At 40.5% G+C, this 54,829-nt stretch overlaps 5 protein-coding genes across 9 annotated transcripts in view; 3 read left to right on the top strand and 2 right to left on the bottom strand.

Annotated features, from left to right (window-relative positions):
- Nucleotides 1–1,242, top strand: part of LOC119720724 (N-alpha-acetyltransferase 80-like) — a 3,800-nt gene extending 2,558 nt beyond the window's left edge. For 2 of the 3 annotated variants that reach the window (XM_038190541.1, XM_038190540.1), the window contains exon 2: nt 1–1,242. This exon is cut by the window's left edge. In XM_038190541.1, coding sequence (XP_038046469.1) covers nt 340–948 — 609 coding nt within the window. In that variant the 5' untranslated portion in view covers nt 1–339 and the 3' untranslated portion in view covers nt 949–1,242. The other variant, XM_038190542.1, reaches the window with a different exon arrangement.
- A 3,569-nt stretch (nt 1,243–4,811) lies between these two features.
- Nucleotides 4,812–6,861, bottom strand: LOC119720091 (UDP-GalNAc:beta-1,3-N-acetylgalactosaminyltransferase 1-like). The gene has a single exon (XM_038189623.1). The coding sequence runs from the start codon at nt 6,657–6,659 to the stop codon at nt 5,262–5,264; it is 1,398 nt and encodes a 465-aa protein (XP_038045551.1). The 5' UTR covers nt 6,660–6,861; the 3' UTR covers nt 4,812–5,261.
- Nucleotides 6,862–13,282: 6,421 nt separating this feature from the next.
- On the bottom strand, nt 13,283–40,936 carry LOC119720207 (transcriptional protein SWT1-like). 2 transcript variants are annotated; one of them, XM_038189795.1, is made up of 19 exons: nt 40,860–40,936; nt 38,648–38,874; nt 34,790–35,945; nt 34,198–34,310; nt 33,612–33,617; nt 33,201–33,285; nt 31,144–31,205; nt 29,690–29,791; nt 27,298–27,376; nt 26,228–26,316; nt 25,052–25,201; nt 23,871–23,965; nt 22,436–22,498; nt 20,037–20,116; nt 19,818–19,899; nt 17,968–18,162; nt 16,007–16,147; nt 14,909–15,005; nt 13,283–13,663 (listed from the first exon to the last, which is right to left on the bottom strand). In XM_038189795.1, exons 2-19 carry the CDS (start codon nt 38,843–38,845, stop codon nt 13,514–13,516), a joined length of 2,943 nt encoding a protein of 980 aa, XP_038045723.1. In that variant the 5' UTR covers nt 38,846–38,874; nt 40,860–40,936; the 3' UTR covers nt 13,283–13,513. The 2 variants fall into 2 exon arrangements, with proteins under 2 accessions (XP_038045723.1, XP_038045724.1); XM_038189796.1 differs by lacking the exon at nt 33,612–33,617.
- A 1,958-nt stretch (nt 40,937–42,894) lies between these two features.
- LOC119720206 lies at nt 42,895–50,333 on the top strand. The gene is made up of 3 exons (XM_038189794.1): nt 42,895–42,998; nt 46,089–46,369; nt 48,727–50,333. The coding sequence occupies exons 2-3, from the start codon at nt 46,142–46,144 to the stop codon at nt 49,153–49,155; spliced, it is 657 nt and encodes a 218-aa protein (XP_038045722.1). The 5' UTR covers nt 42,895–42,998; nt 46,089–46,141; the 3' UTR covers nt 49,156–50,333.
- Nucleotides 50,334–52,817: 2,484 nt separating this feature from the next.
- The window catches only part of LOC119720758 (ribosome-recycling factor, mitochondrial-like), an 8,097-nt gene continuing 6,085 nt past the window's right edge, over nt 52,818–54,829 (top strand). For both annotated transcript variants that reach the window (XM_038190590.1, XM_038190589.1), the window contains exons 1-2: nt 52,818–52,953; nt 54,401–54,692. In XM_038190590.1, the coding sequence (XP_038046518.1) occupies nt 54,500–54,692 (193 nt within the window). In that variant the 5' untranslated portion in view covers nt 52,818–52,953; nt 54,401–54,499. The remainder of the gene's footprint in view (nt 52,954–54,400; nt 54,693–54,829) is intronic.

The raw sequence follows: 54,829 nt of genomic DNA, 5'->3' as shown, positions 1-54,829 counted from the left end.
TGCTGTTATAGTCTTTATGTGATATTGCATTGTGTATTGCAAAGAAACGTGCAAAAGAAAAGCCCAAATTGAAGTTTTCACAATTCATGTTTGTTGGGATGTATTTAGCTAAGCTCCTATGTCTAAAGGTATTCATATGAAATTATTACAGGTTTGTTTGTACTTAGATTGGACAGTGTAATATGTTTTTTTTTACGAATTTGAGATGTTAATTTGTATATGTGCAATAATCTTTTAAGAAGACTTTGTTTCATACATGACATGCATGTACTTGTTGTTTGTGATCATGTTCTTTATTAACACATCTGAACAATTTTTGAAAATTGTGTTGTATTGACAATGGCAGTTACATATACCCTGATACCCTTGCACTTGAGACAAGACTTTATACCGGCTTGCATCAAGGTCTTGAAACATGAATGGCCGCAGTGCAAGGCAGAATTACTGCCCAGACTAGAGAACGCAAAATGCACCGGTTTGTCATGCTCACTCGGTCTGATCGAACATAGGGACCATGCCCTCCCTAAGGACACTGTAATTGGTCATGTCCGATTCGTCCCAGTCACAAACCGACCCAAAGCTGTGTTTATCGAGGGCCAGTGCATTGACGGTGCAAAGAGAGGCCGAGGCCTCGGAAAGATCATTCGGGACCGAACAGAGGAGTTCCTAGGGAAGTTAGGCTACCACGAAGTTCACTTGCACACAGATGCAAGTCATAAAGGATTCTACCTCAGGCAGGGATACAGGGTCCATAAATTTCTGGTGCACACGGGAGGCGCAAACCTGCTGAGGACTTTTGGTGATGTTGCCAGTTGGCATGGCAACACCGCATCCCGTGGTTGGGAGGAAGAGTATGAGGGTCCCATAGCAACAGAGGAGGAGGTTACCGATGGGGTCTTGGGGTTCTTCTTTGTGAAATCTCTCGTTGAGGTCTCCACCCAAGATTAAGCAATAGAACAAGAAAGAAACTGCATTAGGCAAGTTTCGAACTTTTGAATACATATTTTTCATGTCGCAATTCCCCTTTTTTATGGGCCTTGTTCGTGAGATGGCCACTTTATACATTGTGTTTCCCAAGTCTGTTTAATTAATTGTCGATATTTTATTGAGAAGGTGCCAGCCCTTTAATTGCAGTGCTTGACTTAACTTTAAAACCTTTTTACATTCCGATTAAAAAGATGAGAGTACTGTTTTGTCGATATTAAAAACTATGCATTGAGCAGTCTCAGTCAGGCTAATCTATTATTTGCTTCAGTTAAATCAGTTTCATTTCTAGTCACTTTAACTTCAACCAATGGCAAGGTTTGCGCTTTGCCTTTTTTTTTAAAGGGCCATGTTATGTAATTTTGTTTAATGTAATTTTGTTTAATGCAATCCTTGGAAATGCACCTTTCTGTCCCATTGAACCGTATTTTCAATTTTCATTTTTCATTTTGCCATTTTTAAGGGCTTTTTTGTGCCTTTGTGGTTTTAATTCTAATGAAAATCTGCCTATTCATGAGCAAAAGTGTGATGTCATTTCAGGCAGAAACCTCAATGTTACAGCTATTTCAGCATCAAAATTTGCCCCCACTTTGGATATTTCTCTTTCTGAAATGTTTTTTTTTCTTTGGTGATTGGTTATTGTTGTTTCATGGCATTAGGCCAATGAGCAAAGTTTTCCCACAAACATGACAAATGTTTTCAATGAGCAACTTTTGGGTTCACAATTTTAACAGAAAACCCTAAAACTCAACAGTGTCTTCCTGAAATGTCATCACGGCAAGAGCGCCCTCATTTGTCAAGAACAGTATGGACAATTTGAAACGTTTAAAAAAAGTGCACTCTTCCATAAAAAAAAATGACCAAAAAGTGATGTCAAATAGTTTTAATACATTTAAGAGGAAAAGAAAGTTGCACAAAATATCAGCTCAAGAAAAATTCATATCATGGCCCCTTTAAGGTGACTGACTAGTGATAAATTAAGGTGGATGTAGTAGTATTTCATGACGTACCAAAGAGGCTGCCTTTGTTAGCAGGCTTGTTTATTAAGTCTTGAAAAAACCTGATTTTCTGAGCAAGGTTTTTTATGCGTTGTATGAAAAGTTGTGCAATTTATTATGTATAGGGCCTGTGGCAAATTGTTTTTTTAAATGTTTCTATTTAAATGTTTTGAAATTCGCGAATTATTTCAATAATAATTTATATCAAATGTCTGAAAGCAAATATGTCCATGATAGGTAGGGGCCGTCCATAAAGTATGTACACACGAATGGGGGGGGGGGGGGGCCTTGTTAACATTGTTAACATGCACAATGTGCATTGCTTTCAATACATGAAAACAATGTACTTTCTCATATTTACACCTACCAGAACCAGTCAAAATGCTGCTAGAATAGGGTAGACTTAAAATTCCAAAAAGGAATACAGGCCTGGCCGAGTAAAAAAAAAAAACGAAACTGAAATGTCGGGACTATTGTTTTAGCGAAATTCTCCATGTAGCACTTTCAAAATCTAGCATATGAAAGCCCAACTCATAAGCTTTCTTTTAGCACAAGAATCATTCAAATCACTCGTATACTTTTCAAGTTACGGAAATTTAAACACAACCACCGTTTTAAAGTTCTGTCCACGGATCACAAAAAAGTGTGTTCTTTCAGCAAAACAAAAACAATTCACATACATCCCTATGTGATTTGTTTACAATGTACGTTTTGCTGAAAGAACACTTACCTTTTTGAGATTCGTAGACAGAACTTTAAAACGGTGGTTGTGTTTAAAATTCCGTAATTCGAAAAGTACATGTAGGCCTACATGAGTGATTTTAACGATTCTTGTACTAAAAGAAAGCTTATGAATTGGGCTTTCATTTCCTAGATTTTGAAAGTGCTACATGCATAACTTCACTAAAACAATAGTCCCGACATTTGGGTTTCGTTTAGCGCGTGTGCGATTTCGTACGGGGAATTTTTTTTTTGGGGGGGGGGTCTAAGAGTCGACATTTCGTGCGTAGGCATTTCATAGACGGCCCTTAGTTATCTACATTGTATGTTAAGTTGTTACTTGCATTATATCACCTTGATATTTCATTGTATATTTTTTTCAACCTCATGAAAAGTTGCTGAATATGATAATTAAAATGTCATGCAAATCTCTATTGTTTAAATTGTCTACTTAACTAAAGTGTGTGTGTGGGGGGGGGGGGAGCAAGGGATTAAATTTGATGAGTTTTAATTAAACCTGCATTCTGACGGAGCCATGTTATTACGTGGGTCAATATTGGTCAAGACCCCCATTGGTGTGTTAAAAGTATGTCAGGGTGGGGAAGGACATTTTGACCGTTTGTGACCTCTTAAATAGCAGGAGGGTTAATGGCAGTTAGTTGTGAAATGATACATTTAACCGAGATTCACCAATTTTCAACCATGCAGTTTCGGTTTAATCTGTAGATCCGAAATTACTCGAGTGATTTGGAAATAACAAAATGGAAGTAAACCAAAAACGTTAGCCTCAATTTATACGATTTATTGTTCCACAGAATGAACATAATATTGACAACAAGTTTGGCCTAAAATGTGAAGCAGGTGCCTGTAGCCACAGCTGTGAACAGAGCCCTGGTTTGGCAAACCCCCGTTCCAAACAAACCTAAAAGTACACGTCATCAGTCGAAACATCTGTTCGTGGTTGGTTGCATTATGTATTGACTTTGATAATGGCTGCAAACTTTGAAATGTTCCTTAGACATGTCAGTGGAACATTGCATTCATTTTTAAAATACCCGCGTTCTGGTTTGTTAATCTTGAGTGAAGAATATAAGTCATTCAGTACGCAAATAAAAATCAGTAATCATAATGTCATGACTGAATGATGTTTTTCCCAGTTTGTTATATTTATATTTATTTCTAACAGTTGAAATATGAATCTTAAAAAGAAATTGTCAAACTGTTTTATTATTATTTTGAAGTCAGTTCGCGGCTCGTGATTCTTACCTTTCTGATTGGGGTGAACATTATCAAATTGAATTGCTCATGAAATTGAAATAAATTGAATCGCTTATTAAATGTTCGCTTTTTTCACTGTTATTGTTGATGAAGTAATTCAGATAAATATTTATTAACCCTCACTCTCTAGCAAGATTTAGTAGAAACCATTTCAATCCTGGCAAATTCCAACAGCATATGGGAAGTGCCAACTGCGCACACATATTTCTTTCTGACTTTGATTCTGGAGGTGTGCCGCAACCCAATGTAAAAGACTGTCAGTTTAGGGGTACTGTATCCTGAAAAGATTCAAACAACCATGCCGTTTCACCAGGTTGAGTACTGTGAAGGCCAACGTTTCAATTTTGGATTACATGTAGGCTACAGGGTGAGACAAAAAAAAGCGAAACCCAAATGTCGGGACTATTGTTTCAGTGAAGTTCTGCATGTAGCACTTTCCAAATCTAGGATGTGAAAGCCCAATTCATAAGCTTTCTTTTGGTACAAGAATCATTCAAACCACCCACGTACTTTTCAAGTTACGGAATTTTAAACAAACAAAAATAGGTGTGCGTTTTTTCTGCAAAACAAAAACAATTCACATGCACATAATTATGTAGGCTACATCCCCATGTGATTTGTTTTCGTTTTTCTGAAAGAACACTTATTACCTTCTTGAGATCCGTGGACAGAACTTTAAAACGGTGGTTGTGTTTAAAATTCCGTAACTTGAAAAGTACATGGGTGATTTGCATGATTTTTGTACTACAAGAAAGCTTATGAATTGGGCTTTCATATCCTAGATATTAACAGTGCTACATGCAGAACTTCACTACAACAATGGTCCCAACATTTGGGTTTCGTTTTTTTACTCACCCTGTATATCACAGATACCGTTCGATGCTGGCAAACTACAGAGGGTATTATTAAAATATTATAAAGGGTATTTCTACGGGCAATACTTTGAATTATTGAAATCTCAAATTATTTACATTGACCCTTATCGCCTCTCCGCTAAGACCAATAACCAGTTTTGGAACTAAAAAAGTCAGGGCGTGCCCCAAGCGCGATAGAAGTAATTTATTAATCACGCTGGGCATTCATCAACGAGTTTTATTTTGCTCCGTTACACACTTTGCCTCAAGGTGGGAAGAAGAAGTTACCAGTGCCATGCTATGGGACACGGAGCACCACAGTTTCCCACGATTTGTGAGGAATAAAGCTTAGCTGACTCTGTTTAAACGAGCTGTCTTATCTTTCATAGAAAGTTTTGCAAATCATCCGAATCTCGCTTTGTTAATGTCAAAATCCCCTGTCCGTGCATTCAGAGTACCTGTGTTTCTCCTCCACCACATTATACACATGCATGACTTCCGTAGGTTCGATGTCGAAGACGAACAGCATGTTGCGGTAATGGCAGAAGTTCTTTGGTCTCTTGATCAGGACAAAATGGTCGTCGTCGGTGATTGGTACGCCCACATTGTAAGCCAAGAGTCCCACGTAGGCATCCTCCATCGCGATGGGGGTGATGTGGCCGAATTTGGGAACCATCTTGTGCACCACGTCCATGGAGAGCATGTAGAGAGGTCCCCTCGCAATATTGGGGAAGAAGTTCCGAGGGTAGTCCGCGCTTGGCACGTAGAGCGGGTCTTCCTTGTCCCGGATCGGGCGGTCTTCCCGGAGCGTCTTGCCGACGTACAGGTCCGAGGCCTTGTTGAGTTTGTCCGTGATCCACGGTACGATCAGAGGCAGGTTGATGTAGACCTTGATGCTGGTCTTGAAGATGTAGCTGGGTCTGCAAGACATGGGGATGTCCTTGATCGCCCACTGGAATCCCAACATGACCTTTCGGGTTACTTCTGACGATAGGTCCTCAAAGTCACCTTGGAGGACATCCCCGTAACTCTTGGATTCCCTCTCGATCTGGGCATCCTTAGCCTCGGTCCGTCCCATCACGAATACAGTCCTCCAGCTCATAGACAGCTCCTTGGCCTCGGCTATTCCCTTGGGGATCCCCCAGGAGCGTCGGACGGCCGTCCTTGCTAGGACCTCCGACGGCAGACACACGACCAGAAACACGACGTATGGTTTCTCCGGGCACTGCAACTCCGGCGTGTGGATCACGTCAACGGGGAACTCCTTTGGTTTAGGATGCGGCTCGGGAGGCAGCTTATTTGGACCCTGGGGCTGATTCTTCCAGCCCGGCGGAGGTAGCTTTGGGATCTGAAAGGCTTGGGCTTGGGCAGGCTGTTCTCCACCGGCTGCCTGGAAGACATTGGGTCGGTGCATACGATTGAAGTTCAAATCCTCGCGCCCACCTGCATCCAAACCATGCGGGTCATCAGCGGGCACCAAGATGTGATGGAATTTGGGATTTTTGGCTCGCTCGTCGATGGCAGCTGCTGATCCCTCTTCCTTGGGTCTGGATATAAGGTAGACGATCAGAACGACGGCGAACAACATTGCGGCCAGAGCTAGCGTGGTGGGCCGGCCGGTCAGTGGGTTGACGAAGGACGGCACACGGCCGCGTCGCTTCTTGTTTTTCCCGTTGTTCATATCGGTGGGTTGGACGGTCGCCGACGATGCGACCAACACTTTCTCCTTCTCTCCCGCGTGTGCGCTCTCTGGTTCCCCGGACATTGAATGAAACTCGTAGGTCACAAAATGTCGTTTGGTTAAAAAGTCCGCCGCAGTAACCATTCTGGCTCATGGGCGGGGAAAAACTAAGAACAGACTCCAATATTCAAACAAATATTTGCTGTAGCCCTTCATTAATAGCTCAGGGAAAAACAGCTGGAATAGTAAAAAAAAAAAACCGAGAGAATTTCATTTACATTTGATTAAGTATCGATCACTCCCTGAACGCGTGGCGCGTGCATTTCTGTGCACAAATTTACGTAGAAATCACAGTATTCTTTTCCATGTTCATATGCTCACAATTTTGTCAAGTACAAAACAATCGATGCTATGCAAACTCGGGGAGGAACAGCTGTTGTAACTCGACGAGGCGCCGTGTGATTGGTCAAAAGATCGATCGATACGGCCCGGATCTGATGCTTGCGGTTGAAGGACCAGAATAAAAATGCTCACGTGTGACGGTGTGAACAGTGGGTATGTTGGGTAAGGAAGTACACGTATCAAACCGCTTACGTGAACGTTTTGTGTGGGCTCTTTCATGTCATCGGCTGAGTTAATATTTATTATAGATGCAGAGGTGGAGATTTCCAGTTTCATATAGGGAGGAACTCTGTATGTTACAGGGGCATTGGGACCGCTTCCACTAGATACGAGTACCCTCAATTAGAATTCTGATGAAGACAAAAAGAACCATTCTATTTTTTTTTTGCCCTTATAGTACCCTATCCAGAAATTAGGCTCCTAGTCCTAGGTATAGTTCATAGGTGCCCCTTTACAAATATGACCTTATACGACAATGATTTTATACTGGAATCTTTAGCTGTCCAAGACCTTAATAACTTATCGAAACCATATATGTGTTTTATACAATCTTTATGGCGACTGCTCTATGTTCCGACACCCCTATGCTCCGACACCCCTATGTTCCGACAACCTGCACATAAGATTGTGTTACTCCCGGTTAGGGTTAGGATTTAGGGTTAGGAATAGGAATATGTGCAGTCGGAACACAGGGGTGTCGGAACATAGGTGTGTAACCATCTTTATGAGTGAAAGAATTACAAACAAGACCGTGTTTGCCTAATCCTGCTGGATCCGAAAATCTCAGTTTTCAAATATTTTTGACTTGGTCAGTGAATCAGTCATCCACAGGAAATTCGGGCTGGCTCGTCGGGTCCGTCAAAAAGGAATAAAATGTTACAAACTTTCATTTGAATTGTGGTTTGGTTTGGGATATACATTGTAGTTCTGGACTTGGAGTTTCAGTTAGAAAATGTTAAGGGGATACCCCTGGTGACCTTGGCTGTCATGAGGTGTTAGTCCCTACTTGACGCTGTGTTCCTTACAGAATTCAGTCTCTCGAGCCTTCCTCGATCATCTAAATGCACAAGTGACAATTGTTCACCCTTCACAGATTCTTGGTAAGATTTGAATTCAGTGATGGCTTTTACTATCAAGGCTAACCGTCTCGTTACCAAAAGTGTTAACAAAAGTGTTAACCCAAAAGAGTTAACAAAGCAGAAACGATACACGAAGACAACCTCTTTTAACAAAATGTACAAAATGTCTTTGGTGATTGTTTTTATTGCTACCTGAGTAACAAAATCTCAAAACTAGACAAGCAGACTCAAAAGGTCCGTCATATACAAAATGTGCCAAAGGATTAAGAAGCATCGTTTTCATGTAACAAGAAAGTAAACATATCTTAACTTTAATAATTTTTGGAACGGTCACTGACAGTAAACTTCGATTACTTTTCCAACAGCCCAATAATGAATACAAAAGATCAATTTTTCACAATGAGTGATAAAAAAATACAAGTTTGCAAGATTTTTTTGCAACATTTATACAATGTACTTTACAGTAACTGATCACTGTTCAGTTTTAATCAAACAGTGGATAATCATTATTTCAGTTCATTCTGAGGCACACGTGTTTCACCTTGTTCTGTAAAAACTCCAAAAATTTCTAATTTCAGCATAATTTTCTGCATGCAGTTGTCATTAAGAATACAAAAGATTTGTGATTGGCGGATCAGCTATTGATTATTTACCAATTAATATGGTAATGATGAAATAAACAATTAATACATCCAACTATTTAGCTTTCCGGGTAGTAATTCGCTTCCAATTGGGCTTTATAAAAAAATCACAGAGACAATAGACAACTTGACGTTATTTTGATTGAGAAAAGAAGAAAAGCTATCATTTCGCTGTTACATTCTTCATTTCCATACATTACTGACATTATGGTACTTATTTACATCACGATGGAACATCACCATCTTCTCCTGCTATTACAAGGGGAATCAGAATGATCTGGATCCAAGTTTACCATTTTTTTTGTGGCAAATAAGAGTATATTGAGGAAACAACTGAGTGTTTCATACGAATGGTTATTACGTTGTCTTCCACAGGAATACCGACCGAGCACATATTTATTCCCATTCATAAATACCTTATCCATAAAAAAATATCAAATAATTCGTTCAAAAAATCCCGATTTTGTTCAACAAGTTCACTTCATGCTTTTTGAAACATCCCTCTAGCAAAATAATGGAGTGTTCAGCTGGCGAGTAAGATGAAAACAACCCTTTTATGGAGATTGACGCGCGCGTAACATGTTCTGCGCGATGTCACGCTGAAAGCACCTGGGGCGTTGCGTTTTGAATTTAGAACTATAAAATTCTGACTCGCTTGTAGTGTTGCGCATGCCTACGTGAGGATTGTGAACGTTCAACCAATGAAACGGTAAGAGGCACTGGATTTTTAGGAGTCCACATTTTATTGTGACACTGGAAAAGTGTTTAAGACCAGCTAGCCATGTCTTTATCATCCGTTTAAGACCGGCCACGTGACGGGCTCTCGACCAATAGGAATAGCTAAACTGTCTGAGGTATTTATGAATGCAATTTAGTCATTTTATATTTATTTAAGTAATTGTTTTTAAGATGACTTGTTTTTATTAAGGGAATAAATGTGGGTTCGGGATGTATTATAACACTCTGTTTAAGACCGATTGGAGTCTGGATGGGTGATAATTACCCATCAAGACTCCAACCGGTCTTAAACAGAGTGTTTAATACCAACCAAACACATATTTATTCCCATTCATAAATGCCTTTTCGGTCAAAAACCGAATCCTTTCGGTCCAAAAATCAAAACAAGTCAAAAACTAGACGTTGCCAACCATTTTGTTCAACAATTTTTCTTCATGTTTTATGAAACACCCCTATGACTATAATATGGAATGTCCATCTACAACTCCTTACCTTAAAAGGAGATTGGCGTGCGCGTTGCGCGTACTGCACGATGTCGTGCAAAACGCAGCTAGCTAGGCTGGTGTAGTGTGAATTATGAATTATGACTATGAAATACCAATAGGAATGGGTAGAATGTCTTAGGTATTTATGAATAACTTATTGTTGTCAAGGTCTTGTCTTTGTTTATAACTATGTATTGATGCATGTTTTTGTAGTGTGAGAGCCCCAAATGATCAGCTTTCACTGGATGGGTTACCCTTATTCAAGATGGTTTTAAATAAATAAATAAATAAATAACTAAAAAGTAATTACAAGTGGACAGATGCAATGTCTATATTCAATAAACAAAATTCTACCAAAAATAAATTATCCTTAATCATATTGCATGTATAGAATCTCTGAAAATATTTCAAATAATCATTAGAAAAAAATATAGGCTCTAACGTAAATATACAACAAAATTTGTTTTTAAGGTTTCACAGAGAGCATAGGTGTGAATATTTACATAACAAAAATCTAAGCATACACTAAATCAAATACCACAGTGTGTGTAGTTTGGAAGTATTTTTGTGACATATAACAGTTAACATAATTTACATAGAGTGAAAAGACCAATGACAATCTGATGCACTGATATCATTAACTGTGCAAATCCCATTGGAATGGTTGAAAAAACCCATAGCCTTTTACCATCTGTAATTAGATCTCTGGTTTGCATGAACAGATTTCCATGGCATTTTCACTGATTATACACAAGAGTATAGTCAATACGCTCCATCAAGATGAAATGCTCATGTTATCCCTTCGAGCAGCTTGCCCAAAAGATTTACGCGGTGGAACCACCATGAGAATTTTATCACACTATGTATTTCTAGGTCAATAACCCTTGAATGCCTGTACATGCACAAGATATAGGTCATTCACATGGCCAGGGATTGTTTACAACCTGTCTGGGCTCTGGGCGGCACGAGGGGTTGACACAAAGGGATCCACGGCACATGCGGGTTGGCCACTAAGATCTCCAATTACTGCACAAAGGCATTAGGCGCCATCTTGGCTTCTGTTTTTCAATACTCCTTACTCCGGAGTGGCTAGAGTCTGGCCAATGGGAGTCTACAGGCTTGTGGTGTATAGTAGGGATGAGGATTACATGGAAGCTTGGCCTTATTGGCCCACTGAACAAAAATATTATGACCATATTTGGAAAACAATGAGAATTTTTTCACTGCACCACTGCTCGAAGGGTTAAGTACTTTTTCAAAAATTGTAGGATCTGCTTGCACAATTATTTTTTTGGGACACCCTGTATGATGTGCATTTCGTACGTTCCAGGGATTTCCACGTAACTGGTAGGCCAGTTTCTTGAACGGCAAATGTTTCAGATATTTTGAGGGTTTTGGAATGTCGGAACGTAAACGGTTTTAACAGGTTTTCATTTCAGACATTTAAAATGTTTGAAACTTAAAGAGGGTTTACGTTTCAGACCTGAAACTGGATAGAATCTCTCATATTAAAAGATAAAGAAAGTCAACAGACATGTACATGTTATCATATAAAAATAAAATTATTCAATGATTTTAAAGCAATCATATACATACCAAAATGTAATCTACATAACTGATGTACTAAATCCATAAGATGGAATTTTTGCGTTGGGGCGAAGTAAATCAAATTAGGTTTTGCCCTTCACTGACGTATATACAATGTACATGTATACACTGTATACTCAGTGTGTTACCCCCCGAGTGAAAGTTGGATTCTTTGTTTCCAGTGCAGATGTCTTACCACTCAACCACCGAGCTAACGGGATCGGTTGGCTGGGTCGAATCTGATGAACATAGCAGCGGGTACCGCATTAACTATTCATAAGATGGAATTTTTGCGTCGGGGTGATGTAACTGAAATTAGGTTTTGCCCTTCACCGACGCATACAAATTGTATACTCAGTGTGTACTAAATGCTATACTACATGTACAGTGTACACAGTTGTTTTACAAGACGGCACTCGGCAAATACAATGCAGCTCGGTTTTGTGGACAGGCTACATGTATGCTGGGAACACTTTTTCCATGAATTTTCATGACCTTTTCAAACAGGGATGCCAGTTGGCATTTGGCTCCAGGGCCTGAAAAATTTGACAATTGAATGATGGCCAAATGCACAAATCGATTGCAATACGTCATAAACACACTGCAATACGACACGTGTACATATTCATGTACACTGTAAGTTTAAAGTATGCACACAAGATCTGGTACATGGTACCCTGTGGAGACATGTGCATAATACGGGACAAAATATACGTTTACAGGCCCCCCCCCATAAAAAATCGTAGCCCCCCAGGGCCCCTGCATTGGAAATTTGCTAGTCCCTTTTTCACGAGTAGTCTATGTAATAGACCATGGCGAAAAGCAAGTGGTCTATGATATTTAAGCAGAATTGCTGATTAATTATGTAGGACAACCGCCTCTTTGACCTCCTTATTTTGACCAATCAACTGTCGTTTTCTATATCAGTTCATCGGTCATTCACCCGTTGTAGACACAGCAACAAAGACCGTCATGGTCACGCGCTCTGTATTTTTATGCGATACGCGCCCGGCCGATGTTAAATTACCAAAACACTGCATTCGAATTGACCAACCAAACATTCAGTCCTGAATTGGGAATAAAATGACGTCACGATTTAGTAAAGTCGACTCCGATTGGCCGAGACGCGGTATCGCATAAATCTGCGTGCTTAGATATATCAGACGTTATATGGAGAGTGGGCTCCGTGGATAACGGGTGATACTCCGAGTGCTATTCATGAGCGGCCCTTTACAACGTTGCGCAAATATCTTTAAATGTGCCGCCATGAAGGGCACAGGTACTGTCCGCTTTGAAGGGCGCCCCCATATAAAGATTGTGCCCCCCCCCTCCCCATTTCAGTTTTACGGAGGCCGGGTGACTGGTGAAAAAAACCTGTCTACCTTTCAGGACGGATGCTACAAAAATTGCCCCCCCCCCCCCCCCCCCTCACCATGCACCCACTGTAACATCCAGCCACCCCACTCGCCCCCTATGTTCAGAACCCTGGCTACACCGCTTTTTGTACATGTTGTCAATGGTTGTATGGCATAGATAAGTGTACCTATAATGCATGCAAGGGTAATGCATTATAATAATTTGTGTTAGGCCATCAGCTTGGGGGTTTGGTCGGTATCAAATCAGGGCATAAATGATTATAGTGCGCATGCGCAAGGTATACCGCCCCTAGAGTGGTAACAAGCATTTTGATGGACATTTTGAAAAAAAAGGGTGATAACACCCAAAAAGCTGCCACCGTTACAATGCTATTACATAATTTCCAACTCTGGAGGTGTATACCTTGCCAAAAATCGCTATGACGGTTATTCCCCTCATTTGATACCGGATCCCAAAACTTTGGACCCAGGCTGATGGCCTATGTAGAATATCGCTTTTTGACAAAAAAAAGGCAAGATCTAGGCTTCCCATAATGCCCACTCACCCTGATATCTTGGAATGAGTGGAACAAACATACAGCGCATAGATAGTGTACTTGGAAAATCAAGGTTTGTTTGGAAATAGCTTTTATCCCACTTTCAGCGCTCCAAAAACGCTTGGATAAACATTGTCAAAGGTCACCTGAGAGGTCACGACGAGACGCCATGACACTGTGCCAACCTGGTGAGGGCGTTGGCCAATTGGACTATGCCGTTCCGTAGCAACTGTCTGTTGCTGTAGACCATGACGAACTTCTGCAGCGCCAGCGTCGTAAGACTTGCGTATCTCTCCCTGTCATGCTGTGAAGTATGAGCCAAAACAAAACCAAGTTATAAAAGTTTTTCCTTTTATTAGCTCAAAAGTGTAGTTAACTTAGACTTTTTGACCAACCAAAGCGTAAATTCTATCTTGAGCCAATGGAATCTGTGCAGGAATAGATGGCACTTTGTGAACACTTTTGAGAGTCCCGTTGGAGGGAGGGGGGGGGGGGGGCAGGACAACACACCTCATGTATGTAGAGGTTAATTGGTCCAACAAAAAAGTTAACACTTTTTCAGAGGCAGATTTCTTATAACTGAATAGCCTTCAGTCAAGGCCCACGTGGCTATGGGTCATGGGAGATTTCTTAACTTAAAGGGAAAATACAACATTTGCAAACAACAAAAAATAAAACTACCAAATCATTTTGAAATACCTTGCTGGACTGTTAGTGAATGACAGTGTAAAGCATCCTGTAAAATCATGGCACCTGGTATACTGTCATTTTCAAGAAAAGTGCTATTTTTGTATCAATTTCCAACGCTGATCGGCCGATCAGCGTTGGAAAAACTGGCTTTTTTTCAAATACTGGCCCCAATGGACCATCGCACTTGTTTGCAATCGATTACACACACTATGAACGGGTACAAGCCAGCTAGACTGGTTCCCTGACCTTACAATTCCCCAATGTATGTAAACTGCTCTGTTACTTCTTCAATTGAGTCAGGGAACCAGACTACAGGAAAATGATTGTTTTTCTCGGTTTTTATAGCATTTTTGAACCCAATCCTAAAAAAAAGTCAGTGTAACTATATTTGCTATATATTTCCAACCCCCCAATTCCATCCATTTCTGAAAATTACAGCAAAAGCAAATGATGTATATTCCCTTTAACAAAAGGATTCCAGTTTCTTCTGTGGCCTTATTACACAAGTTTATTTCTTCACCTGGCAATTTTGAGTTCGACTTAACCAAGTTTCCGGTCCGAAATTTCGAGTAAGCGCAGGCATGTTTATACATGATTTGCTATTCTTTTGACGGGAAAACGTTCTTACCTCGAGTTAACAGGGTTTTCGAGTTGAACGGTTTTGACTTATCGAGATTTCACTGTATTACCAATCGTTGAACACCAGTATGACATTGCATTACACTGAACTTTGCCACAAAGAATCCATGAAGAGTGCTTGGGTGGAGTTGGGCAGTTCAGAGAGTAACCAGCAGGGCGGTTTTGGGCAGTACAGGGAGTAATGAGTTAATGGTAACGAACGATGAACATTTCCACTTACCGATATGAACTCTCTAAGAAAGATCTGCATCGTCTGGCAAAGTCTTTCAAACGGCAGAGGTGTTTCACCGATACAGCTGTCCGGTATTTCTGTTACCCTGTAAAATAATAACAAGCCAGTATATAACATGTGATATGAAAGTCACAACAGAAGTACATTTCTTAATTTTTATCTCTGTGGCGTGGGTTCGAATCCAAACCAGGAACGTGTATTCTCAAGCACAACTAGGGTAGACACATTTATTCTCTGGTTGAGAGTTTTTACAACTTTGGTTGTCCTTGGGTAACGTCAACGTTTAGAAGTATCAAACATGCTTTTGGCAGTTTTGGTAGTTTTCAAAAATGTGACAGGCTCCACTAAAAAGGGTAATAAGTCGCGCTGGGCATTATTGTGTAATGTCCCGCTCAACATTGAGAGGGTGAACATTTTCTCAAAATGTGATTTTCATATTTTGTCATCAATGACATTTTTAAAACCTAGAGTTTCAGGTTTCTGTCAAAGAAATGTTGATTTTGATGAACAAAGTGGGAAAAAAACAATCATTTTGTGTGCATCTTTCTGTTGTTCTACAACAGAGCCAGCTATTACAAAGCCCGTTTTCTCAGTTGTGTAATTTGAAATCCAAGGAAGTAATTACTATGCAAATACATCAAATCTCCAGAACAGGAAGGGCTATAGAGCTCTATTATTCACCAAATGAAAGCTTAGGTTGTGGACTTTCCAGCCATGTATATAACTCAATTTAACTTGTTTGCGACATAATACCCTTTTTTGTGGAGCCGGTCACTTATGATTTAAAGTGAATAATTTCTCTTTTTAACTCTAAATGTGCAGTGTGAAGCCATATTTTATAGACATGTTTCTAACTTTTCCCCAAATACTTTACATTTTAGATATCAGTTGGACCAAAGTTACCTAATGTGTGTCTCGTATATCTCTGAGGTGTACATTGTAATTTTAAGTCATTAATAACAAATGCAAAGCAAGATTTCACGTACTTATCCACGTGATTCATCATGGGAATCCCTCAAGTTAAGAGAAAAGAAAACAAGGCCAAGAAAATGAGAAGGATGACAATCTGGCAATATTAGCCCGCACCTTTCCAAAGCTTTGATGATTTGCTGCAACAGCGGGCAGAGTATGTCCAGGCAAGCATGGCATTCTAGCGCCGAGGGGATCACTGACGTCTTGTCCGTTTCAAGATCGTGGGGAATGCCTAGACCCTCGAAGATCAGCGCACTGTCAGAAAACAAAAATTACTCAGACTCCGAAATATTTTTTTTTTAATTGCAAACATCAGAAAACAAAACTACCAAATTATTATGAAATACCCTACTTGACTGTTAGTGAATAATAGTCTTAAAGGGAAAATACAACATTTGCTAACATTAAAAAATAAAACTACCAAATCATTTTGAAATACCTTGCTGGACTGTTAGTGTATGACAGTGTAAAGCATCCTGTAAAATTATGGCACCTGGTATACTGTCATTTTAAAAAAAAGTGGTATGTTTGTATCAATTTCCAACGCTGATCGGCCGATTAGCGTTGGAAAAAACTGGCTTTTTTTTCAAATACTGGCCCCAGTTGACCATCGCACTTGTTTGCAATCGATTACACACCTATGAACGGGTACAAGCCAGCTAGACTGGTTCCCTGACCTTACAATTCCCCAATGTATGTAAACTGCTCTGTTTCTTCTTATATGGAGTCGGGGAACCAGACTACAGGAAAATGATCGTTTTTCTTGGTTTTTATAGCATTTTCGAACCCAAAACCTCAAAAAAGTCAGTGTAACTATATTTGCTATATATTTCCAACCCCCCAATTCCATCCATTTCTGAAAATAACAGCAAAAGCAAATGATGTATATCCCCTTTAAGCATCCTGTGAAATCATGGACTTGTGTTGTCATTTTCAAGAACTGTGGAATTTGTGTATCAATTTCCAATGATGGTCGGCGGCCAATCCTTGGGGAAAACTGACTTTTTTTTCAAAAACTGCCCCCAATTTACCAAATTTAGTTAGTCCACATTTTGTTTGCAATCGGTTACACATCCTTCAACGAGTGCAAGTCAGCTAGTCTGGTTCCCATACCTAACAATTCCCCAATGTCCATCAATTGCTTCGTTTTGTCTGAAGTAGGGTCAAGGAACCAAACTACAAGAACAGCATTTTGTTCTTGGTTTTTCCAGTATCTATGAACACCAATCTTTAAACAGTTTAGTGTAACAATATCTGCTATTAGATAATAACCCCCACATCCATCCATTTCTGAAAATTAAAGCAAAAGCAAATGTTGTATATTACCTTTAAAAATACCAAAGCCAGCACCTACCAAGTACATGTAAAAGCTGTCTAATAATGTGCTCTATGGATAAAGTTTGTTTACTGAATAATATAATTTTCAAGATTAGCAAGTGAACAAATTCTATTGAGGAAAAATTATGCACAAGACATAGGAACTACTTGCCCCATACATGTGGCCAATTTACTGGACTACCTCCGTAAATAAAGGCCACACTTCCTCCATGTACAAAAGCAAGTCGTACTTTTGTCAAATTTTGATTTTCACATTTAGGCTTAGTTTGTAGTTTATTTTTGCTTTAGAAGCTACCCACCCTATTTATAGGCTAATCAGAAAGTGCTGCCTTTTTCAGATGTCTAATTTTCGTGACATTTCATGTCAAAATTTTGATACGCAAACGTGTGCAAACGAATCTGGAAATTTCACGAAAAATAGACATCTGAAAAAGGCAGCACTTTCTGATTAGCCTATAAAGAGGGAGAGTATGCTTCTAAACCAAAAAAAAACTACACACTAAGCCTAAATGTGAAAATCAAAGTTGGACAAAGTTCGACATGCTTTTGTACGTGGTGGAAGTGTGGCCTTTATTTACAGAGGTAGTCCGGTAAATTGGCCACATTTATGGGGCTAAGGAACTACAAGCAACTTTTTAGCAATTTGATATGTTTAGCAGTATATGAGAAATGTCTCAGTAACGTTATTTCCAATGATTCTGTTATTTCACTGAGTCCGTGAAGTAAACTCAACTCACCTCAACTGGCAAATTTTCAGCCAAACTGCTTCAAAGACGATGGGAACGATTTCCGTGGCACCACTCAGTTTCAGTGCCAAGTCCTCACTGGGCAACGCCTGATTTGGAGACTGCTTTCCCTCCGGCGACGGAGCTAGGCAACGCTTCTTGAAGTCTCCTAATCTCAGAATGGGCTGTTCCAGGGCAGTGCCGTATCTTTAGGAAAATAATAATAACACTAATAATAACTAGAGCTGAATGTCTGTTTGAAAACAGAACACAGGGCTTTTTCGCAATTAACAAATGTTTGTTTTGTTGGTCCTTTTGCAGTCAGAGTGCTTCATGCAGTTAAAGGTTGTTCAAAATGCTTAGAATAATTCCTAAAATATAATTTTATCACATGACGCCACACATGCCCTGCAATGACGTCATCTTGACAACACTTGACAATGCACATTTTGTCATTGTGTTCTTGGTTTGAACCAAGATTAAAGTCAGTCCCGCGGTGAATAAATATATAAAAAAAAATCATAACAAAATCAAATGATGACGTCATCTTGATGTCACTTCGGATTTTGCATATTAGTACCATTATCTACCTACCCACCAAGTTTCATGATGATCGGACCTTTCCTTATAAGATTTTTGAAAAATCACATTTTTTATGACGTCATGATGATGTCACACTTTTTTTTAAATTGTGTGCAAATACCTATTACCTAACGAACCAAATACAAAAAGAATTTTGAATTTTGCATGTTGCGTTCGTGAGACATGGCTAAAAGGTCCAAAATTTCAAATATTCATATAAAATCGCATGATGACGTCATCATGACGTCACCTCATATTTTACCTATAACACATCCCGGTCTACCCACATTCCAAGTTTCAACCCATTCGGACCAAACGTCTCAAAGTGCTTCACAATTATTACCCCTGTTCTTCAGGCCACAAGTCCATTTTTTTTCCTACAGCTGCTGCAGCTCGAGATTAGCGCAATCTCGTCTCTACCTTCACAGGTACCCATTTATACTCCCAGGCACCATGTCCCATGTCAGGATTCGAACCCACGTACCATGGCACATGAGTGGACCACCGTAACCATTAGACCATGGCGCATCATTGACGCATAGTTGGCATGTTTGTTCAGATTTCATCTGAATTTAACGTTGACAAACAGTGACCAACAGGACATTAGGACATTAGTCTATTTTGGGGCAATATTCTTATTCCATATTCTTAGTTTTGAATATTTTAAGGCCCCCCAAAAAAGTCTCCGGTTTCTGGTATGGAGCTTGCCCAAAAAGTGGTGCTGCGACGCGTTTCTTTTTTTTTTACCTGATTTTTTTGCTTCAAATGTCGGCTGATGACTGCAAATGGTGCCCGACTAAATTTAGTGCAAATATATGGGAGTTCAGAGAGGCCACATAAAGCTTATTATCGACCATAACCCAATCTAAAAACACGTTAAAATTGTGCAGCAGAAGGATTCCAGTCAAACCAGTGAGTTTGGCGGTTTTGAGACATCAACTTTCATTGAAAATTTTTTTTTTCATTTTGCCGACGCGCATGGCTACGGCGACGCGCGCGCATACCAGAAACCGGAGACTTTTTTTTTTTGGCCTAAGACAAATTTGTTTTAAAAACTGATTACACAGTATGAACATGATTGATTATTTTGTTCAAGAGTTAAGTGGCAGACGTTGGTCACTTTTTGAACTAAAATCGCTTGTAATTTGATACCCGATGAAATCATCACGTCAGAGTAATGTGCACACCTTAGGATCAGGGTTGATGTTTGTTCCAAGTTTCAAGTTAAATTTCTACCATGTTATGTTCAGAAGAAGAATCGTAGAGAATTGTTGTACTACCTTTTCTGATTATGTAACCTCCGACAGAAGTACACACTGCTGTTAATGAGTCGCTTCACACTGTCCAGTGAAACGTTCAATACTGCATGTGGAGAAAAAGAAATAACATGGTTTCCAAGTGACTGTATCATCAACAACATTGCAAAAACTATGAAGAATTCCAATAAGCCAATTGAATAGATTTCTTTTTATCAAAATGAAATGAAAAATTGAGTTTACTGCTCGTCAGTTCCACGATTTGCTGAAAGTGCCGCCTGTCTTCTCTGTTGAGGAAGAACCCAAAGACAGCAATCCAATGCCTGGAATCGAATGAAATGAAAGGATTGTTTCAAGTAAAAAAAGACTGTGGCGTGACATGTATATACAATAATAATAATAATAATAATAGTGGATATTTATAAAGCACACGTATCCACCAGGATTGGTGCTCAAGGCGCTACATCATTATTACCCCTGCTCATTGGGCCCATGAAACATTCCAAATACCATCTCAGCTCCCTGGGGAGTATACAGCTCGATGCAGCCTGTTAGGCGCAAGGAAGCTAAAGGCCGTGTCCGAAACGGGCTTCCAGAGCTACGGCTACGTCTATTGTCAGTGCGTCCCTGCGTATTTTCAATGGGCGCAGACCTAGACCTAGCTCTAGACAACTGATTCGGATGCAGCCTAATTCAATCACAATAACCATCTCTGCCCTCACAGGTACCCATTTACTCCTGGGTGGAGAGAAGCAATGAGTGACAAAGTGCCTTGCCCAAGGGCACACGCACCATGACCCCGCCAGGACTCGAACCCACAACCTACAGCTTTACCCGCAGACCACGAATCAGTGCCCTTAACCACGAGGCCACAGTACTCCAATGTAAGGACTAATATTGTGCTCAGCAAAGGACATCACATTGGTACTGTTAGCCTTTAGTCAAGTCCCACGCGCTTATCCAGACACGTGACGCACCCGGATGCCGGCACGTAAAAAGACTTTTGAAAATCGGTCATTCGTTTTCGTCTGATTTTGAATGCACGTCTTGAATCCCATTTCAATTCAACGAGAGTTCAATTGTTTTCATTGTCCGTGCATTCGGTTTTGAGAAACAGATGGCCAATTATGTTACCTGTGCATTCATTCACGCAAGCATACCTTTTCTAAATTGATTTCAGGTACAGCTAGTTTGATTGACGGTTAATGAAAAAGAAACCCCTAATTGTATCTGGTGCCGATGGCATAAAACTAAAAGTGAAATAGAACATGTAGAATGGTGAATGTTTGAAATTGAAAAAGAAGTCTTGTAAACGAATCTGAATAGACACAAACGAAAGGTGCTGCTCAATCACTTAATTGATTGAACTGAAATGGAATCGAATGCTCTGGTAGCGAAAATGAAACGCATGTTCAGAGCGATTCTCAAATTCAGACTAAAATGAATCACCGATTTTCAGAAGTAAATGAACATTTTAGGAAAATTGGCCGGGAAAACCTGTACTAGACTTGTTCCTGATTCCAATTGAAAGTCTGAAATATTGAGGAGGGACATTATCATGTGGGACACTATAAGATAACTCAATGAACTTTTTTTATTCAAGATCACACAGACACAGTGCAAATCAGTCAATTTAACCCTAACCACCCCAACTCTATCAAAATCCATCCCCCCACTGGTGGATTTTGGGGGAGTTGGTCCAGGAGGCCTGGCATGACTAAGGAGTATGATGGACTTGGGCCTAATGGCCTGAAGCAGCGTTAGGGGTATCCAATTGATTGTGCCTAGCTTCCTGTACTGCTATTGTGATAAAAGCCATGTGCAAGCAAGTCCATGAATGTCAACCAGTGCATCAGTGGTGTATTCCATTACGTCATGTACAGTTTTGTATTGAACGCACAGTGATTGATGGATTTTGATGGACTTGGTCCACTTCCTAGAAAAAGATGTTAGGGGGTTTGAATGTACATCATTGGCTTTTGCTACAATTTTCAGAAATGAACTATTTGAGGGGTTAGTGTAATAGATCAAATACTGTTACACTGACATGTTTGAAGTTTTGTTTTCAAAGAAGCTGGGAAAACCAAAAAAAACAAAAATGTTCAAGTAGTCTGGTTCCCTGACTCCACTAAGGATGAAATGGATCAATTTATAAATGCCAGAAAATTGTAAGGTAAGGCAACCAGTCTAGCTAGCCTGCACCCGTTCATGAACATGTAACCAATAGCAAAGAAAATTTTGAATGAAAAAAATTGTAAATTTGGAGCAGTAGTTGAAAAATAGTTAGGTTTTTCCAACGGTGGTTTATTTATTTAAACAAAATACCACTTTTCTTGAAAATGACTTCACACCAGGTGCCATAATTTTACAGGATGCTTTAGACTGTCATTTATCAACATCCTAGCAAGGTATTTCGTAAAAATGTGTTAGTTTTGTTTTTCGATGTTTGCAAATGTTGTACATGTATATTCCCTTTAAGGTTAATGGTTAACAAAAATCTTGTTGGTCAATGCAGTTTTTTTTTTATCTAATCAATATTTTTGGACAAGACAACAATGAACATTCCTAGTATTTCTAATACTGTACTGCTTTGAGATGAAATGTCAACTTTTGTATGTCACTTTTCGTAAAATACAACTTACTTTTCATAGCACTGCATCACATCATTAAACGACCAGGGCGGCTTTATGATGACAATCTCTGTCCTGGAAAGAGAAAGAAAACGAGATACAATCACAGGGAAAAATTGTTTTAAAGGTTTAGTCCATCATTTGTAATTTGTGCATCTTGTTCGTTTGAAGCAACAAAACATGCTCAATATCTGAAGAAGGGTGCTGAACAACTAACCTGATGAAGTTTCAGCTCAGCTTCAGCTGTATATTCCGAGAAAAACAGCATTCTAGGATCTCGATTTCAAATCAAAAGTTGCTGAATCATGTTTTGAATTGGGCCTCAATTCAGCGTCCGAGACACGTAATCACTGAGCCGATTGCAGCTACGCGATGTCGCGCACTGATCCGACGAATTATTGCAACCGCGCACGCGTGTGCGTCGTGTCAACGCTTGCGCGCGCTTCGCCGAATAAAAAAAACGAACTACTAACGGAAATTTCCAACGGTGCGTCTTCAGACTCATCGTTGGAAATGCCTCCTTTCGTTGATTTCTTCAAAATAACAGCTTGCCAGAAAAAAATAATTTCAAAAGAAGTTTAGTCCCCTTACTATCTTCCAACCAAGTATGTTTTTCAACAATAATTACGTCGGTTACTTTTTGGATAGCTGCAAATGATGGACTGTACCTTTAAATGAACTTCACAAACCATAAATCTATCCCCAAATATGGGCAAGTCCAAGTATTGGGTCAATCCGGGTCAAATCACCAGTCAACATGCCTGATCGAAGTGACGTCACAGGTTCTTGAAGGTTCTTGAAGTGACTCTGATTGGCTGGCGCGTGGGTTGCATAAAATTTGGTTACCAGGATATATCGGATGTTCATTTGTGCGGTTCTGCACACGTGAATGCCTGATCCTCAGAATTTTCATTATTAGGGTAAGTCCAAGACATCGCGTATGCTATGTCCCATATGTAATGAAAGTTTAACCCTCTAAGATATTCATGGATTTCAGTGTTTTGTATTCTACTGTTGGGCATCTGCAAGGAGAATACCCACAAGAATTATGTCAGTAGTCTTTGCGAGGATTATTTTAACCGTAACTCCCTGGCATGATTTACTATGAACCATACCCGTCCTGGCAAATTCCAACACCATATAGGAAACTGTGCACACATATTTCTGACTTTGTTTCTGGAGGTGTGCCAACCCAATGTAAAAGACTGTCAGTTTAGGGGTACTGTGCCCATCCCGACAGATTCCAACAAAACATGCCGTTGGGGTTTGATGGGTTGAGTTCTGTTAGGGTTAAAGAAAACATGGCATTATGTACGGGACAAAAAGGGGACCTTTTCTTGGACTTAATTACCCTTTAACGTACATGTACATGCCAAGCTTTTTAACTTTTTCTAGAGAGGGTACATTTCTCAATCAACTGGTAGTTTTTTTGTGGACTTCAACTTACCAGAGGTCTTCATAGGCATCTTTCATCTCCTTTTCCAGCACCACGGTCAGACCCTGCAGGAGTGTCTCTTTGACTTGGCAAATCAACTCATCACACTGCGTTAACATACAAACAAATATCCTGCGTTATTGTTTAATAGGACTAGCGAACTAGGCAAGGCTAGTTTCAGAGACAGTCTCAAAAAGTCTCAAAAAGATTCAAATCGGCGCAAAATTCAAACTACCGAGCTCTTTCCTCAAATCTTGATGCTGGACTTTCCATACAAATTAGAGGTAAAGTGCAGTCTTGACATGCTTGAAAACAAAATGTTCGTACGTGACTTGACGTGCAGGATATAACGCGAGTGCGTAGAATGCGTGCAGCCTTCAAAATACATGCACAGTACGCTCTGAATAGTCAATCGGCATCGTTTCCGTGCTCTACACGGCCTGCACCCGATTTCACGAAGCGCTGCGACGCGTCACAACTCGAGTTACGACGTGTAACTTGTCGCAACTCACGACGCGTCGTATCATCCATTTCACGAAAGTTGCAATGTGTTGAACGAGTCGTAAGTTCCTTAACAACGGCTTAAAACACGACGCAAGTTACGACGTGTCTAGTGGTCATCGCAAAATAAGAAGAGTCCCTTTCTTAGCCAGTTTAATGCCATAAACATTACATAAACGAGATTATAATGCCGAGGCAATGTGCGTGAAGTTGTAAATAGAAAATTCATTGAAGAATTATGAATTAGACTGGAATATTGCAGTTGAAATTTCAAAGTAGCTATACTGTCCACTGAGAGCTTGTCTTCCTTCAAAATTGCATCGCACGACCGCCATTTTGTTTTACGTTTTAACAAATTTCGAGCTGAGATTCGACGACTCTTTGTTGAATATCAGACGACTATTTACTGTACGCTGACTAAATACATACATGTAAAACAGTCACCGAGTTGTGCTATAAATACACATACGATGCGTCGCACTTACGACGTGTTTTGTGAAATGGATCGCAGGACATGTCGCAGCTGCGACGCATCGTAGGGATACGACGCGTCGCAGCGCTGCGATGCATAGCAAGTTACGAAGAGTTTGATGAAATCGGGTGCAGGGCTTAGTGAAGGAAAGCGCATGAACATTGCGCATGCAGACGATGGAGTCGAGGCTGAATCAGCTCTTGCTATTCCATTTTCTTACCAGTTCTTTTTCTGCGTTGGCTGTGAGTGGAGATTCAATCGGTGTCCTTGGCCGATGGGTCTCAGGGGCAGGGGAGTCGGTGGGGACCGGGGGCAAGGGGGGCCTATGCTGTAGGATGTCCGACAATGCTTCAAGACCAGACAGCAGTGTCTGTAGTGTATGAAAGAGGAAAATATTACGCTGCCATGACAACTAATTGGTAATATGGCCTGACATTTGCTCTAAAAAATATTCCATAAATGATCCAACCCGAACTTGGATATTCTATACTTGGGTTTTAAAACAAAACAAGGCGGAAAAAGTATGCCCCTTCGGCTTTGCTACGGGGCATAAAAATCCATTTGACTTTTGACTTAAATGTAAAATAGCACTGAGATAGGGGTGTGCATTTTCGGGTAGTACAGGAATCGGGGACACAACTGTAAAAACAACAAAAAACAGGGGAACCCATTAAAGAAACTCAACCTCAAATTTCAAATCTCAGAAGTTGCTGTATACAGAAGGTCCACACAATAATACTTCTACATCGGTGCGTCAATATAGCAAGATAAGGTGTGTACATTGAGCTCAAGACATTGTCTTTGAGGCGCAAATTGCATTTGCACAAGCGTCAAATAAAACATAAATCTGTTTTGTTTTTCCATCCATATAGCCCGCTTCACAAATGACATTCAAAGACTTTCTTTTTCGTTTTCTGAAAGCTTACTTAGTAATGCTACATGTAGGTTCACACATTTCCGAATTAGTTGTGAATACAACCAGAATATATTAAGAATTGAAATTGGTTTCCGAATCACATCGACCATTTAGAACATGTTCAAATTTGTCGGGGCGCTTCCTAATCTTTCACCATCTTTCACCGAACTATTAACAGAATCATCCCTGGCGAGGAAGCCAAGAACCATCCCCGATTTACTCAAGAATTGCTATTCTTAAAAATCGAGATGTGTTAACCTAGCATAATCATGCAAAGTTGGTTAATCTATTCGTCCCCGTATCACTCAAACTACATTTCCAGTTACTATCAGTACCACCCCAAACCATCCAACCACTCTAAGTGGCGTTTTGTGTATCCCAGTCTTGTTCCTGGACTCACTTAGTCATGGTGTAAGTCTATGACCTCTGGGCTAAGGATAGAACCAGTCTATCCGGTCCACAGCCGGTCTGGTAACTCACCTCTTTACTGAATGCCTTGATGCTGCTGATGACAGCCTTACTGCACAGATGCTTGTCATTAGTCAGGAGAACCACAAGATCCTTACCAACTAGAGAAACAGTAAACATCAATATTTTTTAGTCAAATATCATGGCAAACATATATACATATCCACTTTTTTTTCAAAATGGCTGCAAAAAAAATGACCTAAACCCCAAGTGAAATCGTGGAAACGCATACATTTGTAAATCTGTAAAACGGACCTGCTAATAGCATTCCAAAACTGATTTGGATCACTTCTAGGTCTTTGACACACCTAGTAGGACCCCAACTGACTTCAAAATGATCCTGAAGCTTGATATAAGTTGAGACTTAACTGTGGTTTGCTTAACCCTTTCATTACCACATTGTTTATTGACTTGGCTCTCCCCAGGACCAAATTGTTTGCTCAGTCATGCGGAAATCGTGGGAGCGTGAAAAAAATGACCACAAGTCAAAAACTCACTTTTTTCAACCCAGATTTTCACTGCCAAGGAGGTGCTGTGTGTAAAGTTTGTTCCTTGAACCTTACTCTTTTATGTGATGTCAAAATGAAGTCCATACATGCAAATATAAGAATGTTATGCCTGTTTGGTCCCATTTATCAAACTGCAAGCCATTTCACCACATGACCACATGGCACTCCATACCTCAAATTGTGAGTGGATACTTCTGAAGCACTTTTCTCATTTTTTTTGTAATGGCAACACTATGAATAAACTACACCATTAAAACGATCCGAAAACACTCTTTCAGCTGGTATATGGTTGATGTATGGGCGCCCAAACATATCAACATGCCGCCTTCTGAAAAGTGGTAAATATATGTGTGTTGAGGGTGTTCTGTGTGTGGTTTCCTGGTCGACTAAAGTCGCCCGTGGGAATCAGAAGGGGGGTAGTCTTGTCGACAAAAGTCGCACATGGTAAGGAAAGGGTTAAATTGCTATGTCTCTTTCAAACTCAAGAACTAATCGATTTGGATTAAAGTCAGTCAAGATTGGTTGAAGATTCCACGACTACTGGACTTAAGAATACACGTACAAGCACCCTACCTATCTTTTGTTGCTGTAGACAGCACTGTAGAATCCAATCATCGTTGCAGGTGATCTCAAAATCCGCCTCCTCGGATGACTGTTAACAAATACACACGGATGGGCAAAAAATGCAAAGTAAAACCAGGCATATTTCTTTATCGAGGCACAAAAACAATTCAACCTCTTAACAATGAAATGAAGAAGATATTAATCTTAAAATTAACACAGAAATTGACTGGCGCGGAGTTTGAACCAGTGACCTCCAGATTGCCAATTCTTATGATTCCTTATCACATTTAGATTCTTATGATGTTAGACCAAACAAATAAAATCTTCTACTTCCAATTACATGCCTTTCAAAAATAGGGTCGGTCGGTCGGTCAGAATTTTTTTTTTTTTGGTGCCAATTTTTTGTATGCAGATTGAATGGAATATTCAATTACCGGTATATGCGATGTTTTAGCCTGAACTATTTCCATTGCACAAGAAAGCTATACACAAAATGGCCACAAAAAGTGAATAAAACATACCTTATTTACTGTCAATATATTTACGTTCGATAATTCTTTAAAAAAATAATGGAAAATTCAGGTCGTTCGCACCATATGCACAACGCTAGTCAAGACGGGAAGCTGGCCTAAACTCCTTAGTGTGTGGTATGTGTGTGGTAAACTGTTCAAATCTCTTAACAATAAAATGAAGAAGATATTAATTTTAAAGATGAACTGGAGCGGTGTTTGAACCTGTGACTTCCAGATTGCCGTTTCGGTGCTCTACCAAATGAGCTATCCAGCCCTATGTTGACAGTTTCCTGCCCACAAGAAAATCTTGTTAGCATTGCTAACAGCTGGCTTTCCTGAGGCTATTTTGTACTTAAATACATGCAAGACAACTATACGTCCCCTTTTCTGCTGCCACATATGGACCAGAGCTTCTGCCTGTATGTTAGATTGGGTGCTAACCCTTACTCCCTAGGCCTTTTTGCTAGGATGTAGCCTCAATCCTGCAAAATCCTCCAACTGCCTTCATGTAAAAACAGCATTAAGCCCCAATCCTGCCAATTCCTCCATTATTTCTTGAATATGGTCTGTGGAGGGGTGACCACTGCCTGAATCCTGCAAAATCCTACGGCAAGAGACTCTCAATATGTTGAGGCTTGGCCAGTGACATCCTGGGGCAGTACGGAGCATAATCCAGGCCTGTATTTTTGCACAGCTGAGCAAAAACAACACAAGGTCCGGCCCACGACCTTGACAAAGTGCCTCCTACAAAATCAGTAATGCACTTATGCCATGTAACCTCAATCCTCCAAATTCCTCCAAATTCCTCATTCAAGGCGGTTAGGGTTAATTTGGTCGGTGAAGAGTTGGGCTCATCAGCACAACCCCTTTCCCACCGTAGGTAAGTAGCCATCCTCAGTCTGTTCTACAGATATTTCCATGGACATTGTTCCGCCAGTTTGTTTGACTTGGTTGCTCCTGTCAGGGTGTTTGAGCGTGCAACCAGGCTCTCTGCTTCCTCTCACCCATACACTCTAGCTGTGCCGAGATGTAGAACAAAGAGCTACTCTAATCACTTTTCCCCCCGTGCTATATCTCTTTGGAACTCCTTGCCTAGTGGCTGTTTCCTTCCATTCTACGATCTAGCCTCTTTTCATGCTTTTAGGCCCCCCAAAAAGTCACCGGTTTCTGGTACGGAGCTTGCTCCAAAAGTGGTGCGGCGACGCGGCTTTTTTTTTCTTTTTTAAAACTGTTTTTCTTCTTCAAATCTCGGCTGATGACTGCAAATGGTGCCCGACTAAATTTAGTGCAAAATGTACATGTATGGGAGCCCAGAGAGGCTACATAAAGCTTGTACTCGTTCGTAACCCCATCTAAAAACACGTTAAAATTGTACAGCAGCAGGATTCCAGTTAAACCAGTGAGTTTGGCGGTTTTGAGACATCATCTTACATTGAAAAAAAAAACCTTTTTAATTTTGCTGACGCACATGGCTACAGCGACCAGAAACCGGAACCTTTTTGGGGGGGGGGGGGGGGCCTTAACAGGAATATCAATTCCTGCCTCCTGTTTTCCTGATTATTCTTTTTCTTTTCATTATGTTTTGCTTCTTTCTAGCCCTTGCCGAGAGTGGCTTTTATAGACGTTGATCACGTTGCCACCATTTCAGTCATGTTCCCTGTATCCAATAACAGTACTAAATGATAATGTTTTTGTGCAAAAAGGAACCAGACTATTTTTCCTTCCAGCCTCGCTTTGGTTACGTTGATTTGAATGGTAAAGAAATCAAGATTGCCGCAACATGATAATGGTCTATAGCCTTGCTTGGGGTGATTTTTCCATTAAAAAAAAGAAAAGAAAAAAAAAAGCTATTAAAGTCCACATTTGTTTATTTTTGTTTAACTACTGACCTTTCTCATAGGTTCACCTTTGACCCGGGGATGTTCATTCATGACACACTTGTGGAGGAACTGGACTGCGTTCCACGCTGCACCGCCTTTTGTGCTTCCAATCTAAAAACAAAATATACAGCGTGTCCCAAAAAAAATGTCCGTCTCATAGACCACAGAATAATTACTAAAATAAAGTTTTATACTCAATTAATTTTTACATATTTAGAAAGCCCACTTTATTTTGTAGTTCCTGTGAAAATTTTTAAATGTCTCGCTTCATTGGTTTTGAATACACAGGCTTGTATGTAACAGCAGTGCTTTCTGGCCCATTCCAAGTTTGATAAAAAGAAATGCACACTACAGACATACCATACCTTATTCCATGCTTCACTTTTAATTCAACAACTGTGTTGTTGTTTTTGTTATTGAGTAACCATTCATCCATGGAGTAACTAAAGTCAAGTTCATTTACTTGTTTAAATGAAAACTAATCAAAGTTCAGTTCCACTGGTCGTGTTTGCTTTCACAGGGTGTGTTCCACTTATGGTTTGTTCTTCAATGTCCAGCTTGTAAACTTTTATTGTCCTCCTGCACGTCCTTCCACCTGCAAACTTGGAATGGGCTGAAAAGCACTGCTGTTACATAATAGACTGTGTATTCAAAACCAATGAAGCGAGACCAATGAAATGTTCACAGAAGTTACAAAATTAAATGGGCTTTCTTAATCTGAACACTAAATTGAGAATAATACTTGATTTTGGAATTAATTAAGCAGTCTATCAGAGGGAAATTTTTTTTGGGACACGCTGTATAGGGAATATATCTGGCATTATACAGGGTGAATGGGTGAATAAAAAAAACCACACAAAACTGAGATATTATTGCTAATTGGAACAGAAGTAGGGCACATGTGAATCAAAGGGAGATATCCTCTGTTTGGGTTGAATCTCCTCTTTAAAATGACACCCTGATCATGTCATTACATTCACGGTTGACTGAGCAGTGACCAATTTTATGAAAGGGTCTATTTAGAGACTTGTGCCACTTTTCATGGTGAAATCTCCTTTTTTTCCCCCACCTGCCTTGATTGGCAACCATAGCCTTTCACTCTGTGACAGATGACACCACAAAAACCACAATTGAAAAGTGGCGCAATTCTCTAGATAGACCCCTTTCATAAAATTGGTCACTGCTCAGTCAACCGTGAATGTAATGACATGATCAGGGTGTCATTTTAAAGAGGATATCTCCGTTTGATTCACATGTGCCCTACTTCTGTTCCAACTACAATAATATCTCGGTTTCGTTTTTTTTCTGTTAACAACCCAATGTAACCGACTGTCAGTTTAGGGGTACTGTACCCATCCAGACAGATTCCAACAATACATGCTGTTGGGGTTTGATGGGTTGAGTTCTGTTAGGGTTAATGTCAAAAAAATTTCACTAGACTACTAAGTTCAGTTTTGAATTACCTTCAAGCTGTCCAGTTCTTGCATGACGACCCATGGAATGACAAGAGTCGGCAGGCCAAGCCCTAGACATCAACCAGAAAATATGGCATGAATCAATAAAAAATATTTGAAAATTGATTCCACCAATTGTGACTGGGTCTGAAAATACCTGCAAAAGCTCTCAAAAGCTTTTATTGGGGACTCCTTGCTATCCTTGGTCAAAAGCTTGTGTTTTTCTTTATTTTGCCCTAGATTTCTAGCGCACGATCTCACATGCGAATACAGATGAGTATAGGCGGGGCTAATATGTGATGAGTCCAATCATACCTTGGTAAATCCCGACGTCATCAAATTATTTGCAGCTATTCGCCTTTTGCGGTCGTGTCAAAAACCACATTTTTTGTGCATTGGGGTTGTGTGCCATGTGAGACACACAACGTTTGTGTATGTATTATGGACAGCACATGTCACTAAATGAACTTTCACTGCTATGCAAGTTTCCACACACCAATCAACCAATAAGAAAACGAATTTTAAGGTCAGCTTATAGGCTATTAACATGATGAGCACCACCGCCAAAAACTCACATGCACGATTAGAAAAAGGCGTTCATCTGGATCCACATGATTTGCATAAAATAGCGGCCGCATGAGGTCCCTGTTCGCGCTGTTTTTTTAATGTACTGCATAGCGAGGATATACAGACGATCGTTTACTGCGTACTGACGAATAATGACGAACACCTTGACCAAGGCTAACTTCTTGCAAGAACTTTGTGATCATATTCAACAGCCCCAGTGATGACTAGCACGTGTGCAAGGTGAGTAAAAATAAAAAATGAAACCCAAATGTAGCACCTTCAAAATCTAGGATATGAAAGCCCAATTCATAAGCGTTCTTTTAGTATAAGAATCATTCAAATCACCCATGTATTTTTCAAGTTACGAAATGTTAAACACAACCACCGTTTTAAGGTTCTGTCCACAGATCACAAAACGGTACGTGTAATTTCAGCAAAACGAAAACAATTGACACACGTCCCTATATTTGATTCGTTTTCATTTTGCTAAAAGAACGCACACCTTTTTGGTGATCCATGGACAAAACTTTAAAACAGTGGTTGTGGTTAAAATTCCATAACTTGAAAAGTACATGGACGATTTGAATTATTCTTATACTAAAAGAAAGCTTATGAAATGGGCTTTCATATCCTAGATTTTGAAAGTGCTAAATGCAGAACTTTACTAAGAAAATGGTCCCGTCATTTGGGTTTCGTTTTTTTTTACTCACCCTGTATGGTGCAATTTTTGAGTAAGCGATAGGTGCCACTGGCGATATGCGTTTTGAATGTCCCTCCCAATGGTGTCCCCCAACTCTCCATCTGCGACCATTGAGGGGGTACCTGTGCACAGGGTCTATAGGTCTCTCTCAAAGACGGCCATCCCTGAAGGAGAACTGCACCTGCGTATTCTAAGCAATCAAGCATGCATTGCGCAGTGTTGACAATTTTCTAAACACACGCGCTTGTTGCTCTAAATGTGTTTGAAATATGACGCAGCCGATGCGCGTTATGCAAGTTGATGTTCTAAATGCTGATGCACGTGGCTGGTCTGTCGGAAATGACGTCATTTGAGAGAGACCTATATGCAAACTTGATGTTGTGAGTGTATTCCTCAAGTTTACTTTGAGCTATTTTTGTTTTTGTTTTTAAAATTGGACATAAGCCTTTGGCTTCCGGGCACCAGGGTTTTTTTTCCTCTCAATTTTGTGCCCCGTTTTTTTTGTGTAGTTTACTGTAATTGTCCGCAAAAGGCTAACACTTTACGGCTGAAATCACAACTAGCCCGGACAGCCCGATTCTTTGGGGTCGCAAAAGTGGACCCCGAAATTCGTTCTCGTATGAAATAACACAAAAACGCCCAGTTTTAGAGGGATGGTTTTGTAGATGTTTTTATCTTACTTTTGAATGTTCTTTCCAATTAACATCGTTTCGTTCAAAAATGCGTTTTGTAGCCCAATTGGGCCCTTTCCAGGACGCAGTGTCCCTTTAAACTCAAATGTAAATATACTTGAACTCACCCTGAATCCTCTTATCCAGCAAGTCTTTCACAAATTTCAGATCGTGCATGAGGACATTGGTGTCCAGAACAACCCGAAGACCCAGCTGTAAGAAAGCAAGTCCAAGACAAGGTTTACTTCAAGTTTCTGACCCCCCAAAAAGTAGGGGAAAAAATAGTGTTTGTTTCAGCAGCATCAACATTCTTTAAAACTGGTGAATTATAACATTGACTTATATGTGCCAATCACATTGGCTCATACTTCGTACATTGTACTTGTGGAGCGCTGTGGTCCAATCATTACGGTCTTTGACTCACGTACCGTGATACGTGGGTTCGAACCCCGACAGGGAAACACAGTGCTTGTGTTCTTGGGCAAGAGATTTTGCTACAATTGCCTCTCTCAACGGAGGAGTACCGTATAACTGGGTACATGTACCTGTGAAGGTAGATACCAGAATCCGCTGATCTCGAGCTGCTGCAAAAACTGGTCTCATGGCCTGATGAACAGGGGTAATAATTGTGAACGCATTGAGACCTTTGGTATAAAGCGCTATCTAAGCACCACATTATTAAAAAATACAAATGAAATACATCGTAATGCATATATAGCGCTTTTTATCGTATCAACAATCTCAAAGCACTTTACAATTGTTCCCCCATTCATCAGGCCAGGAGACCACGAAGCAGCTGATATCAGCACACATTCGGTCCTCTACACTCACAGGTGTTATTATTATAAGTCAAATCACACGTCATTTAACAGGTCCATTGAGAAAATAATCATTAGAAACTGTATGTAGTTAAAGTAAGAATTCAAGACAAAAAAACACAAAGTTTTGCAAGCTCAGCCAAGCTGAAAGCCCTGTTTTAAGAAATCAACCAATTTCTTCATAAGTCATGTAAGTCACTGTCCACAACTGATTTATAGATTTAAACCTGGTAATTAAGCAGGAACTGAGGATATTGTACCGCAAGTATAAAACTTTGGTTGAAAGTAATAACAAAAATGGACATACATTCTTGTTGTCGGAGTTTCCACCGGTGTCCACAGTATCATCTGGAAAGTCAATCTCCATCTGGCACAACTCGTCATCCTCCTCTGCGGCTGGAAAAGAGCTTACACCTGGACCTTTAAATAACAAGAAAGGAATTTAGGGAAAAACACTTCTGCTGGAAATAAATTTTGTTCACAGTGCGTAATCGCCTGTTCATACCAGGGGTGTGAGTGACCACTGATAAAAATAGCTGAAAACAGCTGAAAAAGGTGTAAAAAAAAACTGAACTTTGGAAATCTCCTATACTTTTGTACACAGCAAGAGAGGGAAAAAAGCTGAAATCCAAAACAAAAAAAGCTGAAATCAGCTTTAAAGCCGAGATTTCACACCCCTGTCATACAGACCTGAAAAAACTGCAAGAAAGTTTTATGGAATTTGCCTTTTGAGTTGAAAAACAAATTGGCCAGTGAATTTGTGGTCATGCTGACTGGCCCCTTAGTATTGGGTCAAGTTTGTCGTCAAGGAATCCTTTTGTCTCAGCTTTAGCAAGTCGGTTCTCTATGTACATTTGTAATTAACACGGGCCCTGCCTTTGTCTGATGTATTCCATTACCTTTGTTAAAAACCCCACAGCTTGAGGAATTCCCTGCACTATTGGTGTTGGCTGCGACCGTACTGACATAATTCTTGACAAAGCTGATGTTGGATCCTTTGCAGTTGATTTCTTTCGCGGATGCCTTGAATTCCTTCCTCCTCCAACTGGCCCTGCTCGTCTTCTTGGGCTTTGATGAGGGCTGAGAATCTCTGCTGGCAACACTCGCGGAGGATTCAGACCCGGGTTTGCCCGTGTGGTTTGCCGTTGGGGGTAGCTTGGGAGCGGAGGTTGGGGCGGAAGGCAACTTGGCGGCTTGGTTTCTGCTGGCTTGCTTCTCTCTTTGGGGTTGCTGGGGCACCGTTTTGAGCTGTTTTGATCTCTCCATGTGTATCCTGAGGTCTCTTTTGTCGGCTGGGGTGGTCCCTTGTGGCTGTTTCACCACAGTCTTACCTGAGTTATTGCTAGAGTTTCTTGTAGTTGGAAGTCTTGGAGTTGCCTCACTGCGGGAGTCTGATAGAGGCTTTTGACCGATGGTCGCCTTAAGATGCTTGGATTTGGCTCTCGAGTCCAGGGCATGGCTGTCTGATGAATCCGACTCAAAGCTTCTCTTTTTCCGGACTTGTTGGGGCTTAGAGTTTGTCGGAGAGCCTCGCAGGGGTTTGGATTTCGCGGGAGAACCGAGCTTGGAACTCCGGGAGGATACAGAGCTTGCGTCACGGCCGTTAGGGCTCGTGAGGGACTTGGGGGTTAGGGACTCCGGAGTCAGGGTGCCCGCTGGGTGGGAACCTTTCAAGGGGATGCCCCAGGGAGGCGAGGGGGTGACCATCCTGACTTTCTCCTCCTGGAGCCGCCTCTTGGTGGCCTTCTGGATCCTGGACATGTTGGTCAGCTTGAAGTGCTGGACCTTGAGCCAGTCCTCCCGTTTCAAGGCGACTGGAGACGGGGACTTGATTTTACTTGCATGTTTGCCAAGACTTTCTGATCTGCCCTTCGCGGGGGGACTCGTGACCCTGGAGGGCTGGGGCTTGTTGCCTGGGTGCGTGGGTGTTGGCAGCCGCCTGGTGTTGCTGGATGCTGGTACACCACTTGGAGTCTGAGATGTTGCGGGGTGGGCTGCTCTGGTCTTCGACCGCAATGGTTTGTCACTCGTGTCCGAGATAGTCGATCCAGTGTCCTGAAAAAGGAGAGAGAACCCAGATAGAATATTACATTAAATTTACACACCGGTATGTACATAACTAGTTCACATCATGCAGTGCTTTTGCTACATGTACATGTATGGTTCACAATTCAAGGTCAACCTTTAAAGTAACATCCTTCAAATTCTGTCTGTTGACTTCCAAAACTTTTAAAAATGAAAAAAAAATGTATTTAAGCTTAATTCCCATTTCCTAGTCAATGTGACCGACTGACCGGCCAGACTTAAATTCCTGTAATTATGCTGCCAGGTCCCGTCTGTAAGTTTCTTTGTCGATGTCTTATATTTTTAACATAAACGAGCGATGCGAAAGTTGTCGAAGCATTGTGAGCGCCCTCTTGTTTTCCATTGAATACAGCATACTGAGATGCGTAAATAATTGGCATACGGCATGCAGTGCGAAAAACGCACAATCCTTGAATTTTTCGTTAGTTTTCTTGGAGAGTAAGCAAGCATGGGTAGGTCACTTGACTGCTTGTCGTCGCTGCAGCCAGCCATACCTTATTGCAAGCCAGCTTCATTGAATTTTGCTGCGTTTCGTACGTGATTTTGCCATGGTTAGCACGCCGCATGTGCATACACACATCGTGTACATGCATACGTGTAGTTTGCCCAAACATCCTGAGGCCTAAAGAATGACTGTCATTTTTTTTTTTTTTTTTCCATGTAATAAATAAATTTTGATCAATTGAGTGGAATTATATCCCAGTGTCACTTTTGAATTTTCTGCGTAACCTTCCCAGCTTGGTTGCATCAAGATTATCATATATTTCTTTCTGGTAATGGTAATGAAACCAAGCATTCCTTACAAGTGCCCTAGCACTGTACATGTACATCTACATGTAGCTCGAAAGCCTGAAGAAACCTGCAGAGAGAAGACAATGAGAAGAAATTACAGTTTTAGAGGTGGGAGGAAAGCCCCAGGAGGACATTCTGGGAAAACTCACGGAGTCAGGTAGGGACTGAGTGTTAACCCAATCCACATGTGGTCTGGGCAGGAATCGAACCCGGGCCATAGCCTGACTCCAAAGATCATTGCCAGACAATTCAACTAAGTCCAAGTCAAGTTGAGGACACAAACAAAATGTCAGTTGAATGTGATTTTGAGCCTGAGTCGCTCACCTTTGAGAGAATCTGTTGTGATGTACTCATAGTCATCACAGCAGGTTGTGTGGAACAACAAGGAATTAGCTATTCTCACTTGAACAAAATTATGTTACTGTCAGTCATTGTCAGTAAAAGAAGCCACAGTGAACACCGCTCTCTTCAAATCCTGCTTCAAATTGTAAGAGCAAATTTTGGAATACAATGTGGCTTTGCCTTGTCCACTTCGCGGGGGAGGTGCTTCGTGCATATCAACTCATGAACAACTTGTAAACATGGTAAACAAAAACACAATTCATGCACCCTTAAGGCCAAAAAATAAAAGTCTTCGGTTTCTGGTATGGAGCTTGCCCCAAAAGTGGTGCAGCGAAGCAGGTTTTTCCCCCCCCTATTTTTTTTCTTCAAATGTCGGCTGATGTTCCAGAAGATGACGCTTGAATCCCCTGAAAAAAAAACTCTCAAAAATATCCTTCAGGGTGGAGCTTGAGGTGACCTCAGTAAGGCCATAAGGCTCGAGAATTCTGCACCTGCTAACGATCTCAACCGACACGAACATCCTTTGAAATTTTGGATAGTCAAGACAAAGATCAGAGAAAGCGGTAACGACAGACCATACAGTGACATCAACAACGTGCATTTGCTGCCATCGTGCAGCAAATAAAAACACCACGTGCTGCCAGGCTGGTCATTAGTCTGCTCCCTTACAAATTGCACGAATTGCAAAGCTTTTACAGGTTCCAGACACACGTCCATTGCTCCCTCAGTCTGGCTTCCAAATGCACAATTACAAAAATCACAACACCTTCTGCAAATGGTGCTGGACTAAATTTAGTGTAAAATATGTGGAAGCCCCAAAACATGTTGAAATTATACAGCAGCAGGATTCCAGTCAAACCAGTGAGTTTGGCAGATTTGAGAAATCATCTTACATTGAAAATTGAGGGTTTGTTTTCATTTTGCCGATGCGCACGGCTACGGCAATGCGCACACAGACCAGAAACCAGCAACTTTGGCATAGTACAACACAGACGGGGCTCTGGAGTGCTCTGAAACGTGCAAAACTAACTCAGGCTCACTTTACTCACACTTTAGCCAGCAAATTTCTCCAAAAATTCCACTGGGGCAAAGAAAAGTTCCTCAGTATTTCACCAACCAAGTTTGCAGACTCAATTCAATTTTCAAAGGAGACTTTTCTTCAATATTTTGCACATGAGAGGGAAGTCAAGTGCCTTCAAAATGGGGCTGAAGACTAGACTGGTACATGTCCAACCATGGTCCAACTGTTTGAAAAGACTGACCTCTTCATTCAGTGTCATTTAATAGTCTGGTGGCTTGACTATGTAGAAATGTGTAGTAAATTGAGACTAATTCCCGCTTCGTGCCACATGTTTCTTACATTCTTTTGCATGGTTGATTGATGCAGTACTGAAGCTTTGTTGGACTGGTTGTTTTTAGGTGCCAGTCTATTTTCTTGTTTTGCATGTTTTCAGTACTTTAAGTTTTGGGACTCTCATACACAGTATTGAGAGTCCCATATTTTCGGACTAAGTACAACAGTGATTTGAGTCACTCACGCTTGACATGGCTCCTGGGGCAGTCCAGGTGGTTGCGCCGGTCCGTACATTGAAGAAGTAGATGCGGTCCGGGTAGGTGCTGGACTGCTTGACGATCCAGCCCTCCGGCAGCGGCGGTTTCTTCTTGATGAAACCCATCAGGTTGAAGAAACTGTTGTTGCTGCTGGACGACATGGCTTGGTCGCTGTTCTTGCTCATGATGGTGGTCTCATTGGGGGATTGTTATTCTAAATACACAGTTACACAAAAAATTTACACCATTTCTTTTTTTTATACATGTAGTACAAGTATGTGCCTGAGATCATTGCATGTATAAAGTAGGTTTAAAAGGAAAATACAACATCTGCTTTTCCCGAAATGAATGGACTCGGGGCTTAGTATGTTTTATATAACACCAAAGTAAATCCTTGTCGGATTGTACAATGTACATGTACTATGTAGGTCACGCAGCATTCATTAACCGAACCACTGAATGGCCTACATCATAACCCCCCCCCCCCCCCCGCATGCGCGCACCCGACGACTGTTTGATGCACTACTGCTGCACTAACTATAGAATTAGCCTACTTAGGCCTACAGTGTAGCACACAATCGCGGAAGTGGCGCACGTCAGGTTGCAACATTTTTTCCCCATTGAAACATGCATGTTGCCATGCATGTATGTGTCGAGCGCAATTTGAGTCCCCCGCGCAAGTTCGAACTTGCGCGCGCAAGTTTAAACCTGCGCGCACACAAGTTTAAACTTGCGCACGCATTCATTTCCTTGCTGCAAATTGCGCACGCAAGTTTAAACTTGCGCACTGCATAGATTTTTTCGGCCACCACGCATACAAAGCCGCTAAACTATTTTATTCCGGGTATGATACTCATGCAGATATGAAACATTATTTTTAAAGCAGATTTTTTTCTCCGATTTAATAGCATCACTGAGCTTCGGGAGACAATGCCCAAATGCCTTTTTTTGAAACATTTTATAATATGCTAATGATGTTGACTGTGTAGAAACTGGAGAAAGTATTGGTAATGAAAACAATTTATGCACTTTGCATCATGATGTGTATTATTGTTAAAGGCTCATTAGGATTTTTGTTTAATAAACAACATATTTATTCATTAAGTCGAATTAATTAATTACTGAAATTAATAAATGAAATTCATTAATTTAATCAGTTGCAAATTTGTTTACTTTTTAAATAATTACCATTTTATATGCATAGCGTTTTTAAGTTGTAAACATTAATATGAATTATTGAGCCTGCAATAAAATAATTTTTAAAGTATATAATAAATTTAATTAATTAATTAAATTGGTAATGCTTTCATTAATTTTTTTTTTGAAGTACACAGCGCTCGAAATGTTATGCAAGTATTTCTAAAAACAATATGAATTATTGTACCGTCCAATTTATTAATTGCTAAATTAATTAGTATTTTTTTTAAGAATAAGTACTTTTTAATTGTAGAATACATGTAATGTAATTTAAAGCATTTTAAAAAATAATGTAAATGATTAGGCCTACTGTAATGTCAAAACTTGAACAATTAAACGGATCATAATCATTCTTTTTACGTTAACAGCGGGTTACACCTAGGAAATTACGATTTATTTACATTCAAGAATATAAAAAAAAATGCCAATTAGGTTTACAAAGAAAAAAAACTTGAAGCTGGTCTCCATTATTGACCAACTTCAGTACACTTTCCAAGCAATCACCGCCCGGCCCCCTGCCCGGCCCCCTCCCCGGCCGCCCCACCCCCTAAAAAACTTCCCTGATAAGCACTGCTAAATCTTAATGCTTTTTTTCATAGACGCTAATTGAATTCCCCTTTGTATTTATTTCTTTGTTCATTAATTTATTCCATTATTTCTCCGTGTTCTCGTGTTTTGAACATTTTTTTTCTTCATCAATGAAAATCCTGCCCGCAATTAAGGTTGCGATCGCCTTTGCGCAAGTTTAAACTTGCGCACGCAAATTAAAATGGCGCACTGTAATTTGCGTGCTTCGGGAGTCCCTCGCGCAAGTTTAAACTTGCGTGGGGGACTCAAATTGCGCTCGACATCTGCAAACATAACATTAACAATGAAATAAAAATAACACACACATTTGCGAACAAATGAAGCAAATTTGAGTTAAGATCACTTCATAAAAATGCATACCAGTAATAGTTACTGCTTTCAGATTTCTAAACAATAAGAATCAATAAGATTTACCATGAAATACTGTCAGTTTTTCTTGCTGCACAAGCACAGTAGCACATGCACTGCTTGACATGTCTCGCAGGCGCGCGTCATGCACGGTAGCGTCAGTATCACACTGGGAGGAAGGTACACTTATCATAATTTATGCTTTCGTCACCATTTCGCCACGGAGGTCATATTTAGCATCACTGGAAACATGAATTATGCAGTACGTATGCACATGGATGTCCCGGATGATGGTAGTATAGTCGTGTTCCCTAACGTGGCGCACTTCGAAGCTTACCCAAATTTCCTCGTGTAGTGTTGCCAAACCTCTTTGTTGACAAACCTCAAATTCATGCAGTGAAATACTGGTACTTTTACCTTATTAATGCTTGCTGTTTAACCTCTGTGAACAATTTCGGTTTCATAAAATTTAAGCCGAAATTAAAAAACGGTGGCGTCCAGAAATTGGGCACAATTTGGCGGAGTGTTCCCTAACGTGGCGCACATAAATAAATCTCGGAAAATTCCAAATTAACATGTAAGAATTTCTGTAAACTTGATAAATTCTGATAAATCATTATTATCTCTACCTACATACCCAGCCAGATGTTTGTCACAAAATTATTTTCTTATTTTTCGGGGCATTTTCAAAGGGTTCACTTTGCACTTGAAAATAAAATCAGAAAATCACGCCAAAATAATTTTTTCTTTTAACTTTGTAGCGGGTAAATAAACTCGCGATTTATGAACGGGAGTGTTTATAACTTGATAAAATTTCACTTTCTGTGAAATTTCAGTTAAAACTTTTGCTCTAGCTAGGCGCTACAGGCGAAAAATCAAAGTGCGCCACGTTAGGGGCCGCGCCACGTTAGGGTACATCAACAATACATGTAGATGCATACCATAATGCATACCTTGTTGCGAACACGTGCATCGCATGCACGGCGCTATACTAGCGCCGCGTCGTGAACTGAGATCAAGCTTTATGTATGGCTCCTGAAAACTGTGCAGAAGCCTTGAGTATAAAACAGTTCTCGTTTCATTTATTTAATTAAAACGCAATGACCCTAGAAACCTGTTTCGTAAAAAAAAAGCAATTTATTGTGCATCATTCTGACTGCTTGAGACAACGAAGAAATTGACACAGAATACTTGTTTCAACAACTGTCAACAACAAGCTCTAGTCATTACGCAAATAATATATGATTTATAAAATCCATTTTTTTTTTAAAGATGGGCCTTCAAAAGAACTTTGTTGAATATTTTTAACTTTAAACTGAGGTTCAAGTTATTTCTCAGTGGTGATGTTTGACGAAGTTGCAATCAGGTTAGTTGTTCAATTATATAAGCACCGGCCGGCCAAGTTAAGATTTTTAGCACTTTTGTTGCAAACGAAAAAGTCACTGACGTTACTTTACGGGCACGTACAATTCCTTATAAGTTTGCATGGACATGGATATCAAAACTGAAAGTTTCGTTAAAAAGGAACGGGAATAATATTGTATCAAGATCCTCTATCTGCAAAAATGAATAAACTAGAAAGAAATGCATTGTCGATGTCGTTTGTTTGTATGCCGTTCAAATGTAATGTAATTTGATCAGGGCCGGTTACTGTGCTTGCCCGCCGCGTTGTCCTTCGGAGTATCCCGAGGCAATCTCGTCAGTGTTTTAATAAACAGATCTATTTAACCATAAATTGATACAGCAACAGATTTGCTTTCTGAATGCAATGATTTATTTCTTCCTTTCTTTTTATCTTTGCCCGTAGCTGTACTATGACTCGCCAAACGGGCTAGTTCGACCATGGGGGAATAAACCGCCGCTATCATCTTGACGGTCAGCTTTGCTAGCTAGGCTATCGTTTGCATACGAGCCAGCGCTTTCATCTGGCGCATGCCTCGGCCGTTGGCACGGATCTGCATAATTCATGTTCTAGCAACGTCATACGACCTGCGCATCAACTTGGTGACGTAGCATAAATTATGATAAGTGTACCTTCCTCCCAGTGTGATACTGACGCGTCATTGCACGTTGTCGACCGTGCAAGTGATAGGGCGCCACCAATAGCCACTTGAAAGAAACTCGGTCGGGTCGTCGGTCATTGTCCGTCATTGTCTAAGCACAAGCGGAAAAGCGGTTTTCCATAACTGAGCTCAGCTGAGCTACGTAAGTTTGTTATTTTCTGCTTAATTTCTAAGCGTAATTGCATAAACATACATACATGTAAATCAACCATGTTTTGGTAATCCTTACCTTTACATGTAGGACCCCAAGATAAACATGATAAAACTTAATAAACTCACCAAAACAGCTGATTGTAGTAAGGCCAAACAAAAAAAATGGTGTGTTTACGGTAACGGCCAGAAAAAAATCCAGGTAGGTAGGTAGGGAAATAATTTTATTTTGTAATTTTTTTTTTCATTTCAGTTCTGCATGCCCATACGTGTTCTTTCGCAAAAAATTGTATAAAACCACTATTCAAGCATTGAAGATATTCAATCAATACATTTCAATCCAAATTAATTTGTATCGTCGGCCAGGGTTCTCCCCAGGATTTTTTCAAACATGTGGGGGAAGATTTGCTGTGATTCAACAACCCGAAAATGTTTGAACTTTAGAAGCTCTCTGGTGCATTTTAGAGCGAATCTGGGGGTCTTTATCTTAAGATTTGTCCTTGAAATTCAGAGGAGATCTTGTAGGTCACTAATATTTTTGTAATGAAAAGAAAAAAAATCAAAATTGTTAACTTAAAAAAAATTAACATTACACAACCTGTGTTTCATTGCTTCCTAACTAGAAAAGTATGAATTACATTTACACGTGTAAGTTTCAAATTAAGAAATTAAGGTGGAGACAAAAACAACTTTTGCTTCCGATTACATGCCTTTCAAAATAGCGTCAGTAGGTCCGAAAATTATTTCGCCAATTTTCTTGGGGTGCTGATTAATGGAGCATCATTCGTACTAAAGAGCAAGGAATCGTGTTTATTTTGTGCCTGGATTATTTTCATTTGCGCCACGAAAGTTATCAAGACTGGCTATCAAAAGTGATTAAAACTTGCCTCACCTAATTAAAAATATATTTGAGGTCGGTGATTCCACTTCATGCTTAACATACATCACAGCCGCTAGCACCGCCAACATTCCGCCTGGCTGGCCAAACATCGCGCCGAACTCACGGCCCACGTGGCCAAAAATCTTGCACTACTGCACTGCAGAAACACGCTACGATGTTTCGCCACAAGTTCGAGCTTTGCAATCTCGTCATTTTTAATGGAAAACACATCCACAGAAAGTAAAGATCACGTTCTGTGAATTAATTCGCAGAAATTCTCTTTCTCCAGCAATGTTTATTTGGTAATTTTTTTACGATTCAACTTCGGCCCACTACATCATCATGCTGTATGCATGATACGAAGTATGGACCAGAGAGAGGCAGTAGTCACTGGTTCCGGTCCTTCATTATAGCATTGATTCCGTTAGCTGGCGAAGGGAACCAGTGTACCATGCTGTATGTTAGCTGGGTGCTGCTGGTGGTCGACAGAACACGTCATCGTGTGCATTTTGATCACACATGCATCAGAAAAACAGGATTTTGGTCAAGATTTTGCATGTCAAGATGAAATAATGGCGTATGTAACGATCAAATTGTGCATTTTAATGGCGTGTATAATAATTATATTGTGCGTATCAGGGGCTAAAAAATGTGATCGCCATTTTTTTGTCGGCGTATCGGGCCGGCTGCAATTCCAGCGTATCAGGCCGATACGCAGTTCGCACGTTTGTACGTGGGGAGTTAGAACCATGCTGTCCGTCGGCCAGCCAGGCGTACCCCGATGCGTTTCTGCAAAAATAACCGTACTTCGTAGTTTGAGAATTTAAGTTTTGAGATCGTCGCGATTTTCGCACGTTTAACACAGGTATGTTTGTGTCAAATCATGGTCAGATTCAAGTGTGGAAAATGGTTTTTGTTCGTGGCAAATAATTAAAAGTACTTGAAATGTTTGAAATTTGTCAATTATCAACCTTCAAAATGGCAATAAAAAAGTTGAGGTCGGCAATTTGGCCGAAAAAATTCCAGGTCGGTCGGGTTACCGTAAACACACAATTTTTTTTGTTTGGCCTAAATGACACTAACAAGTGACATTCTGATAGTGACAGTTGACACCTTCTTGAATATCAGCACTGCCAGCAGGTTTAATTTTGTGGAAAGAGGGCAGGGCTTTGATTTATGAGGGAAATTAAGGGGTAAAGGATGACAATAACAAACAGAAAATAGACTAAGTCAGCTAGTAGGCCCAATAAAAGCAAGATGGCGAACTGCTAAAAACATGAAAACAGGTAGAAAAGTCACATTTTCTTTGAAAGTGCTTTAAAAATAAAAATAACAACTCACAGTCACGTGAGTTTATCTGAAGAAGATAAACTTCGATACTAAACTAGCTCTACTGAGTCATGTGAGTGGGGTGTTGAACTACGGTACCCTCCGTACTAACGCTCCACCAATTTGGCGTACTACTACTTTGCCTTTGGTGACATGTACATGCATTTTGTGCATGCCCTCGCCATGCGAGGACATCAACAGGCCCAAAAAAAAATGGTAAAGAGAATACAAGTCAGACAGACAGTAACCCTGGATAGATCCACACATTCATGACATTCCATATAAGATCCCTTAAATTGTTCCAAACAACCGGTAATTTTGAAAAAGGAACAAAATATTCTGAACTTACCGCTCACAATTAAATGTGTCTGCCGAGTTGTACAGTCCATTTCACTGACATGACTGATGCATAATTTATTGCGTGCGTGTGTGACGTCACTATTGAAGAAAAACAAGTCACGCTTAATCAGTGACTGTTTCATGTACTGATATGTGACCCGCGCCAAAAACCCACACTGTCAGACGGCGCGGGGCACATATGACTACATAAAAACAGTCGTTGAGTAAGCGCAAGTGGTGTCATTGATGTCAAATGTTGACAACCTGACTTCAGTGGTTGTGTACAAAGTCTATAGAGAAGTTTTTCCTAACAAAATTCGAAATGTTTCTCATTCCCATATTTGATGTTTTATCATCTTTTTTGCAATGACTGACCTTAAATTTTAATTGAGATGACATGCCTATGAAGAAAAAAGTGGCGTCAGGTTGCAACATTTTTTCTATTTCTTCTTTCGCAGTTAGTGGAATGTGATTTTCAACTGCTATCACTACGGTATTTATATGTATATTTTTTTAATGTATATTCTGTCTCAGGCCACTGCTTAAACCAGTGATTCTTACATCATCGAAGTTTCCTGCTAGTCACAATGCCAAAATCCCCAGGGCAGATTCCCCAGGTCAATCGACAGAAGGGCAAGTTGCAGGAGTCCCTGAGAGGCGCGGTAGACCACGCCACGAGCTGCACGTGCGAGGCTGTCCTCCCGAAAGGGCTGGCGATCAAACCCCACTGCGGATGGTTCGACCTGATCGATTTTGATCCCAGCGTGGAGGAGGAGAGCTTCCTCCAAGAGAAACCAGTCACGGACTGGACGCAGGTATGGAGAAACTCTCCCCTTGTCTCCCATCCGCCTAGATCCCTTCAAAACAACCAGGAGGTTTTGAAGGATTTTTCGGCTCGCAAGGCAAAAGAAATTTAAGCATGATTGATATTTATTATAAGATGGAATTTTGCGTCGGGGTGATATAAATCAAATTAGGTTTTGCCCTTCTCCGACGTTTAAACACTGTATACTCAGTGTGTTACCTCCCGAGTGAAAGATGGAAAAATCACTCGGGTGGGACTCGAACCCCCGACCTCCTGCTTTCTAGTGCAGATGTCTTACCACTCGACCACCGAGCTAACGGGATCGGTTGGCCGGTTCGAATCTGATGTACATAGCGTATATCACCCCGACGCAAAATTCCATCTTATAATAGTTTATGCGGTACCCGCTGCTATGTACATCAGATTCGAACCGGCCAACCGATCCCGTTAGCTCGGTGGTCGAGTGGTAAGACATCTGCACTAGAAAGCAGGAGGTCGTGGGTTCGAGTCCCACCCGAGTGATTTTTCCATCTTTCACTCGGGAGGTAACACACTGAATATACAGTGTTTAAACGTCGGAGAAGGGCAAAACCTAATTTGATGATTGATATTTGCCGAATGGCCTCGCGAGGCAGAAAACTCAGCAAAAATTCACTGCACACGATGAGCTAAGTGCTGAGCGAACGGCCTTGAATGACTTTTTGCTTAGCATGTAGCTCTCGTGTACAGCGGGCTTTAATCACATGTGGCAAAGCCCAGGAGAATGCTGAAGTTCAAGCTGTCGTGGGAAGGCATGGACAAGTCAATGAATTTTGTTATTTTACAAGGAGTTGATATTCCACGAAAAAATTCATGGAAAAGCCGTGGAATCCTCCACAACCCATATGTGATGATGCATAATATTTGGCTGTGGCAGTCATCTAGCCCCACTAGTGTGGCCGCGGTGTTGCCGCGCTATACATGAACCTCAGACCACATGCCAGGTTCTCCCCACTACTGAGGATTTTGTCTGAAAAATGCGCATATTCTTTTACATATGGTTGTATTCTATGATGTCTTGATCTTGTCGCTCAGGCTCGTGAGTTGCAATATGATGGCTGTTTCTTGTACAATGGATTCGCCCATGCTGTATGGTTGCGCGCTATTATACTATTGGTTGAGAGATTGTACAAGAAACAGCCGTCGCACTGCAACTCGCGCGCCTGAGCGACGAGATCGATTTGCGTAAACGCGACGTCACAGCTTTTGGGTCATCACTTCTTACGTTCAAAATGGCTGCCATCAACAGACGATCGTCGTGTGCATAAGGGCTCCAGAAAGATGCCTAAATTTCCTGAAAAATTGGATATAAGGACAACTTAACAACCTGAAGGAAAGAAGCTAAGACATCATAGAATACAACTGTACATAAAATAGTGTGCACTTTTTCAGACAAACTCCTCAGTCGTTTGGGGAACCTGGATATGGCCAGAGGTACAGCGCAGCAATACCGAGGCCACATGTTCAAGTTGTATGGTGCTTTGTGGTGCATCATTGGTCTTATGTCCAACTGGAAGGCTGATGTGGCATCCATCGCCTCAGTGTGAATGCCTGTTCAGCGTATTGTACGTAAATGGGCTCTTGAGATGCCAAAACAGCATCATGGAAAGCTGTAATTTTGTCCTGTAAAAAGTCATGGAATTTCATTTTAAGTTTCTACTGCAGTCCTGTTATAATCAGAAGTCATTCAGTCCCATATCAAGTGACGGGCTATTCAAGGGAACTTGTATGAAGACCCTCGTTTGCCATTGCTCAATTGAATACATGTACATGTGATTTATTTTTTTGATGATTGACTTGTGGTTTACTCAGTTATAAGTCTACATGTATTAGGCAGGTACTTGTACACACAGCTACATGTACATTGTAGCAACTAGTATTTTACGTGGCGCTTAGTCCCCTAGGAAAGTCAATGTGCAAAGAATGTGTCATTGGCTCCTGCACAGTGCCCGATTGTAAAGGATTCTGGAAGGATTCTGGAAGGATTCTGGAAGGATTCTGGAAGGACTCTGGAAGGATTCTGGAAGGATTCCCGAAGGGATTCTGGAAGGATTCTGGAAGGATTCTAGCCAAATTGCCTCAGTAGTCTGATGCAAGAGTTTGCCTTCTAGTCCTTACCGTACCTGCACAATTGAATTGATTGCCCAATGAATCCTGTTTTGGTGGATAGTTTGGGGCATTGCAGGGAATAGCAGGCAGGGCTGTTTTTAGGCAATACAGAGACTAAGGGGTTTGGTCTGATGCATGTAGATGGGAAAAGAAAGTTGATTTGTCTTCCGTAGCCTTTCAATGCAATGCTTTTATACGTTATCAATTTTATTGTCCAAGGTTGCACATGGAAAATCTGTTCAAGGGAAAACTGTTCTATCGGAATTCCGCGCCTTCGTCAGCGATCAGAGATTACTAGGCTTCTGGACAGGGCTGATCATCTGGCAGCGCGACAGCGACGGCTACGTCCACTGCCCCTTCCCCTGCTGCGACATCCGTCTGCCGGGCGTTGGGGCCGTTCACACCATGCTCCAGCGCCACTGGCGCTTCCAGCACGCCCGGCCCTACATGTGCAACGTGTGCGGCTCCAGCTACGCCACGGATGGCGCCCTCAAGGTTCACTACTTCCGCACGCGGCACAACGAGGAAGGGCAGAGCCGGGGCCGGATCAAGCCCCTACGACGGCAGGGACTTTCGGTGCACCGCAGGGAGGCGATCAAACGTTACATTCTCAAAGCAGAGAGGCTTATGGACGAGACTGGACAGTGACGATTACAACAAAGCTACTCGTAATAACATGAATAAGCAGGAATTTGTAACAATTTTTTTTTAAATTATGTTTTATGTTTTCATCTATTCTGTGGACTCAGCTGTCACAATTGTACCATGACCTAACCCCCTCTGCTAAATCCAGCAGAGTCCAACCGGAGTTTCCTGCTCAATCCACTGTGCCTTATTTTCAGTTGTCTGCTGAATCCAACACAGTCCAACTTGTAGGCCATCAGCCTGGGGGTTTGGCCAGTATCAAATCAGGGCATAAATGAGTATAGTGAGCATGCGCAAGGTACATGTATACCGTCCCTAGAGCATGTAGAGTGGTAACAAACATTTCGTCGGACATTTTGAGAAAAAAAAGGGTGATAACACCCAAAAAGCTGCCACCGCTGCAATGCTATCACATATTTTCCAACTCTGGAGGTGTATACATGTACCTTGCCAAAATTCGCTATGAGTGACAATTATTCCCCTCATTTGATACCGGTGGCCAAAATTTTGGACCGAGGCTGATGGCCTATTGGCGTTATAATGCGGTTCAGTTGCCTGCTGAATCCAACATATTGCGTCAGGAATGTAAACAAGGGGTTTACCGGTACTGCTCAATCCAACAGGCTCCATTGGGTATATGATATACATGTAGTTGGATCCTGTTGGATTCAGCAGGGTAAGGGCTAAATTATACTATGTGACCTATATGTACTTAAACAATCCAAATAATCCATTGTATATGTTATGCTCCAACTATGGCAATGGCCCCCAACTATACATGTAGTTGGGACTGCTCTAACCAGTCATAACTTTGGTTGAGACAATCCTAACCATAGTAAGGACTGTCCCAACTGTAGTTAGGACAATGATACAGCTGGGGCGAATCATATGCACTGATTTGCACTTGGGAATAAATTGGTTTTTCAAATGAAAGTGCATCAACTTTTTATAGCCTCAGATTCACAAGACACGTTTTGAGTGCGAGCCATCTTAGAGGTCTATTCGAATGGCACCCATGTTTATTTCAAGTGATGTTCTGCATTTTAACATCTGAGGGCATGACAATGCATGAAGTCTGTGGAATGTTATGTTTTATTTTACATGTACAGGGTGAGTAAAAAAAAGCGGAACCCAAACCCCAACAATTCTATTTCATATTTTAAAAAATATGTAGCACCAAAAATAACAATGACTGGAAAGCCAATTTCATAAGCTTCTTTTGATTGAAATAATTACTGAAATTGGTCAATCCGTTCAAACAATATCACCATTTAAACACAATGACCCTAAAACCTGTCTCGTCCCAAAAAATGCCATTTCAACAATCGTCGCCACAATTCTCTTCAAACATCGCCAGCGATGAAATCTTAGTTTAAACGTTAACAATATGCAACAAAGTCCTTTTGAAGGCTCGTCTTTAAAGTAGTAGATTTTATAAATCAATATTGTTTGCCTAACCAGGTTTGTTTATCAAAATATTGTGTGCTACATTTGGTGACAGTTGTTGAAACAAGTATTCTGTGTCATTTTCTTTGTTGTTCCAGACAGTCAAAACACACAATAAATTGATTTTTTGGACGAGACAGGTTTTAGGGTCATTGCGTTTAAATAGTGGTATTCTTTGAACTGATTGAGCAATTTCAGTAATTTTTTCATCTAAAAGTAGCTTTTGAAATTGGCTTTCCAGTCATTATTATTTTTGGTGCTACATATTTTTTTAAATATCAAATACATTTTTGGGGGTTTGGGTTCCGCTTTTTTTGACTCACCCTGTAGTTTGGTTTGAACTAACAAGTCTTTCATTTGAATGTTTTCATTGTATCAGTTATTTTTATGGATTTTGTTTTGGGGTTTTTAATAGTTATTTCTTACTTTTTGTTGCAATATTTTTTTGTGCTGTCGTGTTGCTTGTACATTTTATAAATAATTGGGAATAGGAATACCATTGACGTGTTTAATTTGAATAATTTTTAATTTAAAGATGTTTGATTTGAAAAATAACTTGATTTGGCTTTTTGGAATGTTTTTTTTTTTTTAATTTTGCACAATAAAAGAGAAATTTGGCTTAACAATTAAAGCATATATAAGCAGTATGGAAATAAGCAGTTCTGTTGTTTAAATATTATTTTGCCATGTTTTTCTTTTGGGGGGAATAGGGTGAAATAAGTCTGATAACCTCAATAAATTGGCTCAATTTCTAACTTGTTTTCAGTCACGGTATGTACAATAATTAAAATTGCTCCCCATGTGGTATTTTCGAGTCTCACCTCAAAAATAGATTTTGTTTTGAAATTTCTATTTTTCTATTAACACATATAATGCTTGGCCAGTTATAAAAGCTTTGGCTTTGGGCAATGATCCTCTTCCCGGCTCCTAGCCTGTTCCCATTCATAAATACCTTTTGGTCAAAAGTCAAATATTCACAATTCTCAATTTTCAATTCAACAATTTTACTTCATGTTTTGTGAAACACTCCTCGGGCCATAATGCATGGTACATTGTATGTGCCGTCACGTGTTGTGCTAAAAATCGCCTGATATGGAAATTGGCGCACGCATGGTGCGTACTGCGTATTGTGGCGCAGAATGCTGCGGTGTTTAACCGGCGGTATAAAACCATCCACATGACAGGCTCTCGACCAATAGGTAAACTGTCTCGGGTATTTAAGACACCAAACAGAGCAAATACATGTACATCCCTTTTAAGTTCTAAAATAGTTACCATAAAAGCTTTTGATTTCGCAGCCTGATGATAGCAGGCATATTTTTTGTGTGCATGATGGCCCAAAAAGTCACCCAAAATAGTTATGTATATTTTCAGAGGGAAAAAAAACATGCAAAACAGAACACAAGTAGTTTTTTTTCCGTATAAATAAGCCATACAAAAGTCATTAGGAAACAAAACTGACTGTTAAGAGCACGGGCAGAACAATATTGACCTTCAACAAGAGTTGCTGTTCAAATTCAGCTTGAAATACATGAGTACAAGTATACATATTTTTTTTCTTCTGTGACTTGGAAAGCTATTTCTTGTAAATACAATTGCATATTGGATATTTTGCAACCAGGTTTCAAGTGTGGCCAAAAATGTATGCACATTTGTATATTTTGCTGAATTAGATTTTTGTTATTTTGAAATGAAATTATGTCAAGAACTTAGAAACTTCAAAAGTTTTTTTTGTGTGTTTTAATATTTTCATTTACAAAGAAACTATTTCTTAGAATTTTTATTTTGCAAATGCCACTACTACTATTTTGTTAAAGTTAAGTAAAGCATGTAAAGTAGTAGGAATATTGTTTTGATTAATAAATGAAGATAATATCTTTGTAAACAAAAGAAAGTTAATTGTTTTATATTCAATGTGTTTTTTGTGTTCCTCGTGAAGATTACCAGAAATTTAGATCTTCAAAGATCGGTCTATTATTTGTTTATTTCTTCGTTTTTTTAATTTTCACCAAATTCAAATTTAAAAGTGATCGGATGACCGCCGGTATCTCCTTTAACTCCATCCATTCTGCGATGTGCGATCTTTTGCAAACTGACAAGTTCGCAATCCGGTTAGACAATGAACAGGGCAAATTCGCAATCGGTCCACGAGATTGGCGACTTGGCAGTCTAGCACCCAGCTACATGTCATGCATGTAGGCATTGAAATACGTTGGCTAGGATGAGAGTAGCAGTCTATTCAACACAACTTCAGCATCTTTACAACACGCGATTAGCATCGTTCGTCAAAACAAAATGAACTCATAAAGTTTGAAAGGCTTTCACTCAGTCCACGTGTTGTAAATCGCAGTAAATGTGAGTAACTTTTTGTATTGTCTCACTTGACCTTTAGTGAGTAGGTCTAGCCTGCAAACCTAGTAAATACCTTACGAATACTGCTGTGAGCAGTGATGATGTGTGGGGGCCGGCGGGGGGGGGTAGTCAAGTGGGCGGTGGGGGGGGGGGGTGGGAAGGATGGTTCAGTGCAAAAAAGGACATGGGAAAAATTTTCTACTGGCTCACCACTTTAACTGCCGCCAAACACATCAATCACCTTGTGATTTAACCCAAGAGGAATCCAGGAAGCTCTGGAATTATGCTTAGGAAATGCGATGAAAAAATTAGGCAAAATGTGTTTTTAGAGCACATTTTGGATGCACACGTCGTGCAGAACTAAGTTGAAGCAGCCGGTCAAAACTGATTGAAGTGGCTGGAAGACAGCGGTAGGTTTAATACGCATGACATCGTCAACCATGTCAACCATGACAACGCATGAGCTGGCCAATGATAGTGCAACACGTCATTATGAATATTTATTTTCTCATGAATATTTAGTTTATTTCAAGGCAGTGTATATTTTGCCGGAGACGGCAAACCTTTGGTAAACGTTAGTTTGCCGGATATGCACTGAACATGCGCAGTTACTGTTTTTTTGTACTTAAAACATTTTCCGGTGACAAGTTTTAGTCTGGCTCCATGCCAAAATTATCGTTGTTACCTCGTATTCACAAGATGGGATTCAGACCATTTTATAATTTCGGACTTTATTTCCCTTTTAAAAAAAATCCTCCAGAGCCACAAATCTGAAAAAGAAAATGTAATACTCTGCAAAAAATGTTTGAGACGTGTTAAAATAATAAAAGAAGAATATTCTTATTTATTTGGGGATGAGAAAAAAAACCTTAAAAATGTGGTGCGGTCGGAATCGAACACGAGTCATCCCGCTTACTAGAGCCTTTGCTTAACCATTACACCACTGCTACACAACTTTTGGTGGGAATTTAATACATCTTATAATTCAGCTCTATTTTAAAGAGTACAGCGCCCTCTGTTGATATGGATTGCCGCCGGCAAACCTTTAGTAATCGTTAGTTTGCCGTCATTACCTCCGGCAAAATATCCACTATCTTATTTCAATGGATACTTCAAACACGTCCAAAGATTGATCATTGCAACAGCGATCGTGCGCAGCGTAGCGGTTAAAAGTCTCGTGTTTCAAGCAAGAGTCCGAGGTTCGAATCTCGATGAAGTAAGTGACCGATTAGGAAATTAAAGGAAAGGAGAGGTGAGAGCAGAGGAGGGAAAGTGGAAGAAATAACCATTAAGGATGAACTTTTTGGCGCTTGAAAAAAGTGGTGGCCTAGTACGGAAATCTTTCCGTACAAAGTTTTACAGAATATACTTTCAGCATCTTTATCAATTTTTTTTTTTTATCACATAACTACCGGTAATGTTTTCATTTTTTTGTCTTCATGCGCTATAGAGTTTTCCGTGATGGCCTTCACATTATGACAACAGCGAGTGGGCTGAACTCCTAGAATGCTGTTCTGTGTTCATCTTTAACTGAGGACGTGCACCAATAATGGCTCTTCGAATCTTCCACCGTATCTGTATGACCCGTGTCATAACACAGAGTGGCACCCCTGGTTTCTTCCAACGTTTCAACCAATCAGCAGCTGTCTTCAATGCTTCCAGTATTCTTACATGTAAATGGGCTCGCATATCATTATGTGTGAGTCATCTACACGGGTCGCCAGTGTTTTATGCAAAGAAAGGTAAGTTTAAACTTTCATCCATAGATTTGTGTTTTCAGTCCGTCTCGGGCACCCAAATACTCCTGGGTGACTAGGGGAGTCAGGTTGGCATGGCAGTTCTTTCTTGCCTGCCTCCGCTGTGACCTGGGTTCGAATCC

This window comes from Patiria miniata, unplaced genomic scaffold (assembly GCF_015706575.1).
Source record: "Patiria miniata isolate m_02_andy unplaced genomic scaffold, ASM1570657v1 HiC_scaffold_9, whole genome shotgun sequence".
Taxonomy (NCBI): domain Eukaryota; kingdom Metazoa; phylum Echinodermata; class Asteroidea; order Valvatida; family Asterinidae; genus Patiria; species Patiria miniata.
The sequence above is the reverse complement of the archived record's forward strand: the minus strand, read 5'-3'. Positions and strand labels throughout refer to the sequence as shown.

What these genes read in the sequence shown, in the direction of transcription:
- LOC119720207 (XM_038189795.1), bottom strand. Translation starts at nt 38,845, where the DNA reads ATGAGCAAGAACAGCGACCAAGCCATGTCGTCCAGCAGCAACAACAGT. An exon ending in CCCCAGGAGCCATGTCAAGC is followed by an intron (nt 35,946 to 38,647) that starts GTGAGTGACTCA and finishes CTCCTTTTTCAG; the next exon opens with GACACTGGATCGACTATCTC. An exon ending in ATCATCAAAGCTTTGGAAAG is followed by an intron (nt 15,006 to 16,006) that starts GTGCGGGCTAAT and finishes ATTATTTTACAG; the next exon opens with GGTAACAGAAATACCGGACA.
- LOC119720206 (XM_038189794.1), top strand. Translation starts at nt 46,142, where the DNA reads ATGCCAAAATCCCCAGGGCAGATTCCCCAGGTCAATCGACAGAAGGGC. An exon ending in CAGTCACGGACTGGACGCAG is followed by an intron (nt 46,370 to 48,726) that starts GTATGGAGAAAC and finishes TTATTGTCCAAG; the next exon opens with GTTGCACATGGAAAATCTGT.
- LOC119720091 (XM_038189623.1), bottom strand. Translation starts at nt 6,659, where the DNA reads ATGGTTACTGCGGCGGACTTTTTAACCAAACGACATTTTGTGACCTAC.